This window comes from Cyrtonyx montezumae, unplaced genomic scaffold (genome assembly GCF_038088225.1).
Source record: "Cyrtonyx montezumae isolate F1298 unplaced genomic scaffold, pur_monq_1.0 scaffold_3, whole genome shotgun sequence".
NCBI lineage: Eukaryota > Metazoa > Chordata > Aves > Galliformes > Odontophoridae > Cyrtonyx > Cyrtonyx montezumae.
In genome coordinates this window covers 131,296,453-131,360,240 of record NW_027072034.1, presented here as the reverse complement: position 1 = coordinate 131,360,240, position 63,788 = coordinate 131,296,453, and the positions used below count along the sequence as shown (strand labels likewise).

Sequence of the window (63,788 nt, the reverse complement as noted above, 5' to 3'; positions counted from 1 at the left end):
ATGTGGTCAGATGCAATGACAGCCACATCACTTCTTTCTTTGATGCCGGTTTTGAACGTAATGGCCTACTAAGACCCCTAAGTGCAAGCAGGCCTCTGGGTTAGTAGAAGAAAATACAGTTCAGAGTCCAGAGAAATGTTAATTTCCAACTAAAAGACTCCAAAAGTTTACACCTTGGTGATCACAAACTGTTACAGGTGTATTTGATTTTTTTTTTTTAATTCTAATCCCACCATTCCACCAGGACTCATTTGCTTCACTTGGGCAGAATGAGCAGTAAAAGATACACCTGAGTTCCAGCTGCTGTACAGATCTGTGAAGCCATTTCTCAGTGGAAGGACTGCATTCATTCACCACCAAGGTGGGTTTTAAAACTTTAAGCCTTGATCAGGCCAGCTCTGTCAGAGCTCTGTTTTTTCCAAACATGGACTGTTGAGAGACCCCTGGAAAAGAGCCCAATCTGGAACAGTCACATAGAAGTCAAAAAAGAGAACCTTGAGGGGTATTGAGCAGAATAGGTGCAGAACAGAATGCCAAGAACAAGAATACTTCAAAATAGAATAAGATTTGGAGGCTAACCACTTCTCAGGACTTTTAACTGAATAGCTGACACTCTAAAAAAACACAGATCTGGTTGCTCTCCTGGAAGGCAGTGGGTGCTACTGAAATCAATATGGAGACATATCCTGCTGGTCTTATTTATTTTGGCAGTCTGAGGACAGTTAATGGTTTATGTGAATATATGAGAAGGATTTAGCTTGAGGTGACAGGAGGTAAGCCCTAAAGCAACAGGAGAGTAGAAGTGAGACTGCCTAAGATTAGAAATCTAATGTTCTACCTAGATTAATCTTAATAGGGAAGAGTGAAGCTGTATGGTGTTCAGCCTACTGTACAGCAGTCCATCATTAAAAATAGACGAGATGGAGAAGAAAAATAAGATGTAGAAAAAGTAAGATTTCTCTGCTGATAGGTTTCTAAAAGGTATGTAACTCTAAAAAAGGGCTGTAAGGATTGAATTTGCATATTTAATCATTACTTTTTAGAGACCTTTCCATTTCTTTCTGTTTTCAAAGCATAAGGAATGTATTAGTAACATGGTATTATGTATTTAATTTGAATATGTTACAGTTTAGATGATAACCTTTGTACAAAAAGAAGGATTTTTTGGGTGTACTCATTCAAAACTAATAGATGTACATTCTGTGCATCCAAATGTTTGACTTGCTGCAAGGATTGTTACCCTCTTTTTTTTTTTTTCTTGTAAAACATCTTCCAAACTATGCAGTCACAGCACGATCGCTTTTCATACAGAAGTATTCCTGTTTCATGTGAATTTTTAAAGGAAATTTGGTCTTGCACTATAAATATTTTGGGGGAGAGATGGAATCTTACAAAGACTTCAACTCACTGACACACACCAGTGCTTTTAAAGTATATGTGAAAATCTGTAAGGAGATCCATAATCAGTTCACTGGATTACAAGCATAATGTTTAGGGATGTCATGCCACAGAGGGCAAGGGAACTAGTTTTAGATACCTTATGGTACCTTTCCATGGAACAACTGAGCCACCTTGTAGCCTGTCAGTTTTATTTCATGTGTGCATAGTGTAAATTATACTTTTCCCTTTTGCTCTCTATTCCCTATAGTCATGGCAGGAACAGCTTGCACTAAAACTGTCAGTTTTATAGCAAAAATCTGTCAACATGCAACGCATATTCTGTGCAAAAATGTCAGGGTGCATTTTCCTGATGTGCATGTCATGCATCGTTTTCATCAATCTTTTATTTTTAGGAGAGCAGGAAAAAAGCTTTTTCCTCCTTTGTGGAAGAGAAAAAAAGAAAGCAAAAAACAATTTAGTTAACATTCTGCAAGACTTCTATTTTCTTCAGAAAGGCAGAGCTTAGTTTTGTCTTCTGCTACGTATCCTACAAGCTGCACTCTTTTTATTTTTTTTTCAATATTGAGAAAACCCTATCACAATATCTCCCCAATGTCCAGAGTTTTCCATCTCAGATCTTCTGCCTGACAGCTAAGTGTCTATACAATCATCCACAGTTTGTGTCTCTTTTCTACCTGCATGGGTTTCTGAGTCATACAAATGCTGTATGTGAGAAAATAGAGTATGTGTCTTGAAAAAAATGATACCATACTGATTAAGCTTCAGTGGGTAATTTTCATATTTCTCTGTAAGCTTATGCTGTGTAAATTTACAATGTTTTGTATCAGATTATAAGCACTGCTTGCAATGAGATGACAGACAGCAGAGGGTCACAATGGCACAACTTGAAACATGTAGACTGGTACTTCGTTTGTATGAGTGTATGAGGTGAACATGTTGCATATAAAGACAGGTGGGTGGCAGACATTATTCTTTCCCAGAAGGAAGGAATATTTCCTCAATGCAGTCGATGAGTAGCGATCTGTATCTTGATATCAGCTCTCATACAGCTTGAATTCCTACTGATCAGAATAAGATAGATGTGGATATATTGGATGGAGAGAAGGGAAAGTTCAGAGGGGCTGTAACCACCCTACTTCACCATCAGCATGACATAATTCTGTACATATGTCTCTCATCCCAGCGCATAAGATCTTGTGACTGCTCTGGATTGTACTGTAGCTATATCTTTCTATAGAAGAGAGTATCTAATTTTTAAGTTTTCATTTGTCACAGAAGAGCTGAATAGATTTTTGTCAATATGGATTGCCACGAAGAATTTAGTAAGGTATTATTCAAGACAACAGTTTCACACTTCTTGAATAAAGTATTCCAAGAATATCTGAGATTTGAACATTCTAGTTAGTTAAGATATTATTGTTTTGACAATCAATTATCTCAAACAGAGGGTACATTTTTTGTACTATTATTGTTCATTACAACTACTGAAATTAGAAAATAAGGAGTTGAATTCTTCTTAAACAGCTCATCAGTCTTCTACTAGAGCCCAGAGGAAAGAATAACTGATAGGTAGGATCCATTTCACTTCTCCTGAGACACCTGCAATACCATTGCTTGCATCTGAAAGAAACTTTTAGGGACTGATTCATCTGACCCATTTTATATGTCAGTTTCAGGGTGATATTAATAATATCACACAGCATGATATTAATATCATTTCTCTCTCAAAAGGAGGTCTAGGTGATGATGGCCAGCTCAGATGTAGACAGATACCAAATCTTCACCAGGCAGAGCAAGTATTTCACAGTATTATCAGTGTTAAAATCAGCTTTGCCATATGAAATGGTATCTATAGTTTCTTCTGCAATCCAGCTACCTTTCTGAAAACATTCTCTTTCTTACCAGAAAGAAACCATACCAAGGTTTTCAATGGAATCTAAAGGATTAAAGTTCCTTTGAAGCCCTAGAGAAGATATAGTGACAAAGAATATATCCATGCTATGTCAGAGATGAGACAGTAGGATATTTATATGAACCCAAGACAACAGTAATGTGGCTAGTCAGAGCATCAGTAGGTGGAAAGTCCAGCAGAGAAAGCTGAATCCCAAGTCTAACTCCAATATATTCATATCACACTTTAAAAGGTCACCTGTAAACCTCACCTTCATCTAACCCAACCTGCTGCAGCCTCAGTCAGAGCCTGCAGCTTCTCTTAGCCGAAGGTGGTGACCAATGCATTGGGGAAGTTGCCTACTACACTGCTGATAGGTGGGGTTGTCTAAAAGCTTCTTTTAATCTGACTTCAAAACCACCTCCCACAAACTGTTTGCTCTTCTGGAGCTGTATAGCATATGTTCACCTTGGAATGAGAATGCTGCAGTAGAGACAGAAGTTTCTCCACCAGCCCCTCAGGCTCACACCCACAAGGCCCTGCTTTTTGCTACTCTCTGTGCTCACTTCCCCCACACACAGATTATTTTTATTCCCCCCAAAATATCAGCTGTGAACTAAAAGCATTTTCAGATGATCTCCTTTTCCATAGGAATGGTAGAAGATACCATACCCAAATAGTTGCAATTCATTCTGTGAAGGACCCTCAGCTGCAATGCTGAAATGCCCCAAATGATAACTCACGCTGTCAATTGAATTCATGTCATAGTTTCTAATAGGATCTTTGAATTCTCTTTCTTCTGGTGTATTTAAATAGACTGATTTGTATTCTTGCAGCTGCCTTTGCTTTATGTATGTGCATTCATTTCAGTTGTTTTAGGGTTTTTTTTGTGGATTTCCTAATTTATCCCAAACAGAGAAGGGGGAAGAGAGCAGCTGAAGAAAATAAACAGTGAAGTGGTATAGAAATGGTAAGTGAAATGGCCATGTGTGTTTTCTTAGACTTTTGGTTTTTGTCCAAAGTCATCCTGATGGTTAACCCTGAGCCTAGTTTTGTTCCTGCTGTACTGATGCAAGAGGAAGATCTGCAGAGTTTGGGCAGGGAGTCTCTTATGAGGTATTTTTTTTTATCTGCTTTGCTTGCTTAGTTGTGTCTTTTTTGGGATTTGTTTAGTTTTCTTGTTAAAAAGCAACAAGAAAACAAATGCGAGCAAAATCAAAGCAGAAGCCAATATGTTTTTCTCATTTAACTTTATGCTAGCGTACACCTTTTCACAACTCCTTCTCTAAAAAAAAACCCCAAAACTGTGTGCACAAATTGCTGGATTCCCAAACATGGTATAATCAACAAGGACTTCATGACTGTGTTTTCTGAGCATTTATTAGCAGGAGAACCCACAGCCTGTTTTGCAGCAATGTAATTACTCTGCTTCAGGGAGTAAAGATGCAATTCTTCAGAATTTAATTGCCTAAACTGAATTAATGATCTTCCTAGACCTAATCAGAAACAATACAAAGAAATACTAAAGGAAGAATTACCCATTTTCTGCAAAATCTACCCAAATGATGCAAACACAGTTATTAATTACTGGAGCCATTCTATGACTGGACATACAATAAAACACTCTTGTGACTTCAGAAACATTTACTCACTGTATCTGCATGTATCATAGTATCCCTGATAAAAATTTCCTCTGCTAGTATGGGAAGCACTCACAGATGTAAGGAACAATGACAAACTGACTCAGGTCACCGAGAGTGAATTTTCAGCCTCCAGTCATAATAATTTTGTTTAATGCAGGTTTAGGGCTACATGAGCCATTATTCTGATTCTGAAAATACAGATTGACAAGTATCAAAATGGAACAAGAGTTTTTCAGTCACTTGTTAATAGAGAGAGCCCACAACGCTTGTTGGGTGCATAGTAGTTTAGAGCTTGGTCTGGCTGGCAACAAGAAGACAAAAGCTCACTGACTACCAAGACTAATCAAATCACATGCATAAAGCTGGTCTGGGCTCTGGTGAACTTATTATTGCTTGGTGAATATTTATTAGAAGCATAAGGAAAGAAAAGTCATTAGCAAAAACAAATGCACATAATTTAAATCAAATGCTCTTCTCTGTGAATGCTTTCATGCACAGTAAGCAGATAGATTCAAAGCTCAGTAAATTTTCCAAGTATGACCATTCTAACTGCTCAGATTCAGTCCTCTGCAGATAATATACACATCTGCTTATTGCCAAGAAAATCAGGAGTTATCTTTCGGATGCTTGGAAGCTCATTCAGGTGTTTGAAGGGAACTTAGAGTTGACAGGGTGAGGTTGTGCTTAGCACACTAGGTCAGCTCACACACATCACACTGTGCATCCCACAATTTTTGTAGAAGGAAGTGCCAGAAAGCAGGATGAAGTCTCAGAAAACATCGATAGAGCTGTCTTGGAGTGGTTTGTAGCTATTGGAATTTTAGGAATACAGAAGTCAGAAGACATGTAGAGAGTAAGGAAGCTGCAAGAGAGATGCAAAGATAAGTGGAGGAAATGACATGAGTAACTTCAGATCTTTGGGTCAGTCTCCCAAGAGCCTGGATGTAAGTTCGCTCTTTTCTGTCAGGCATAAGGACACAAGGGCTCAACAAAGAGCAATGTTTCCAGTTCCTTTAGGGGCAGAACTGTGTTTTGTGCAGTGATCTGGGGCCATGGTGGACTTCTTGACAGCCCAGACAAAATATAAGGTAGGTTCTCATGCCAAGCAAGAGTGCTATGAGAAGATCTTGTACTCTGAAAGCCAGTTCCTAAACATCTCTGATACAGTGAAGACTTCTGCCTTTAAGCCCTTATACTTCCAGGCTTTGTCTGTGCTTTGAGTATTACCCCCTATAACTCACAATAATTAAAGCAAAGATGGTATGATGCTGTAACGGAAAATGCTGTAATGATAGCAAAGTAACAAAGTTCAAGGCTACAGCAAACAAGGATATGCTCAAATGCAGTAGGTGTAGACAAAAACAAAAGAAAGAACCTGCTTAGCCTTGGAAGGTCTCAGGTAGGGGGAGATCTTCAGTGAGATACCCTTGCCTCCACTACTAACCCTTAAATGAGGTCTGGGTGTGGGATGGATCCTGGCTCCACCCTTCTCGGGTGGTCACTTGGGTGCACTGCACATATCTGAGCTCCCTTGGGGTGCCCCTACCTTCCCACCAGGTGCTCAACCACTGGCTCAAGCTGTGGCTGGGCATTTCCATTACAGATGGAAATTAAAACTTTTGTCCAAGAAAGGTTTCGATTGTGCAGGAAATCAGGCTTTAGACCTCATCTATGCGTAAGGATTTCTTCTCCCTTGCCTAAGAATTCCTTCTCTAACCTGAGAAACCTCTTTTATGGAGTCTGATATTTCTGTTGTTTGTTTTTTAAAGAGGGAAAACAATACTATGCAACACAAGATTGTACACTAGAAAACTATAAATGAGTTTCATGTGGCACTTTCTCATAGTCCAAAGGTGTTTGCAGAGATGCTTATTGTTAGAGTTCCCTTTCTGACATAGAGATACAAGAGACGTGGTATTGTATTGGGGCACGTGAACTTGATTGACCATTTCCTCCAAACTCACTTCTGAGTGCTTATTTTCCTGCCTTTATCATAATTCTATTTCTTCTCCAGCTTATCAGTACCAAGTGAAATGTTTCTTGGTCAGTCTTTCCTCTCTTTGCGGCACAATCATTTTGTTTGTCATTTTACATTCGGGGGTTGTTTTTGTTTTGTTTTTTGTATTTCTAGATCTCAAGTCTCAGTTCTGATTCTCAGTCCAGAAGAGTTTATTCCTCCCCTCTGTTCCTCTCCAATCTGTCTCTTCCTGTCGACTAGTATCCAGTCTCACTCCTTACATCACAGCCATCTAAAATGTTAACTATGTCCTTGACTTCCATGTTCCTATTCAGTTTCTGTTCGCCTTCTCTAAACACTTGGGCAAAATGATCTCTCTCCCTGTGAATAACTGGACTGTTTCAGCCAAAATTGATAAAGTTTTACAGAGATAGCAGTCTCTTGGTATGGAGAATTTCAAAACAAACAGACCTTGGCTTACTCATAAAAGTTGGTTCAAATAGTCTTTTTTCAACTGAGCAGGCTTAGTAGGGCATAGTGCTACAGGCCCTGCCTCTGATACCAGTTATACTAAAAAAACAGTTCTCTAAGATTACTGAAGCAGTGTAATTATAGAATTGGTGTACTATACTGGGTGCACTGTAACTTATTCCAGCTTATGCAACAGAAGCTTTCATGGTCAAGCATTAATTTTCTTTTACTACAACATACAGTTTTATTTCATGCTTTATTAACAAGTGTGGGCGTTTTTTTTACACTAACTCAGCTCCTTCCAACTAGGTCTCATGCATTCGTGGTCTTCCTCATACAGTGGGAAAAAGGGAGAGAGAACAACTACTAAGTAAAAAAAAAAAAAAAAAGGTGGTAGAGGGAGAGTCATTCATCACTTACAAATCTGATCATTTTTAGCTTTTATTTGCAAATAAAACCTTTGAAACTTGGCAATTCCCTTAAGGCAAAACTGGAGAACCAACAATCAGCCAACCATCCCAGCTTGTCCTACACCCATATCCCTCAGCATTCAGACCTTTGTTAGATGCTGAACTGCTTTATCAATTACAGAATATGCACAGGACTTAGTCATATAAAGACCCTTTGGGTTGGGAGGTACTGCAAATATCATTTTGTTCCAATTCCCTTGCTGCAGGCAGGGTTGCCAGGTACCAGATGCTGACAGGTTCCCATCCAACCTGGCCTTGAACACCTCTTGGATTGGAGCATTCACAACTTCAATTTGATGTTCATGTCATAGTAGCTCTTATTAGCCTCACTTACAGCTGTTCTAACTGTTGATAGTAATCCAGTTAACTAAAAAATCTGTTCATAGCACTTTATATTGCCCAAGAAGTGTATTCTAAGGAGAAAAAAATCCACATATTAGCAAGCAGCTAAACAAGGACAGAATATAACGCTGAACTTGCACCATAAATCCATGGGAAAATATATTATCTAACACCAGATTTCCAACTTGCACACAAGTTAGTTCTTATAATGGCAATGCACTTTACTGCAATATTGACAGTATCACAAGAGTAACTGGAAGACATTTTCATTCAGTAAATTTTGTAGATGTATAGAAGCAGTTCCTAATTTAAAGCACTTAGACTCAAAAGAAGTGGGATATCCAGATGAGAATGTAGGGTTGAATTGTAACTCTGCTTTCAGGGGTGATGACTAATGCTGAGAGAAAAACTGCATCTCCTTGACTCCAAGGTCACATGGAAGCATGGCAGCAAGCACAACTGCACTGTACTTCTGAGTGTCAAGCCCAGGTTTTAACCACATCATACCTAAAGCAGCTTTTGCAAGTCAATGCATAAAAGAGACACTTTGTCATACCTTATTATACTTAATTATACAAATCGGTCTCCCTAATTGCCTTTATTATGTGCTGATTATATACTGATGGCATGTATTGTAATTGAAATCCTTAACATAGCAGGGCTTTTTTGTTAACTTCTACAAACTACCTCTGAGTGCTTCTGAAGATACAATAAAAGAAGGGAAAACTAATTTGTGGAGCTTCACAACTCGTTCAGATTATCGCTATATGAAGAAGGAAGCACCTGAGGGAGTAAACTGTGGACCTAGGTTCACCTTATTGTCTTACCTTTCCAGCTCTGATCCATTCTCTGAGCTGGGATTCTTCATTTCTTCACAGAATTGATCCCAGCTGGTGACTAAACGGAAAATTCTGGGACACTGAAAAAAAAAGAGAAACATAACCCAGCAAAGCTTTTGCAGTTAATTTTACCCTGCAGCAGGGAGTTTGGGAAAACTAAGCAAGTGCCAGACATCAAGCTAGAAAGTGGTTCTTGTTTCCACAAAGCACTTAGTCACACTCTGCAATCCCACCTTCCTCCAGGCAGCTGGAGATTACATTTAGGTACACTCAAAATAAAGGCACTATAATAAGACTTCTATGTATCGCAGCATTGTGGAATGCACATATATATAATGTGTCACACCACAATCCCTCCTTTACTGTGCAAATCTATTAAGTGGAACTGGTTTTCTGAGCCCAATAATTAAAAAGTAATTGTACATTTTCAGACATACATGGAGTTATTTTGAACATGGCTGAGAATAACAGCAGTTAAAACAGCTCTCATACTCTTTTTGATTCCAGCAGCTGCTGGAAACAGCCTCTTCAAAGCCTCCTTCATTGTGGAAGTTCTGCCAACATCCCTTGCTATATATAAAGGGTTGCAGTGCCATCGTGTGGCAGAAAGTCCCTTTAAAATTGCCTATGGGTCCTCGTGACAGTTAGGGAAACAAAATCAAATATCTTAAAAATTTAAGCAGATTAGCTGATTTAAGGAATAAATATCCTACACCAAAAGTTTTCTAAAAATTGGCAGAATAAATTTATTGTTCTTCACCACATTTCCATGAAAATTTTCCCAAAAGATTAGAGGTGAAAGAGCTCCTAAGAATGACTAGAAATATCAAATACACCACTAAAACATTTTCTGTGCTTTAAATAATGAAAATATACAAGCATCTTCACATTATCTATAGCTTGTTATATGGTCTCCTGAACAGAGAGCCCACATCTTCAGGGCACAGTTGTCATCCATGGTGAAAAAACCATGACTGCATTCATAGCCACAGAAACAGATCATATGCGATGCAATTCTCTTTTTTTAAACTTATCACATTATTTTTGAATGCATGGACTATTTCCTGATAATTTGTTCAGAGGCATATCATTAGGCCACCCCTTGAGTACTGTGTTCAGCTTTGGGCCCCTCACTACAAGAAAAATATTGAGGACGTGGATTGTGTTCAGAGATGGGCAACAAAACTGGTGAGAGATCTGGAGCACAAATCTTATGAAGAGTGGCTGAGGGAACCGGGATTGTTCTATCTGGAGAGGAGAAAGCTCAGGGAAGACTTTATCACTCTCTGTAACTACCTGAAGGGAGGTTGTAGTGAGCTGCGGGCCAGCCTCTTCTCCCATGTAACTAGCAATAGGATTAGAGGGAATGGCCTCTAGTTGTGCCAGAGCAGATTCACACTGAACATCAGAAAATACTTCTCCAAAAGTACTGGAAAGTGTTGCCTAGGGAGCTGGTGGAGTCACCAAACCTGGAGGCACTCGAGGAACATTTAGATGTTGTACTGAGGGACATGGTTCAGTGGGAAATATTGGTGATAGATGGACCATTGTTCTGGATGATCTTTGCCAACCTCGGTGATTCTATGATAGCCTCATTCAAAATTGTTCTTTTCACATGTCATGCGATCAATAAACATAGCCCCTATTTTGCTGTCACATGCATTGGGATCTGATGATGTTCATCTTCCTATTTTTACTCCTAAAAATCTGGATGTCCTGTGCAGTCCCTTGACCTTCATTTGGTTTCAGGCAAAACTTCCAGAAGGACTTTGACTACTATCTTTCTAACCTCATGATATTGATCGTAACCTGTGGGACAATCTGGAAAACAGCACACCAGAAATCAGAGCAGCAGTTGTCCTGGGAGAAAACTTGTGATCATTTTCCCTTCCAACTCTTGTACCCATGCCTCAAGGCTGAATTTTCCATTCCACTTCCTCATGTACTCTCCATGGTCACAGAAGACCCACTATATTCTTTCTATTGTGCAAAGGAACGCTTTCTATTAATAGGTGGAATACTGTTCCAATAGGTGGGGAGGAAGGTATAAAGTCTTTGAATTGCTGGACCTCTTGGGAAAGTTTCTCTACAGACAAGACACGGATCCAGAGAGAATAAGAGAGACTTCCTCCATACTGCCTGAGGCATCCCAGCTGCCTGGCTTCTCTCTAATTTCAAACTGCTGGCCCTGATGTTGCAGCATCAGAGCAGCCAGGTGACAACGTGCAGACCTGGATGAAGGCTGAAGACCACCCACATACCTTGTAGCTCACTCATAGATAGGGAGCAAGTGGCTACTGTCTCCTTTATGAATTCTGCCTCATCCTCCTCCTGTTCTTGTGATAGCTCTGGTTTGTAGCCTTCCTTGTCCACTTCTTCCTCCTTCCCATTCTTAGTAGGAGTTTCTTTCCTTACTAAATAAACTGACTTTCAAATCCATTGTTTATTCTTGTGTTGAGGCAACAGATACTGGCACAATTCAGTTCACTGTTTCAGCCACATGACCCATCACAGGAGTTAGATGAGATCCAAAGGCATTTTCATCCTCTTAAGGGCGCTGAACAGTGTTTGACAGACACAGGCCAGACCCGAGCACAGCGTAGTGAGCCATAAATCTCCTGCACTGCCAGAACACACTATTTGAAAACATTCCGTCAGCTTTCTAGGAATCTGCACTTGTTCAGGGGTAAGTTCCTGACCCATTGCGGGTGACAGTTATGACAGATACCTGTCCGTATCCTTCCACACACCTTGATAACCATAACCAGCCTGCCCCAAGGCAGATCCCTGTGTGGCAGTCGTTTAAACCTTAGAGAAAACTAGAAACATGCAGGAAGCATAGTAATAGAACTTGAATAGCCTGAACACCCCAAGAATATTCAAAATTAAAATAAATAAATAAATAAGTAACTTACCTGTAGTAAAGATTGTACTCGAACAGCTTCCACAATAAGGATCCTGATATATAAGAAAAATGGCAATACTGAGCGCAAATACTACATTAAGTTCATGGTTGGTGTAACAAGCTAATGCAAGCTGTCAAAACCATAAACAAACTTATGCCAGCCCCCAGCAATGATAAACAGTATGAAAAAATTAAGAAAAAAAACTTGAAAACATGCAAATAAAACAACATTGTCCATGAATAAATAAACATTATAACCAGTGGCAATTAAAGTAATACATTAAACTAATATATTACTTTATATATATGCTGCAAGGGTTGTAAAAGCAAAGAGACAAGCACAAACAAGGAGGTGTTACAAAAGAAGGAAAACGAATGTTCACCCATCTCTGATGATCTAGGCTTACAGGGAAGGAACTCCAAAAAGGAGGGATATCCAACAAGAGATCCTTCCTCAGTGGCAGTCGCCCTTAGATAAGGTAACCAAGTGAATCACCTTCACCTGTGCTCCCAGGGCTGACCAGACCTTTCCTTCAGATGCTCATTCAGTGGTTCAGGCTGTGACTCAGCAGTTTCCATGCAAATGCTCATAAGAAATTTTGCCTTATGCTCTGGTCAGACCTGTCTTGAACTCAACCCTTCAGACTCCAAGTTGGGCACTACAATGTCTGCTGTGATTTAACCTGACAGGCAGCTCAGTGCTGCACAGCCATTTGCTTGCTCTCCCCTCCAGTGGAATGTGGGAAAGAATCAGACAAAAAGTATAAAACGCATGGGTTGAAATAAAAATTGTTTAATAGGACAGAAAAGAAAGGGAAAATAATAACAAGTATATTCACAAAACAAGTAACGTACAATGCAATTTCCCATCTGCCAACTGACATCCCGCCAGTCTCTGAGCAGTCCCCTCTCCCCAGACAGCTCCCCATAGTTTTATCATTCTACATGACACTGTATGGTATGGGTTTTCAATTTGAATCAGAAGTCCTGGTTCTGCCCCTGTCCAGATGTTTGTGCACCTCCAGTCTCCTCACTGACAGAGCAGCACAAGAAGCAAAAATGTCCTTGAATTCATGTAAGAATTGCTCAACAACAACCAAAACATGATTGCATATCAAAGTTGTTTATCTCCTAAATTTAAACTACAGCATCATACCAACCACTCTGAAGAAAATTACCCCAGCTGAAATCAGAACAGCTCTAAAATTTCAGATTAAAAAAAAAAAAAAACCTGTATTCTTTATTTTATTTTATTATTTTATTTTATTTTATTTTATTTTATTTTTTAGATCATGAAAAAATGGCAGGAGGAATGGAATGCAATGCTTTCCAATGTTCACCTTAGCAAAAAACAAAATCCTCAACATTAAAGAAAGAAGGGTTTGCTTGGGATGTTCACAATTCTTTACTCTGGGATACACTGCAGTTTCACTAATCCTCTGGTAACTATCCACATATGTCTTTACAGGCAGAACGCATAAATTTGCAGTGGAGCAGCGTATGAAGACATGACCTTCTCCCAGCAGTCATTTTGTTTGAACTGCTATAGCAGGCTTGAATCTCAATTTCTCCTTTACCTTTCTGTCTTTGAAAATGTATTATCACTAACACCCTAGACATGTAGGTCACATCTCCAAAGAGACCTCACCAGGACCCCTGTATTCATATCTGAATAAAAAGCAGAATGCTGACATTTAGATCCTTGATTGCAAACAGAAACGTTGCCACAATGCCAAGTTAGATATCAAAATTCTGTTTCTTTTGCCATTTGGCTCAAGTGAAATATAAGCACTGATTGTTTTACAAATTTTCTCTTGTGGGATTTTTTGCGACAATTTATAGCTTCTAACAATACTGTCTGTAAACATTTTGAGTCATTTCAGTGTTACACAAACTGCTATGAAAGATAGCCCCCAAAGCCTACCATTGGACAACAGATGATATATTTTAGGATTGTTAATGGTAAGTAAGTGTAGTTCTGTGAAGTTCTGAAGAGGTTGCAAAATATTTTCTTCAGCAATCATTGAATGTAAAGATAATTTAAATATTTTTTCTAACTGAGTAAATGCTAATCTCTTCTGACAACAAAAGTGCTTATTTTGAAGCAATTCTTCACCTACGTACCTATTGTATTTCTCTGGAAATAAATATATACACACTTAAACTACAATGTCTCCTCCAGATATAAGGAAAGCTTGGCATGTTTGCATTCAGTTGAAGGCCCAAAGTCTGAATGGCTTTTCAATTTGGTCAGATGAATCCTTAGAGTCCACATTTAGAAACCATGTTGAAATATTTTTTGCTTTATTCCAGAAAACTGACACATTTATTTAGTTTTGATTTAATCCTCCCAGAAGGACAGACAAAATCATTTTGCTTTCAGCTGTTGAATGCCATGTAACTTCAGTTAACTTTACTCTTGTATTATGTACTACTTTTATCAACATGGATGGCTGACTGGCTACAGCAAGACAAAATAAACATGTGTTTAACTCCTGTAGTTCTGCCACCCTCAGTGACCCAGTAAGAAACATCTGCACTTTTGTTCATTTTCTCTTGTTTAATAGCACTCTTTTCTCCAGCTCAGTCCTCAGATATTCTCATAAATTGACTGAATTGTCCCATCTTCCTCCTTTTGGCTTCCACTGACTTATGTGTCCTCTGTTACCCTTCCCATAGAGCAGGTGTGCCCAACCCATGGCCCACAGGCAGTATGCAGCCCTGAACAGCTAGAAATGCAGCCCTAAAAAATCACAAACTTTTAAAATTGTTATCTGACTTCTAGCAATGTTTTTCATGAGTCAATTGCACATAGCTCAAGCACGGGCAGCATAGGTGACAATGGAACACTGAGGACAGGAGGGTACAGTGCAGTGCTAAATCTGCCTCTTGCACCCACCACACACACGTGTTATATATTTTTCAATATATACTTATATTGAATATATTGAAAGTATAATAAAAAATAAAATAGAAAAAATATATATTGAATATATATCACTCTTTCAATTGAGTGTGAAATGTTGTGCCACTGATGTTTGTCCCCCAATTACTGTACTTGCTGGGGTATGGATAAAAGAAGGCTGCTTCTTAGCTGCTATCTAGTATTTAGCAATTGCTCTATGAATTTACTGCACCGTTCTCTGCTCTGACTTTCCTCCTCCTTAATTTTCTCTTTTCCCTTTTCAGAATTATTGTTGAGTATTTATAGGCAGAAGAGAGAAAAGAACCTAATTTGCGAGATGGAAGTGTCCAGCTTTCTTTCTGTCTGCAAGTGCTGCCTGGTCTGACTGCATAACAACCTATACCAGCTTTGAAGGGAAAAATGCATCCTTTGAGACTTGTGTTGACTGCCATTCCGAAAGCAAACTAACTATGTTCTACCAAGAGAAGGAAATGTTGAATGCTGAATATTTACAGGAGGACTGTTTTGCATTTGGAACAAGAATAATCCCCAGAATGACATTTGAAAATACTGAATACAGGCCCTCTCCATGTTTCTGTTAAGTTCATTTTTACTGTGGAATCAGTATGTTACATGGAATGCTATAGCATTTCAAAATAATAATGACAACTAACAGTAAAGGCAGCATATATTCTGGGCAACATGAAGCATGTTTGATTTAGGGCAAAAAATCTAATTGCAACAAGATAAACCACTAATACTATAGCATCTTTGAATTTATTGCTTAAAATTGACAGGAGTTTGATGGCATTGTTTGCCTTTAATTTAAATCAGTCTTGCTTTGTCATGCAACTGACAAATCTGACAAAGTACAACCAAAACAATAAGACCAGCATCCAACGTCAAAGGATGACTAAAAATTAATTAAGTATAAAACTGAATTTCCTATTGTCTAACTAGAGGCTACTGCTGAAAATCAAAAATAAAGTGAATTTACAGAGCACTGGAGAATACCCAATGCAGTAATCTCCCTTTCCTCAAGACAGGATAGACCCTAGAAGAGGTCATCTTTATTTAACCCTACATTATGAAATGACTCATTCAATGCCTCCTAATCATGAAAAATCATAAGAACACCAGTCGAAAATTAGTTCCACGTGTGCTTTTGCTTGAAGCATGCTTTTAATGATTCAAATTATATGAGTCAAATATTTGCTAACAGGCAAAGACAAAATATTAACTTCTTAAACAATACACTGAACTTCTTAGTCACTACTTACACATTACCTAAAACACAAGATCATTTTCAAAGACACTGATTGTCATTCTCTTTTCTATCTCTTTGTTGTTATGGTTTTCTGTCCCTTTGAAAAGTCATCCAATTAATGTCAGACTACTTCTGTCTAACAACGTGATTCCAAAACACAGGTCTCTTAAAGGATAATGCACTGTACAGTACATAGAATATACAACATAGCAAATCAACATATTCACTAGCACTGTAGATCTCAGTAATGCTCATTCAATTTTATAATATTATTTGTCACATTTCTAGTATCGTAGTCATTACTTCAAATGAAGAACTCCCCTTAAAATCTTGTCTGGAGTTGGCCCTACATATCACCATGCTGGGCCTGGATTCTCCCTGTTTGCAGATGGACTTTTCTGGATCTACTCCCTAAGATTTCAGGCTTCAGTTCAAAAAGGTATTCAAATGTAACCGAGTAATCCTACAGCTGTCAGACTGATCAGTCCAACTAGCATACAGTCATAGTCACACATATGTTTCCATGTTCTACAGTGTTGATATCTTTATATTCGTTTTCACTGACAGTTTTTCCCTCTTAATGACATAGTTTGCCACTGATAAGAACAGGCAACCATGATATGTCAGTTATATTATTTCAAGCCTGTAGCAATAGTTAGTACAGCTCAGTATCACTCTTTAATCCTACACTCAGTGACTTGTACACTTATTACACACACTTTTATGAGAAGCTTGATGGTGGGAGATAGAGGAAAGTATAATATCACATCAGGATATTAAAATGATTAAATTGTAATAGTTCAATATCCATACACATTTTAAATAACAGAAATGTTCTTCCTAAGCTTTGGATTTGTAGTATGATGATTAATGACTCCTCTTAAATGAGAGAGTTGGTGTGACAACATACTTCCCTGTAGAAGTCTCTCAGTGTTTGGTTCAGTAATTCTAAATCAAGTACATTCTTGGCAATTAAGTTTCACTGTCAACATATTCTGTCTGTAGCTTAAATAAATGAGCAGTTACTAACAAGTCTGCCTGTAATGTTTCCTTCAGGATTCACATATTCCACTACAAAGTTTAGAACAATATTTCACAGATGGAAATTGCCAGTTCTTAAAGATTCTTGACAGCTGGTGACACACAATTATAACCTATTTCGTAATGGCATGTAGAATTTTCCATGTGATCACGCATGCGATGGATTGCTCATTTTGGTACAAACATGAACTAAAATACCTGCATACTTAAGCACAACTAAACAACTTTGACACCATATCCATTGGATAAGAGTATAGTCTTGAGTATTTGCCTCCTTTTTCTTTCTACAAAATATTTTCCAGCTGACACTGTTCACAGTCCGCTTGTCAAGACAACATACATCAGAAGGGATGCAAATGCAAAGCTTTCTCTGACTTACCTCAGAGCTCAGGAAAACTCTGCTCACTCTTCTTACCTACTGAATGACAGATCAACCTGTGCAATGAGCTTGAAATTATGAAAGCTTTTCCTCCTCAGGGATCCTCCTCCTTTCACCAAGGTAGCTAGCTCTTCAACTTTTTCCTTCTTATGTGTTCCATTCCTTTCAGGCTTCAGATTTTCCTTTGACAATGTAAGGAAAAGCAATTAGAGATATTTTTTGCAGGAAAGACCACCGGTTTCTTCCAGCTGGCCTTTGTTCTTTTTGTAACACTGTTTGCATTTACCTTCCCGGAGTTTGTCTTAGCCTATATATATTTATTATAGATCTTTTTTTTTTTTTCACTTTTCTCCCCTCTTTCAACACCATATCACTTACACCCAAACAAGAAAGAGTTGGGTGTTTCTTGGACAAATCCTAATGCTACGGCAGTCAGTCACCTACACATCAGACAGCCTTATGAATATCTCAGAAAGGGATGAAGTTGAATAGGGTAGTCGGATCCTGACACAAAAAGACTGAAGGCTAATTAGGCTTCGAGTCTTAAAACAACATGGAATTAATCAGAAGCACAAATCATTATGCTCCACAATAGGCATTTCTTTCAAAGCTTGTGTTCTTATTTCTGTTTTACACTCAGAGACATTGGCCTAAACAGAAACAGAAGCCAGGAGGGAAAAGGTCTCCACTGTGACAGTGTTGCATTTGGGTTTGGGCTGCTGGAATAAGCAATCTCCATTCCTTCCAGCAGTCTCTATTGTGTCTATTTGCAGGTGGGATCACAGAATCATAGAATCACAAAACAGGCTGGACTGAAAGGGACCTCAGAGATCATCTAGTTCCAACCCCCTGCCATGGGCATTGCTGCCACCCACCAGATCAGGTCGCCTATGGCCCCATCCAACCTGGCCTTGAACACCTTCAGAAATGGAGCACCCACAGCTTCTCTAGGCAGCCTGTGCCAGTGCCTCACCATTCTCTCAGTGAAAAAATTCCTCCTGATATCTAACATCTCCTAATTTAGATTAAAACCATTCCCCCTTCTCCTACCACTATCAGACTATGTAAAATATTGATCTCTCTCCCATTAAGTAGTGGAAGGCTGCAATGAGGTCTCCCCTTAGCCTTCTCTTTTTCAGGCTAAATAAGCCCAGGTTCCTCAGCCTGTCTTCATAGCAGAGTTACTCCAACCCTCTGACCATCCTCTTCATCAGCTCGACATCTTCCTCATATTGGGGCTCCAGGCCTTGAAGCAGTACTGCAAGTGGGGCCTCACAAGGGCAAAGCAGAGAGGGACTAACACCTCACTTGACTTGCTGGCCACCCCTCTTTTGAGGCTTTGCAGGCTGTGAGCACACACTGCTGGCTCATGTCCACCATAACCCTGAAGCCCTTCTCCACAGGGCTGTTCTCAAGGAGTTCTCTCAGACTATATGCGTAGGTGAGATTGCCCTGATCAAGGTGCATCACTTTGTACTTTGCTTTGTTGAACATCATTAGTTCACGTGGGCTCATAGTTTAGGCTTGTTCAGGCCCCTTTGAATGGCAGCCCTTCACAACTCATGTCTAGCAGCAGAAATATACTAACAGGTGAAAGAAAGTGTATTATATTTATCATGGACATCAGTAGGCATTTTTTAGCTCAGAGCCCTTCCCTGTGATATACATGAGTCATTCAAATCAGCCCTGGCTCCTACAAGGTCGGGTACACTGATATACACAGAGCCAGAACATCAATGAAGTACGAGGAGAATCAGATGAGTGCTAGTACAGAAGTGCTTGACTTCCTAGTCCCATTGGATTCTGGGCTCAGCTGGAACAAGAAGTTGACCTCAAGGATTGCTCTCAAGGACTGTGGATTTTTTTGGCAAGTGACACACAGGTCCCCACAGTACAGTCCAGGACAACTTTGCAGAATTAGTTTAGCCTCTGCACTGCCTCCACCACCCATCTGTTCTTCTCTCATCCATCCTTTCCTACAGCGGTTGCTACGTGTCCTAATGAAAAGGAAGAAAAGGGGACAGGTGTTCAGTCATTTTTACTTCTTCACATTTATTTACACAAAGGTCATGGTAGCAAGCAAATTTAAGGTAAAATTTGTGTATTGCTTCTCCATTTTGGAAGGATGTTCTGATCACCCATTCTAAAAAACTCCTCTTCTGGGAACCCAAAGAACTATTAGGAAACACTGAAACGAAGCCTTTAACTTACATTACAGTAATTTGTTAATCATAGAGTTACAGAATTGCTCAGGTTGGAAAAGACCTTCAAGATCAAGTCCAACTGCAACCAAACCATACTACCCTAACTCTAACAACCCAGTGCTATATCATGTCCCTGAGCACCACATCCAAACGGACTTTAAGCACATTCAGTTGTGGTGACTCCACCACCTCCCTGGAGAGCCTATTCCAGTGCTTAACAACCCTTTGTGGAAAGAAGTTTATCTTTATAACCAACCTAAACCTCCCCTGGCACAACTTGAGCCCATTTCCCCTTGTCCTGTTCCCTATCACCAGTGAGATGAGACCAACCTTGCTCTCACTGCAATCACCTTTCAGGTATTTGAAGAGAGCAGTAAGGTCTCCCTTCAGCCTCCTCTTCCCCTCCTCTTCCTAGAGTTTGATGTAAGCAAATGAACGTGATAACATGATATACGTACACAATTACTCATTCTAACTTATTTCATTATAAGTATGTCATTCTATGTCATTTTCCATACTTGTCAACAATAACACATAACAGGACCAGTGAGTTCTTAGCATTTGGTGGTATGTTGATATTTTCCAAGAAGCTTTCAGAGAGACACGTGAAAGAAAGACACACATTCCATGTGACAGTAAATAAATATAGAGAGCAGCCTCTATAAATAATTTGTGTTCATCATCTTACATAAAGAAGTGGAAAGTTAGCCACTTTTTGCAATCTATTACATGGTTTGTAGCAGTTTGGTAAGAAAACCTACAGGCTTTCTCACTATTATTACGCTGTCACGTGGCTGCAGTCAGGAACTGACTAAAGAATAATGCCTGTAAGCACAAAAATATAAATGGAAATACAAGTCAGTGATTTGGAAAGAAAAAATATATATATAAAACAAGAGGAACTTTTTTTTTTTTTAATAATTTGTCATTTTATATAGTATAGTATACAACCTTAGTAATGAGCACATGGGAGGATTTCTGAGGTTAGAGCACATGGACCAAAATATGGGGATTTTATTCCTTGACAGGAAAACTCTTCGCACCAGCTTGGATAAGTCATTTTTCTATTCAGCATTTCTTCCATCAGTAAATAATCATAAAAATGTCTCCTAATCCTTATGTGGGATGCTGCATACTGTTTATGTTATGTAAGAAAGAGGTCTGATTCTCTGCCTCCCCTCCTCCTGCTGATGTGGTGAGCAGGGCAAGGAAAGCCTTTGAGGCAAGGCAACACAACTTCTTCAACAGAGACAGTGAATAGGACAGCTGTAAACTGTAAACATTTGACCTTTAAGCTTCAGAACAGGGAATACTAGGTGTTATCAGTCCAGGAGACTTGTACTGGGGAAAACGGAAGAAAGACTGTCTCTCTCGCTCATGCAGGTATAAACTCCTGGCTTGTCTACCCATGTTTAGGAGAGGTTGAAAATAAAAATAAATTGGAAAAAAACAACTGTTCAATTTTCATAGAATCACAGAGAGATTGCAGGGGTCATTAATGATCCCTTAGTTCTAATGCCACTGCCATGGTCATAGTTACTACTCACTAGATCAAGCTGCCTGGGGCCCCATCCAGTCTGGCCTTGAACACTTCAAAGGATAAGGCATCCACAGCTTCTCCGGGCAATTTGTCTTCTACTGACTTATAAATATAATGGGCTAGCACCTTGTTAGCTCACTTGTATTCCTCTTTGGAATAAACGAATTCAAAAACTGGAGAATACTTACCACTCTGCCCACACTCACTGGCCCACATGCTAGCATTATAGTGGGGCTAAGAAAATGTCTCATAAAAGGACCTTAGAAAATCCTCAGCCACCTTCCCTTAAACAAATGGAAAATAGGGATGCTGTTGCACCTGAAGTGCTTCTTGAATACACAACTTTCAAAGACAAATTGCATATTCAAAGTTACTTTTCATCTTTTTTTTCTGTTAATCTTTATTGTAATCTAGGCAATGCTTATTACAAGGAGGCTACACGCATCCCTGGTTCTCAGTTCCTTATAATTTACAAATCCTTGTTTGTTTTCTATAACCAAAGGATATAGTGGAAGGAGCTATTGAAGTTGTACTGATTCTCTGAAAGACTTAAGTCTGAATCATTGTGGATGTTTCCAAATAAAGGCGAGAAAAAGTAATTTTGTTTATGTTCTAGACAAATCTGACATTTGCTTTACAAAATGCCAGTATTCTCCTTTTATCTTACTCTTTTAAAGAAGAGATTTGAGGAATAACATCAGAAGACATCTTCACACCTAGGGCAGACATTTTATCCCTCCTCAGATGGCCAAACTGTAACCCTTTGGAAAGGGTTTTTCCATGCTTTTTCATGCCATGTATCTTATTGGTGATAACTGCAAACTTTCCAACAGATCCCACTGTGTACTCAGCATCTTCAGTCACAAAGATGGTACAACTCTAAGCTGGTATGGAATTCAAGATCTTGGCCATGACACTTGAACTCAGAATATGCAGCTTCTCTTCTCCATTGCCTCTGCTTTCATGCTGTGCTCTGGTATTCCTGGAATGTTCAGACACAGGTATCATATGGAGCAGCTCTGTGTAGAGCAGTTCAGGAAGCACAGACCATGAGATTGAAAAATTTGCCTATACAGGAGGCCTGAATTTGTCCTACCAAGCTTCAGGTATGTCTTACGTGGCTTGAGGCCTGAGTTAAATAAGATAATGTAGACGTTCTTATGTAGCAGGCTGTCCTGGGTTCAGCCAGTACAGATTTAATAGCACATCAGTGTTTTGGTTGTTGAGTAATGGGTGCACAACCAGGTGAGGCCATTTGGCAGGGAAGAGCTTCTGCCTTTATGGCATGGCAGCAGGGGGTGAGGCAAAGACAGGATATGTGGCCTGAATTAGGCCAAGGGTTATTCCATCCTATGTGGTGTCATATGGAAGGGCATAAGGCTGTGGGTAGTTGGCTACGGTGGGCAGCCTCTGTTTGGAGGTGTCAGTCATTGTGTGGTGAGACATTGCATTGCTGGCAGGGCATCAGACAGCAGGCAGTTCTGTTAGCTGGGTGTCGAGTCATGAGTAATTGCATTGTGGATATATATGTGTACATATATTGTTATCATCTCATATCTGTTTCCATTTTCCTTTTCTATCTTAGTAAGTAGTTTTTATCTCACCCTACAAGTTCCATTTTGTTTTCATTTCTCTCCTTCATTCCACTTGGGATAGGGAGCATGGTGAGTTAACAACTATGTGGTGATGTGCTGGGCTGCTTTTGGGTTACATCACAACACAGGCAATGGAGAAATGGCTTAATCTGAGTAGGTGGGGAGGAATGTCACTTCTCATTGACTGGGACTAGCTAGGGGAAAAGTCTAGGACTGGGAAGAACTGGAGCTATGAAATCTTTCATAATCCAATGTGAGGCTAATCCTCAAGAACTAATGTCCCTTCCATCTCAAAATGACAATTCAAACGAGTAAATAACTGCACTATGCCCCTTCACTTATCTGTAAGATGGGTATAACAGAATGCCCTCACTTCAGGAATATGCTGTGATAATAAATTAGTGAATGCTTGTGAGCAGGTATTCAGTGAAAAATTGAGAGTATTTGGGGGAAAATGGTTATATATTCAGAATAGCTTTGAAAAGTGTGTAGTAAATTAGGCATGGGGGCACGCAGTGAATAATAATAAAAAAAAAGAATAGCTGCTTATTCAGCTGAATATATTTTTTCCTTTGGAAAAAAAATCATTCAGTCATAACACTAAAGGCTCTTATGCTTGTATGCACTAGGGATATGAAGAAAGATTCCATAGCATGCTTAATATTTTCAAATACAGTGAGTAGTATTTTATTATATCTAATTTCTTTATAATCTTTGAGGCCATGGAAATGAAGCAGAAGAAATTCCTAAGTATTTGATAAAATGGACTCATGAATACTGCAAAAAGAAAATGAAGATTTAGAACTTGCCAACTACTTCATGCTGTAAAATATTACTATGCCAGTGGAGAAGACACAGCCTGGCAACATCTGGCACTAGCCAGATGTTAAATGAACTGCAGTTAACTTATGTCCATACTACAGTCATAAAAATCTTGGAGCTTTGGCGCATCTGACACGGTTCTCTTCCACAATAAAATAATTTCAATATGGTGGCAGATGGGAAGCCATAATTTAAATGAAGTATCACTTCAAATCAGAGGACAGTCTTGTAAAAAATTTAGAAGTGCAGAGGATGATACTAGTGCCTTCTTTCCTACTTCAGCAAACTCTCTAAATTGATTTCATAAACAGGTGATATCATGGCATATGCTTTTTCCGGATGGGTATTATAGAACTAATTCTGAGGGTTGAAGTTCATTTCGAAAAGTGCATACTTATTAATAACACAGACTTGGGACCTGATCTCCAACTCTGTGACACCACTATGAACAAAAAGTAAAGTCATGAAAGTTAACAGAGATATACCATTATGATGGCCTAAGTGCTTACGGAATTCAGCCAAACACAACTACAAATTTCACAGGGCACTAGGAGATATCCTTGAGATTGTCTCCAGTGTAGTATGTAGATATCTTTATTTCCTTAATATTCTCGGCCCTGACTTAATATCTTGCCTGAAGTTTTCCTCCAATTTTTTTTTTCTGAAATGCATTTTTCTTGAGGCACATGCAAACATTGTGTATAATTTTATCTTTATATTTCAAAAAAGTTTGTTCCAAATCTCCCTGAAAATGGAATGTGTCTCTTTTAACATGCTACTACTGATCCTGCTGATTGGTGTCACACATCAGTGACACCTCCAGTATCAGGAGGAACATAGCCAAGTTGCAAGTATTTGTTACTGTTAGAGCACATGAGAAGTACTTTATTGACAGACTATATACACAGACAGTTTGTACTATATAGATAGCACGAACAGTGTAGGAAGTGAAAGGATGGTCATGCACTTTTACAGTTAAGAGTGCGGCTTCTTTTGAGAAAACTGGATTCTTTTGTAGTTATTTAGATTAAAAAGGAGTTTCACTGAAAAATGTCATAACATCTGAAGCTTGTAAGATAAAACATCTCGTCCCTCTCTTTTTTATGTGCTAAGATAATTTGTAGATATTCTAAGGGTAGAAACCAATCACACCTTTCTATTTTTAAATCTATTTTTATATTCATTAAATAATTTACATAAATAAGTGCCTTCTTTATGGAACTGTATATCCAAAAGTGCCAAGATTATTTTCTCCCAGTGCTTCATTGCCTAATTAATATTTCATTTTCTAATCATAGATTCTGCCTCTTGTGCTCGAGTTCAATAGTTTACTCATACCATGTTCAAGAGTGAACTAAAATATCCAAAATATAATATCAAACATATAACCTGAAACTGAAATAATTCCGTTTCACAAGCAAAAAATCATGAGAACATGATCAAAAATTCAAATATAAAGTCATAAGCCTCATGACGTGTATTATTCTTCCAAGTTTCTGTGAAGATAAGAAATCATAGAACCTACTGTTCCCTGTAGTAGGGTCAGTCCCTCCACATCATTAATACAAATGTACTGAGTATATCCTCCATCACCTGGTTTACATTTGCAAATGAAGAATGAGGTTGCTAAGTCCTGACTTACACTACGCTCATCATCCTATGTTCCCCTGACAACCCAGAGAGAAAAACAGACATCACCAGAGATTTGTGCTGGGCACCTACCTCCAGATGAGCATCAAAAGGGCCCGCACAATACTTGAAATCAGATGAAAGAAATCGTGTCCTGAATGTATGGGAGATAATCCTTTTGCATGCTCTGAACACACCTTTATCTTCAGTTTGCAAATGATAACAAGAAAAACAGTTTTCTTAAGTTCTTTTACATTTGAGCTGAGCACAAAAAGAACATATGGAAGACGCAAGCTTGTCTCTTGAGATAAGTGCTTGGACATAAGGCGACCAATACAGAGCTGAAAGTCAGGCCTTCAGGTGGCAGTGAGCAGCAGTAGTTGAATTTTTGCTTTTGCTGATGAGATTGTAAAACGTGAGACAGAATCCTGTAGAGCTTTCACATAAAACCAGTGAAGTGATGAGGATCCTCTGCATAAAAGTTAGAGAAGCAGCAGGAGAACCAGCAAAGGATAAGCTGGAAAAGTCAAGAGAGGAGGAGGAGGCAGGAGGGTGACAGCTTGAGGAAGATTCCAATGGAGAGCTGATACTGAGTTTTGACTTTAAAAATTCATTATAGATATAAGCCAAAGCAGTGACTATCAAAACAGAAAAACAAGACTTAAAAGAGCATAAAAGAGAAAGAAATCTAGTTGACGAAAGTAAACAGTTTTAGAGTGAGTGAAGTGTTATTGAAAGAGATGTTAGAAGAGAAAAAAGCCAAATGCTACTACGTGAAGTAGAAAACGCAGATACTGAATAACTAATTGATTCTGTGCTCCAAAAAGAAACTTCAACATTGCAGTAATCACTCTCCTTTGTGGCCATACCATTTGGTTTTGGGACACTAATAAGAAAAATGATGGCAATTATTCCGGGATTCTTTTTTGCCATTTCAGAGACACATAGTAGAATATATGAAAATATCTATGGACTTTCTCTAAGGCCTTTAAGGAAAGCAATGGGTCCCATCCAACTTGCAAACAGTATGCAGAAGTACATATGTGTGTATGCTCAATCATGGCTCGCAGATAAGACTTCAGCAGAGCACCCATTCCAACAGCAAAGAACAAAGTACTCCCCAGGAACCTGTATGAGGGATAGCAAGGAAATGGAGCTGCAGTACCTTCAACAGACAGGATTCTCTTGTAGGCCCAAAACAAGTCTTCAGCATAGTTCTATAAATTACTCAAGCAAATAGCAGATTTTCTAGAAATGTTAGGCTTCTGGAAACTCAAATCAAAAGGAATGTTTAAAAAATTATTCCCACAGCTCTAGCTTTACTTGCAGAAGTGTGCCTTCTTATTTACGAAACTGGGAAAACCAGAGATCTGTGATCCAGCTTTTGAAAAATCAATGATTGCTTCTAGTGGGTAGTGAACTCTTTTTGCATTTCACTTCAAAGATACAAGTTACATCATTTCCAGATTGTTTTGTTCAAGAACAAGAACTCATATTAGTAACTTTCAGAGCAGAGTGTGACTTGCCCCTTCATGAGCTATAAAACAAGACCATACAGGAAAAAGCTCAAAGCAACAGCAGATAGTATTTGGTTGAAACAAACCTTTTTGTTTCATGTTTTACTCTTCATTATTTAAATTTGGGAGTGAATATGAGAGTTCCAGTTGGCCTTGCCCTATAAAAGCTACAGTAGTCTGGAAGGGGAGAGGTCAGATGTTGCTCACTCCCCTTTCTCAAAGGACTCTGCTGTGGACTTTCTGAAAACCGTTCGAAGGTTTATAGGGAAGGTTGGGTAATGCTGGAGATTACACCATGTCCCTGAGCAGTCTGTTCCACTCCTAAACTTTCCTAACCATTAAGAAGTTCTTTCCAACTTCCAATTTAAATTCTCCTTATTGCAGTTTAATCCTGTGGTATCTTGTAGGCATAATGGATGTGATGAATAATTGCCTTCTTGCTGCTGCTTTCTGCATATCTGAAAACTATCTGAACGGTCCTTAGAAAGCAAAAATGTTCTCCAAAAGGTTTTGTATGGAAGATAAAATATCTGAAGCGCGGGAGGCAAAGAGATGAGGCTGGACTCTTCTCAGCAGTGTGTGGTGATAGGACAAGAGGAAATGGCCACAAACTGAAGCATAGGAAATTCCGCACAAATGTGTGTGGGAACTCCTTCCCAGTGCAGTGCCGGAGCAGTGGCACAGCTGCACAGAGAGGTGGTGGAGTCTCCTTCTCTGGAGACGCTCCAGACCCGCCTGGACGCCTACCTGTGCAACCTGGGCTAGGGAGCTGCTCTGGCAGGGGGTTGGACTCCGTGATCTCTGGAGGTCCCTTCCAACCCCTACAGTTCTGCACTGCTGTGATTCTGTGAAGGAAGAAAAGGAAGGAAAGAAGGAAAGAAAGAAAGGAAGGAAAAGAAGGAAAGGAAGGAAAGACCTTACTGCTCTCATATTGAGCCACAAAGCCTTTCAAATGAACAAAAATTGATCCTTATATTCCCGGAGTGATTTCTTTAAAGTGGGTGAAGCAGGCAAATCGTTTCAAGTCGAGCAATCGTAACAATCCTATTTCAGGCTCCTTGCCTCGCACAGAATGCCACCCTGCCTTTGATACAGATGTATGCTGATGTGCACTTACTGGCACCAGTTTAAAGAGGAATAAGTCCCAGAATAAGACAACCGCGGCACGTGCTTCTCTGCGAGAGGCTGCAGTGGCAGTTCTTCCAATTATAGCTCTCCAGCTCAGTCCGCTCGGGCAATAATGCCGCACGACGGCCGCGGGCTGTGCACGTCAGGGAGGGCCCCGCCAGGAGCGGCCCCCCCGCCGCGAACACCCCACCGCCTATATAGGGGCGGCGGGGCCGCTCCGATCCGCGCTGGGCAGAGGGTTCCGTGGTACCATGGCCCTGGGCCGGCCGGCGGGGCGGGCAGGTGGGGACGGGACTGAGAGGACGGGACGGGACGGAGCGGACGGAACTGAGTGTCCGTGGCCCCGACACACCGCTCCCCGCAGGTCCCGGCGCGGCGCTGGCGCTGCTGTGGCTGCTGGGGCGGGCGGCGGCCCCCCCGGCCATGTGCACCCCGAGGGATGCGGGCTGCCGTCTGCTCAGCGTGGCCGAGCTCTTCGACCGCGTGATCCGGCACTCGGGCAGGATCCACAGCTTGTCCACCGAGCTGGTGAGTGCCCGGCCGGCCCCGCGCCGGGAGGAGGGCCGGGGTGGGGTCCGTGGGCTTGTTGAGGTTTTCTTCCCCCGCAGGAAAAATACTTCACGCCCCGTGACAACGAGCTGAGCAGCCCCGCGAGAAAGTGTCACACGGCCACCATGCTGACCCCCAACGACAAAGAGTTCGCCCAGAAAATCCCGGTAAGGCACGTCAGGATGCGGGACGGGCAGCCCGTCCTTATACCTAGCTGTTGGAAAAGATGCATACATTGTCACAGATGTCAATGCTTACGTGCACTGTTTCTATTTACTAGTTCCAATGGAGGCACTGTGGTGGTGCTCCATCTAAGTGACAGGCGTCCCTTTGCTTGCTGTGCATGTTGGACCGATCAGTGCCACTGTGAAGTGTAAAAAGCAGTGGGGAGAAACGTCTAACAGTTGTTATCTCTGAATCGATAGGTGAGAGGAGAAACTGCCAATTGTTCTAGACACATAATGGCAAAGAGAACAAATCGTTCTTTGAAGAAAGTCAAGAGGAGTTTCTTTAGACAGAAGTTGAGGAGGCCAAGGGTACAGCAGCAGGAGAGGCTTTCTCCTGCAGGAGGAGACAGAGTGAGGCGTAGGTCAGCATCCTGTTCCTCTGTGACATGGAAGCTCCCTCACGGAGTTCAGCTGGAAAAGGAAATGGAAATGCAGCCCTGACTCATGCTGGGAGCCTGCTGCCTCATTTCTGAGCTGAGGTCACCAGGGAGCTCAGAAGGCCGCTGGGTTTCTGTTACAGAAGCAGCTACCCCGAGCACCAGGCACTTTCCTCGGAAACATATCTACAGCACACCTTTAATGGTATAGCTATAACCTATGAGAGGTGCAAAGCGATGCAGCTCCTTGCTGAAGTGCAGGTATTGCAGAATGGGTGTCTGGATGGGACCTCTTGGGGTTGTCAGATACCCTGCAGGAGTTCCTGAAACTTTTTGGTCCCTTTTAACTTGGAAAGGAGTGCCACCATTTTACTAATGCTACACTGCAGAACACAGGAGTGTGAGAAAGCTGAAAAGAAGGCAAATACAAATTTTTGTTTCTTGTATCTCCACAAACAACTGGAGACAGAGTAGCCTCTGTATATTTGCAAGCTACTGAATTGCACACATAACTCTTAACCCTGCAGAGATTTCATTGTGAGACCGAATTCCTATGAGCTGCTGCAAACTGAGAAATTCCTTGTTTTCATTTGTAAGAGAGAAGAACTAACCTACTTGATCTTGAAACTTCTGCAAGCTTGGAAAGAACCACTTTCCCACTTCAACCAGCACATTGAGAACCTTCAGGAGCTACCTGGTGAGAGCCTTGGCAAAGCAAAGGAAATCAGCAACATGGTACACGAGCTGGAGACTGGGGTTGAGAAAGTGACTGAAAAGGTGAGGTTTTTAGTGTAACTTATTTACACCACACGTGTAATGCAGATAACTTCTGGGGCTGATGCATACTTTCACTTGAGCTGAGTCCTTACTTCGAGCAGAGGCTCTGATTCAGGACCAGCCTTAAGCCTGGTGGCTCATGTTCAAATTCCTTAATGCTTCCAAACTGTGTGAGAAGATCTTTGTTAAAATAAGAGCCTTCTTCATTGCCTTGTGTCCCTGAGTGATCGCAAAATGTCATACTAACAAAACATAGTGGTCTTTGTTATATAGATTCGGCATTTTTTCAGCCAAAGGATGCAACTGAATTCACGCAGTGACAGACGTGTAGATGACAGTTTTATGTTCATAATGTGTAGATCAACATTTTAATCATGTGAAATGGGAAAGAAAGAGGCAAGCACAAAGAGTAGAACTTCTTACATTTTCATGTATGAGCCAGCAGTGCCTTTACTTTTCTTGCATATGGAGGAGACATGGGCTGATCACCACAAATACTTGAATTTTTTGTTTTCAGTCTTCTTCTGATTCATATTTTAACTAATTCAGCTATCACTACTGGCTGCTGCAGTGAGCTCCTTCCTAAGGGAGCAGTTTCTGAGGCTGGATCTTCAAGGCAGCAGTGGCATGGGTTAAGTCAGGTGCCATTCACAAAGCCATTCCAAAATTCCTTTCTGAACTCTGATATTAATTATTGTGTGTATTTTTTATTTTCTTCTTTATCTTCTCATTACTAGCTGGAATCTGTGATCTTTGCATTATTTGTGCATTCATATCCAAACTCATTTGGAATTTTGGTAGACAAATTTTGTAGTGTATGTCCATTCTGACCTCTTGTGTATCATGGACATATTATGCAGTAGACACATAATTAAAAAAAAATAATGAAGCAAACAATCCAATATTTTGCAGGGTGTTTTTGAGCTGTTTTTGGTTGGTTGGTTAGTTCTGGGGGGAGGTTATTTGTGGATTGTTTTCCTTTTTGATAAGATACTAATTCTAACCTCAGTTCATACTGTGAAGCTACTACCTCTGGGAGGCAATAACCATCTCCAGATTTCATCAGCTTAAACAGCACCTGGCAGATGTTCACATCACAAGATTCTGTGGGCAAAACTCACTGAAGTAAATGGCTGCAAGTCCGAAGACTGATTTACTGTATTACTTTGAGGAAACAACCATCAGCAAACAGTGGTTTCTGTAATCTTTGTAATTCCTGCTTTACTGATCAATCACACCATTTCAGGCTAGTCGTAGGTATGGGCACTGTTAGGAAAAAAAGGCAGTGTTGTTTCTTTGTAAGGAATTTTCTATGTGTACATGAAAGTGCTGGGGCAGAACAGCCCAACACAGTGATACATTGGTTGACTTGTGCACTAGTTTTTTAAAGATTTGTTTATACATAACTACTCCTTGTACTTCATTTCCTGTTTCCAATACAGATGCTGTCCATGGGCATCATCAGCAATTCGTTACATGGAATGGCATCATCTGAAGCTGCTGGCTTATCAATTAGTAATGAAGCAAACGTGATGAGTGACTCTGACTTTATTCACTGTTTTAGGAGAGACTCCAATAAAGTTCAAAGCTACTTGAAAATTCTGAAATGTAGGATTATGCCAGAAAACAGTTGTTGAGTAGTAATCTCTTAGCAAGCAGTTTTTAGCATGCTGTTTATTAAGATAGAAAAATATAATTTATTCTTGAGACTGTTATCCTATGCTAATGGAGTATTAAATAAAGCATCGTGTGTGTGCGTGGGTAAGCACATACAGACAAAAAGGAGTAGTCTGGCAGTAGATGAGGCAATATCTTTGGCACAGTTTAGACATACACACAGCTGAAAATGAAAGTTAGTTTGTTAAACCTTGGTACAAATATATCTAAATATGTTTCCATATGGAAGGCAGTGCTCAATTCTGGTCTGAGTGCCACTTTAATGTGAGAGTTGGGTATGGCTGATACAGCAGTGAGCCTTTCCCATAGTGTTTCCTGACCCAGTGCTTGGATTTTACAGTAGTGATGACAAACTTCACAATGAATAAAAATCTGAAAGCTGTCAGAGAATTTACAGTATTCACATTTCCCTAACAGTGGAGTGGTGCTAACTGCTGTTTATAGAACAAAACCTCTCTGCATTCACATCCTAAATGAGCCCTTTAAATAGACACTTATAATCAACATGGATTTATCTTTAGCCTTCTTGACTATTTCATCCCTGAATGCTCTTTTCTGGCCTCCTGTGATTTTGATGGTTGTTGACAGTTGCTGGAGCTCAGGCTGCCAAGAACGTAGAGTAAAATGCTGATGACTGTTTCATATTGATGCTGGATTTGATCTTCAGAAACTCAGAAAATGGGAAAATGCTTCAAAGGAACATATACGCAGAGCAGAGAAACATTTTCAGACGCATCTCAATAACTGTTGATACCCAGATACTGATGTATTTCCTCAGCTAGAAGCTGTGAGTGTTCACAGTTCGTATCTGGTCCCTCTTGTACCAGGTATGCTATAAATGCAATGGCTACACAGTTCCTGCCCCTAAGAAGTTACTACCTGCAATTCCTTAGGTAGGAAGGTGCCACAGATGCATAGTGAAAGAGCAGCACTGTGAAATTCTGGAAACAAAACATACCTCCAAATAGACAGGATAAAGGAAGGGCTCCTTTGGACAAGCAGACAGAATCAGAGATGCACTGCAACTGTGCCTGCCTATCCACAGTCCCGGAAAGCAGAGGAGCAATTAGTAATTTTGTCACTCATTTCTGTCAGCTGCATCATCTGCTCTTGATACAGTTCATGAGTTCTGTGTCTTTCTTTCAGTGATTTCACTCTCAAGCTCTCATCGTCCATTTGAGAAGTGCCCATGAAAAATACTGTAGCTGGGGGCAAGCGTAGAACATGTATAGCACCACCTAGCACAGCCATGGCAGGGATTATTCCTGTGCCTGAAATGCTGAAACTGCGAAAGTGTGCATAAATAAAAGGGAAAAACAGTGTTGGGATGCAACCTCACCCCTTCACAGCAAGGACATTGCCTACAAGAGATCAGCAACAGCTGTCCTACAAATGGTGGCAGACACAGGAGGGCTTACTGAGTCAAAGCAAAGCTGATGGAAGAGACACGTGAGGAGCAGGTCCTGCAGATGAAGGGCTTGGCACAAGCATGACGGTTCCTGTTACTTTGATATGAGTATGCACATTCTTTTCTGTCACTAGGCCTGTGTAAGGAAGCAACACCATCAAGAGCAGAAGGGATGGGCCAGAGAGATGATGACACTATCCCTCCGGCCTCTCCAGGCCAGGGCCTCCATTTCCTGCCTCTGAACTGCTGCCCAGACTGAAGGCCCAGTACCCCACATCCCGTGCTGCTCTCAGGCTGCCCCCAGCACCACTTGCCCTGTTGTCACATAGATGAGTGCCTGGTAGGGCCCTGGGCCCAGGCCCTGGGCAGCTTGGTGAGGGCAGGAGCATGGGAAGGGCAGGGCGAGGCCTGGCAGGCACTGTGGTGCTCAGCATCCGGCCTGTTTCTCCAGGAGAGAATGCCCATGCCCTGTTGTCTAGATGGAGTATTATCTGTGGATTTTGGAGGGTTTTGCAGTGGTGTCATGCCCAAGCCCCAGGGCCATTTTTACCACAGCCTCTACACAGAGGAGGCTTCTTGGTTTCCCTTTGTGCAAGATGACTTGGCAAGGACTGGGAAAATGAACTCCAATTGCAACCAGACCCCTCCATAGTCAGGAAGATACGCTGTTAGTTGGATTTGATGCCACGCGAAAGACATTTTGCAAGTGGAGCAGATCCTAAAAATAATTCCTATATACTGCAGAGAGCAAAGCTTTAGAAATTCTTGCTGCAGAGACATATAGAAACAGAAAATGATAAAGGAATCACCACAGAAGAAACAGCAATGCACCCAAGTCATTCATGCTGACTTGCTGCCACGAAGTGGTGTTGTATTTCAAGATTTGCCTTTGGCTGATGTAAGGCATGCTGGTAAGGTGAACAGCTTCCTGTATCACCAACAACATATTGCTTCCTCTTCTCACCAAGAAAACAATTGAACAGCTGGCTGAAAGGGGCATGCTTTGCCTTCTGACCACGGATGCCTCAAGTAGAAATATCAGTGATGGTTGCATTTGCTTTTTTCATTGGGGAATACTTCATCTTATGCGTGATTTCTCTTCAAGGCAGCAGTGAAATTAGTTAGAAATATGTGAAAATTTAAAAATGTACACTAAAATTGAACACTTTTACACTGAAGAATGCATGATCTCAGCTGAAAATACTAATTAGTATTAAGTATTGCGAATAAATAGAAAATCAGAAAATAAGAATTTGTTTCCAGTTTAGTGCTCAGACCATATGCTTCAATATGTAACAAGGTGTGTTACAGATAAGTCGCAGTGCAATTTCTGTTAGTGGAACAGTATATTTTGTTGAACTTTCCTCATCAGCTAAATGAAGTTAATAATTTAAGATATTTCCACTCTTCTTCAGACTTTATTAAAAAATATATTGGAGCACAGCCCCAGAACAATGTGGGTTTTTTTTTGTTTGTTTGTTTGTTTTTGCATAGTGCATTGAAGTTTTTCAGTTATTAGAAGTTGCGTTTGTACATTAGATTTCCTGGTGATAATTTTTCCATTTTTTCAGCATGATGAAGGAGTATATGATAGACACTTTTGGAGACTGATTTTTTTTTTTCATAATGTGCTAAAAGGCTTTGATAATATATCTTAAATTTAGATTGAATCAGATGATGTGCTGACGTTTGGCATGACAGAATGAGTGAAAGAATTTAGAGACTTTTGTTCTAGTTTAATTTTTATCTAAAACTGTATGATAGCAAAGCAGGAAAAAAATGGAAGCAGACTTCATTGAAGGATCTACATTAACTTTCAGCTTTTTCATATAACATTCAAAGGTAGACATACAAAGACAAAATGACTTGGAAAATCTCAAGAATTCCTCAAGGGCTGTGTGTTTATAAAAAATTAAATGTCTGTGTGCTTGGGTAAGTGCTGGAGACTCACTATCAAGTTGTCGCTGTGTGATGTTCCCATCCACCATAACCAGTTTTATTGCTTCCAATTGCCATCAGTAGCTATGGGTAACCAAGGAGTGCTGTCTTCTGGCCAGCAAATAATTGAAATACAAGCCTGCATTGGGAGCATCTCAGATCCAAGCTGACACGCCTTGGCTTATTTCACACAGCAGCAGTCAATAAGCACTCAGAAGCACAGTTGTTGAAGAATTCTGTAGTCAATGGCAACTTAGTCCACTCAAGACTGTGAAACTTTCTCAGCAGGGGCCTTTTGGTCACCTCATAGTTCAAAATGAAGTCTAAAGTTAATTGGGCCCTAATTTCTCTCCGAGCTTTTCTTTGGGCACTGAATTTACAGCTAACTTGCTTTAAATTGTTTTGTCTTCTTTTCTTTTCTGTGAAGATCAGTAATGGTATTGTTGGTAGAGGGTGCTGAAGCAAGTGAATGAACTTAATTTATGTCACGCTTTTGACTGGGGAACGTATATTCATCAGAGAAACTGTGCAGCTACAGTGATGGCAACTGGCATTTAAAACCCAGCACTAGTAAATCACAGCGGATAAAACAAATGTGATGTATTAGTGCAGCTAAGGAGTGACATTTGACCACTGTATTGTTGCTCTGACATTGAAGTTAGTAATGCAGTTTTGTGCCTTAAAGCAGCCTGTTCCCTTAAGCAGATCATCACAATTCCTTTTGGCAGAGAATTAGTGAGACCAAGATAAATTTTTGTAAATGATTTAATTCTGTAAAAGTATTAACACCAAAGTGTGAGTGCTGGCATGGCTGCAGTCAGCAAATTGTAGTCTGCTACTCTTCCATGATCTCCTTTAGAAAGCAAGACCAAGAGCCAGCAGTGGAAATCAGTACCTCTTGGTTAAGTAACAGAGAAATTGAGTGCCTGATCCCAAGAACACCTTTTCAGGACCTCTATTCAGAATCCTCATATGGACAATCTCCAAAAGGTGAGACGACAAAAGCCTCTCCTAGTCCCAAGGTTGCTCCACTGTGCAGCAAGGTCCCTGCTCCAGCACCACAGCCTGAGAGCACCACAGTCTGAGCTGCGCTAAGGCAGTGCTGAGGCTCAGCCTTTCCAATCTTCCCTTCTTGCATTCTACATTACGTTAGCATTGAGAGGTTGCCAAGGCAGAGATGCCCAGCAAGCACCTGTATCTGTTGTTTAGAACCTCTAGAGTTTGGTTTCTATTGCAGTGCAGAACTTGAGGTACCTAAACCCAGCAAATGCCCTTCACAATATTTTACAGGTGTGAACCATATATACTCACCAATGCCATGCAAAGGAAGTACCTCAGATATAGGATCCTATAAGCATGGTGCAAGTTCACCCACAGGGCCGTATCTTTTAAGTCAAAGTAATAGGTTCCTGGTTTTAACTGTGAGAAGCAATCAGTCTCTGGTGGGTCTCTCCAAAATACCAAGCTAGATGCATTCTGTGCCCTACACCTCTGCATGTACTTCAAACACCTGCAGGGAATTTTGCATAGAACTGGTGTTTGCTTTTCTCTTTCACAACTTGTGTTCATACACTGAAGAAAATACATACAACTTGATCCTTCATGTGAAAAGACTGCCACTGTAAATCTCTCTTATTTTCTGTGTTCATATTCTCCTTTACCAGCATTCCCTAGGATTGGCCAAGGGAAAGTTCTCCTTTAAATGACTGAGAGTAATCAAGGTTGTATATGTTATGGGCTAAGTCCACTTTAACTAACTGTATCAGATAGTTTCATACATAATTCAAAATTCACAGGTGTATTTCTAGGCTTTTGAAGAAAGCTTGGTAAGCATTTTCAAGTAAAGAATGTATCTCATGTGCTGAAACTTCTTCCTAACTTCGGAAAAGGTACACCAGTAGGAAGTGTTAGAGATGTGGATAGCCTGCAAGTGGTGTAAGTTTTAGCATGCTATGGTGAAAACAGAACTTGCTCAATTTAAAAGACTTACCACACTGTAACTATGAAACCAGTTCAGCACAAGCCTTGCTTGATCCTTGCCTCAGTGAAGTCACAACCTGCCCAGCACATCAGCTGGGAGGTTTGACAGCAGTTCCCATTCAATGTTTATAACATCAGCAGCTGAATTAATTTCACTGTGAGGACTCTGAAGCCCATCTCCTCTGCCCATAAATCCATGTTGCTTCTAGCACTGACTCCTGATTGACTTGTGGGGAAAAAAAATATGAGCAGCTGTGAAGACTGCTTTCCATGAAAAGGGAGATGGGAAAAAACTAAACATTTCCCATGCCACACACCCATTTCCTCTGCAATGGGAAGCACATATACCTCCACTTGATTCTTCGATGACATTTTGGAAATACTTGCATGCCTTTCAGTGTAGGCAGACAGCAGCAAATAGCATTTCCTAAGACTCTGGCCCACTAGCCTTTCAGGCAGGAACTAGTCAAGCAAGGCAGGAAAATTGGAAAGTAAATTCATCTTCACGTGTAGGTGATTTGTCCATCCATCCCTAAAGGTTTCAGGCAGAGTATGAGTGAGTTCCAGGACTTCTATTGCATGATGGGAATACACTCTTCAAAGTACTGAAGAGTACTTAACACACTGCACACTACACATGCTCAAGAGTCCTCTCAGGGTAGAGATCTAGGAGCTTACGGTAACAGAGGTTTGCAACCAGAGGATAAGATGACTTCTGAATTGTTCTGTAATGTCTTTTTTCTTTTAAAGACAGCCCAAGAAATCACAGCCAAAGAAAGACGTATCATGAGAGACTGGGACAGCACAGCTGAGCACTCAGAAGGCACGCCATCCACACTGCGTTACAAAACTCATCACGCAGTTGGTTTATGATGCAAGCTTTGTCATTGCAATCTCAAGCTCCTTAGAGGCAACAGTATCTAACCTTTACCTTCCAAATAATACAAAGGGAGGACTCTCAAGAGGTTAAACATGAAATAACATCTGAATGTTTTTCTGGAAGATGCACAATAAGGTTCAAAAACTTTCAGAGCTCAAAGGCAGGAATAATTAGAGACGTCCGTGGCAATGCATGATGAGGAAAGCCAGAAGAGATTATTGTAACAATCTCTTTTGGCTATCTGAGACAGATGAAGTTGTCCTTAGAAAGCCAAAATGTTCTCCAAAAGTTTTTGTCCGTAGGATAAAATACTCCCAACTTTTAATCTCAACAAATGCATTCATAAATGTATGATTAATATAAGCAAACAAACAACAACAATGAAAACCACCCCTTCTGCTCCGATTTTGAGCTCCAAAGCCTTTCACATGAAGAAGAGGCAATCATCCTCCAAAAGAGTGGCCAGGCACTGGAATGGGCTGCCCAGGGACATGGTGGAGTCACTGACCCTGGAGGCGTTCAAGGAGTGTTTAGATGTTGTGCTGAGGTTTTAGAGAGAACTACTGGTGATAGGCAAACGGTTGGACTGGATGGCCTTGGAGGTCTTCTCCAACCTCAGTGATTCTGTGATTACCTTCCAAAGTGATTTCCTTCAGCTGGATAAAGCAAGCATATTATTTCAAATTGAGTAATTTTAATACTAGTATTTCAGGCTCCTTGCCTTACACAGAATGCTGTCCTGTCTTTGATACAGATGTATGCTGACATGTACTAATGGGTACCAGTTTAATGAGAAATAAGTCAGGAATCAGGCAATTACAGCACGTCATCTCTTTCAGCCATTCTCTAAGCAAGGCTGCAGTGGTAGTTTCTCCAATTTTAGCTCTCTGGCTTTGTCCATTTGAGCAATAATTTTGAAATTCAGAACAGACTATAAGAGATTGCACTAATAGTCTGACAAAATCCACCTAAATTGAGTTGAGAATGGTTTAAGTTTCATCCACAGGAAAAAAAAATGAAGGAGTTAGTGAATTGTATCTCCCAGTATGCATTCAAATCAAAGTGGTTTAAACACAGTCCATTTTATTGGCTGTTTGTCTTTTCATTGCATACTTTACCATGGTTATTGGCTGATGTGTGGCTGTGCTATTTACAATTAGCTGGATACTGATATAGGTGAGGACAGATGGTGGAAACATACTAGAAATGCTTAAGTTTCTCTGCTACACACCTACTGTGTCATTTAATCAATCTAAAAAAGAACCCAAAACAACTTATTATCTTCATGGAAATAGGATTATTCTCATCTCAGGCATAAAATAAATAGCTTGGTCTAAATGCAATGGGAGATAGAAGTGGTTCTATATCAGTGTGTTTCAATGGAAATCTATACACAGGGCAGGTTGTTTAACTTAGAGCAAAGCTTCGGCTTCATGCTCTTCACTTTGTTGTACTTACCACTGCTTTCTATTTCATGTTTAAGGTCATAACGAGACTGGAAAAGAGACATGAAAAGACTGAATATTGCAAAGCATTTCTTAAATCATTAGTTGTCATTTTAATCGTGTTAGACTTTAGCAAATTTATGAGGCATAAACTAGTTAGCTTTACAGTGTCCAAATATTGTTAGTCTTAGAAGACCTCTCACTTGAAGCCTGCACTCTCCACTCAATTTACAAACTGGCCCTACTTTCTTAGGCTGATGATGTAACTGCCTTATTTGCAGTGGCATGGTCAGGATACAAATACAGTGGGCTCTGTGATGAATTTGCTCTTGGAGGTGGTTGTGTACTAGTCAGTCTTTCAGAATTTCCTGGAGACTTCTCCCTCCACCTTGGACTTGTCTGCTCTTGAGACACTTCCCACACCGAGGGACACGGGGAGGCAAAATTCATGGTGGATTGTGAGAGGTAGTTTTCCTGAAGACCTTCTTGGAGGCACCTGTTTGAAAGCACTTCTTTTTCTTTGGAGTTTCGCCACTTCATCCTTCGATTCTGAAACCAAATTTTCACCTGTTTGCAAGTTAATGAGAATTTATTAGCTTTTTTTTTTAAAAATTAATAACATTGCCTTTACGTGTCATTTTTTTTTTGTTTTGTTTCTATTTTCCATCCCTTAGTTTCATATTCCTTCTTTATTTTATGTTAAAGCAGATCCAGTTTAGCCGAACAATTTCCAAATCATATTTATTACAGCTGTGCTAAATAGTCACTTTGTCTTTCCCTACCTCAAGCAAGTGATTGTTTGGCATGAACTGGAAAGATGAAAGACCAATGCTAGTGACTTTGCAGTCTCCTTCAGCATAATCTTTCTAGACAGATAAGGATTCTCAGTGCAAACTAGCATTGTCATTAACAAGATTAGGTGATTATATTGGCAATGGGAAATACTCATTTTCAAAGAGGCTGTAAGAGCTAAGTCTGACCCATCTGCAAGCTGAGCATGGTCATCATAAAGTTTCAAAATTACACAGAGGTTACAGTTTAAAGATATTTTATCTGTCTACATACAGTTTTCCAGGAGTTACCTAGAACCATGTGCTTCTGAAATAAATCCCATTTTTCAAAACCTTTTATTTACAAAGCTTGGATGCTCTAAGGCATTAATAAAATGCTGGGAAAAGCTTAGTGAAATACACATTTAGAAACTGCTAGATTAAGAGAGGGAGGGAGTGTTTGTGGAAGGGAATCATCATACTATTCACATTGTATTTTTTCTCTTAAATACCTGCATGGAATTCTAGCATTCAGACACATGATACAAAGGCAAAGGGGGAACACTTGCAAAGGATTGAGAATCACTGCCTTAGCTGGCAGGAACCATTACTCCAGTACAATCAGTAAGATGACTGAAGAATTAACCTTCATGGTACATGGTTACATGGTACTCTTCCTTTTATGAGAAAAAAATAATTTGACATGGGTATCATCTAGTCTATCAATATCAAAAAATTATTTTCCCATTGTGGTAGCTGTTACCTGTGTCTCACTCCATTATTTTCTTATTTCCCAGGGCTCTCTTGAAAAACAAGAGCATAGAAGAAGATCTCAGTAAAAACAGCTGTGTTATTAGGAATTTGACTATATGCTAGGATTTTTTAGGCAGCTTACTGGTGAGTGCAATTGCACATTTTCATTGGAAAGAAATAGTTTATGCTGCAGAGATGACAGCTTTGTTTATTTTATTGTTTATAGCTGGCTTGAGATGGAGTCAGAGTCATTCAGGTTGCAAGCTATCACAACATCTCATCTCCCATGCAAAATGAAGCCAACTGCAAAGTTAGATTTCATTGATTAGGGCCTTGTCAAGTTATGAAAATTTCCAAGAAAAAAAAAGATGAGAGCTCCCATCACCATTCCCAGGTTTTTCAGCTCACCAGACAGCTCCTGCCATACATATCTTAAGCATTAAGCATTTACTTCTGCCAAATGCAAAGCAAATCAATCATACTGTCAACTCTCAGCTACACTCTAGAAATTGGTGTCTACTCTAGCACTTTCAAAACCCCATATTAAATAGGATGGGCCCAATTCTGACCCCTGAGGAACACCACTCGTGACTGGTCACCAGCTGGATTTAACTCCATTCACCACCACTCTCTAGGTCTGGCCATCCAGTCCGTTTTTTACCCTGAAAAGAGTGTACATATCCAGGCCATGGACTGCCAGCTTCTCCAGAATACTGTGGGAGACAGCATCAAAGGCTTTGCTGAAGTCTAAGTAGACTACATCAACAGCCTTTCCCTCATCCACCAAGTGGGATGCTATCACAGAAGGAGATGAGGCTGGTCAGGCAGGAGCTGCCTTCCACAATCCCACGCTGCCTGGGCCTGATCCCTCAGTTGTCCCACACCTGCCATGTGAATGCACTCACGATGATCTGTTCCACAATGTTCCCTGGTACTGAGGTCAGGCTGAAGGAGCCCAGGGCTGGCCCTATGCTGTTCAGTTTTCCTCCTTCAAGGCCATTTTAAAGATTTTTCTTCACTCATTCCTTACCTGAGACTCCTTCAGGCCCAGGTTAATGGCCAGTTTCTTCCTGTCTGTTTTACTGATATACTTCTGCTTCTGAAACATTTTCTCCAAAGCCTTCCTCTGGTCTTCGGAAAAGACAGCTCTTCTCAATATACCTCTCCGGGCTTTGGAGTTAGACTCCTGGGTCAGAAGAGGCAAAACACTTTCCTCTCCTAGTGGAAATAAGTGAGAGTTTCACATAATAACAAACATATATTAGAGAAATATTAAGTGCTGTTCATTAAAATGCTAGCAGACCACTGTCCCGCTTTTGATTTGTTGGTGTTATAAGTGTGTCGTAATGCTTCAGTCATGTTCATTAAGGGCTAAATCCACACTTGGATCTAGAGGTGTTGTCAGTGGTAAGGAGTCTCCCCTTGACATGGTAAAGAGTAAATCAGATGAGTTCATAGAGGAACATTAACATTGGACCCATACTACTGTAAAATTCAAATACAGTCAGGGAGAAACTACTTTGCTTTCTTTTGCACATTATCATTGAGTAAAACACAGTAAGATTTCCTAGGAGTTTATTTTTTTGTGTGAGATGCAGAATCAGATAAGAAGTGGTCTGTAACACCAATTCAATGAATCTAAATAGGCTTTCTTTAGTTGTTTACTAATGAAAGGCTTTCACAGCAAGCTATTTCTCAGAAAATCCCTGTCCATTCGCTTACGTATTCGGGAAAGCACAGCGATTTCTTTACTACTGGATTTGGGGAGTACTTGAACTTATTTCTTTCAGTCTGGTTTCTAATCCTTTGATATCCCATAGCAAGTCCTTAGGAAGGCAGATTTCAATGAATCCAGTCATACTCACTTGATGCAGACCTGGAGGGGAGCCTACCCTAGATAATAGCCTTAAATGTGGGGGACAGAACTGCAGTAGAAAAGTGGAAGTACTCGCACTGTCTCTTCATTGGCCTCACAAAGGGCACGTAAAAAATAAATCCAGATAAATCTCTTGCCTTCCTCATGCCCAGTAAAGCTCAAAGACCTGCTTTCCCATGCTCCTTTTCTCACAGGGATGGTGCAATGGGAGCAGTCCTAGTGAAGCTTGGTATGCCTCCAGCAGTCCCAAGCTTTCCCAGATGTTCACCCACGGAGCAGTACCTGAGATTAGCTGAATAGGGCTTGTCATCAAGCATTAGAGGTGAGATTGCATGGGACACTTACAAAGAGCAGTCCTTTGATTCATGGCATGCCATACAGTCAGACACCTATGACCTTTCCATGAGAGGGCAGCCACAAAGGTGGCTTTGGTTTGTGTCACTTGCAATTTGGACTTTAAAAGTGTAAGCTGTTCTATTGATGACAACTTCCCACATGTGCATGACAAGACAGATGTCCCAGTTTAGAGTTACAGCTGTAAAGGTGTGCTGCTGTTCCATTTCTGGATTTAAAGGACTTAACCATTTCCATATCAAAGTCAATGGCAAAACTCTTATCTAAAGCAGATTTTTGAAAACATTGTACTTTTCTTTCATGAAAAGGTCTATTTTAGTCAACTGTGTAAGTAGTGGGGAGGAATTAAATACATTCACTAAATAAATACACTGCTTTTGAAAACACTAATCAAATCCAGATGCAGCTTTCACTAACTGCTCCTTGCGGCTATAGCACAGTTTGAATTCTGTATATTATACAAAAATACACATGAGTATATGTACCTTTAAACACCAACAGAGATAAAAAACACACATTCACAGAGGGTGCTGCAGAACTGTGTATGTATGACAACGAAAAACTGAAGTGTGTAAATGTATGTCTTGCAAAGTTGACTTGTGGTACTTCTGTGGAACACATTCTACTTGTTTGATATCATATACATTACCCATGTGTCCTGCCTTCAAGGGGGACCAGTAGAGGATGAATATTAATGGTTGAGCAAGTATACAATGATCGTTCCCTGAAGATCACTGTCAAACAGTACCGTTTAGGAACTACTGCTTTTAGCAGTTTCCACTAGACATGCCTTTTTAAATCTTTTCCACACCTTAAGAAACTCTATAATTGTCCCTTATAACAGCTTCTAGCAAAAAAAAAAAAAAAAAAAGTATTTTGATTTAAAATAGTGCAGTATAAAAAAGTCTAAATTTATACTGACGTCTTTCAGTTGTCAAAATGATATTTGGAATCGGATACAAAAAATCATAACCTACTGGCTACTGCCCTGATATTTATCACACAGCGACTCTCCATCCAAACCAAAATAAACTATCTGCAGAACAAAAGTCAAAGTGTCACAACGGAGGTTTCTGTAAAGGGCAAGCTGGGTTCATATTTCTCTGAGGAGCACATAGTTCCCTCAAGCCCCCTCACCATGATCTGATCCTGCTCACAAAGCTGGCAGCAAACACCAGCCCTTCTTCCTTACTTGTGCTTTATGAACATCTCACTGGAGTTTGGGGATTTTAAGTTACTTTTTTTCAGAGAGTCTCCAAGACATTTCTGATGAATCGCCAGCAGTTCTCAAGCGTGCTGGAAGGTACAGTATGACAGCAGAAGAGCTGGTACTTACTCACAGGACAAGAGATACCAGTGAGGGGAAGAAGCTTAACAGGGCTAGCCCTTGACTCCCAGGATGAATTCCACAATGGAGTTGTCAGCCAAGGACACAGAATGCCAGATTATGTGACCCTTTAAAATTTGTCTTGCCTGGCTGGTTGTTCACAGTCAATCAGCAAAGAAACAACCTCCTGCCTGCCTCCTGAGGTGCCAATTAATCCCTACAGGCAGTAAGTAGGGTACAGCTTAACACCCTCCATTAGAGAATGTAGTGAATAAACTAAACACTCAAAGGCACAATACGAGACTAAAACCTATCTGATCAAAACTGAATCATAAGCAGAACAATCACAAGCAGCAGTAAGCAACTGTTGGGTCTTACGGGTCTTCCATCACTGAGTCAAAACATTTGAAACTCATGTTTGAGATAATAAATACTCATCCCCAGTTGAGTAGCCTAGATTTTTATTTTTTTAAGAACGCCCCGTATTTCAACATGTATTCTGACTGCACTCAAAAATTACATTTCAGTTGGTGGGTTAAAGGCTTTTTCAGTAAGTCAAGAAACACATTCATTCACTACAACAACTCTATTGAAAAGAAGTAAGTTAGTTTGCAACCTTGTTGTTGTAAACATGCATCAGAAGTTCATGTTCTACTGACATAAATGTGAATCTGTTACCAATCTTTCCCTAGGTTACCAGTTTAATTTTTGCAGGTTTTTTTGTTTGTCTTTTGTTGTTGTTATTTTTAAGACTTTTGTTCGTATCCTAGTATATAGTGATAAATGTACCCCCTAATCTGTGGAACAATCTTCATTTGCCTTCATGGCAGAGACCACCTTGAAGGAGCAAGTAAAAGCTTTAGTCATGGTTTCCATTTTTTCATTTGAACTCAATACATTCTAGTTAAATGGACAATTAATAGGTCACTTCCAAAATAGTAGTGTATCAGTCCTGGTTAATAAACAATCCCCACAGTTGATAATAGGCCTATGTATTCAGCAAGTCCCTGTATACACTCAGCTCATCCACTAAATCCCTTTTCAGGTAGACAGGGTTATATGGGAAGATGAGCTAGAATGAGTCTATAAAAGTCAGTTTCATTCACTGCTTTATTTTTCAGTCAAGTGCTTTAAATGGTGTCCAGAAAATCTCTTGGAATGTGAGACAGGAGAAAAGACTGGCACATAGAGTATTGCTTTATGGCCATACAAAAGGGCAACTGACCCCTGCCCAGGCCTTTTCAGTGTGAAATGGTTCCTAAAGTTCATCTGCACAGTGAAAAATTGTGGTGAGGTCGCGTGTGGATGAGTAAAGTGAAAGTGGTGATTGGTCATGGTGCTGTCAGCCATTGTGGGAGAGCTGGGGCCATGTAAAATGCTCTGTGGGAAAGTGTCAGCCCCCTAAAGAGGTGCTCAGAAACTTGCAGCTCATTAAACTGCCAGCATTTGCTGCCTCACTTGTCAAGAATCATTCAGGTTAGTAACTGCTCTTCTGAAACATTCATAAAACACATGCACATAGTCAGGAAGGGTCTGAATGCAACTGTGATAAAAAAGTATATGCTAGAGCACGCATGAACTCCAATATTCATTTGGATTTGACAGGGAATTTTTGCTCTTTCTCCTTTTTGAAAGACCAGGAGATGCATCTTCTGTACGTTTCTGAGCCATAAACATGTTAAATGAAGAATATATGTTCTTACAACATGGCATGCAAACTTCACAATCAAGGTTAACTTTAGATTTGAATTAAATGGAAACGTATTCCAACTCTTAATCCTAGGTGCAAAGTGTATACTGGCAAAAATAATCTTCAATATATGTCTTCACATTTTTACATTATAATTAAAAGAAAAAGAAAAAAGAAAATCAAATTAAACACACGCATGCATTTGACTGCTCCAAAAAGAATGACTAATTTATTCAAATAATGCTAGAGCTTCCTAAATCGTAATTTATCCCTAACAGACATTAAAATGCAGCATCCATTTTATGATCTTTCAGCTCTTCTCTTATTTGCAAATGTTTATTGACAGATTTTTAAAAGAGTTACTGATTTTTAAAAGAATCTTTTCTAGTAAACTGAAAACAAGGAGATTTCCTAGGTTAGCTCTGTCTGGGTGTCTCAATGCCATTAGAAATCTCTCACAATTGCCCAGTGTACTTAAGTTTGATAAATCTTTGGAAACCTTCTGAATAGGATTGCTGTGATTTTACTAAGGAATTAGCCGCTGCCATTGCATCACCAATTAGCTTTCCAGAACACATTAAATCCTGCTGCTTTGGTTTACAGAATAACTCAAGCATTACTGATGAAGCATAAAAACTTACTTGGAAAAGCAGTGGGGGATGCAGGGTGCTGACAGGACCCACCGCAGCATGCTGAGTAGAATGGCGGGGCTCGGAGAAAAAAGTGTTTGGAAAGAGCTGCAAAGAAAGCAAAGATCTAATTGATTACCCATTGAACGTGGGTGATATTCATAACAACAGTCGTCCCAAAAGTCAGTGTGTAAAGTCCTGCCCCACAAGTTCTTTTTCCTTTTTTTCAAGATGGTGATATTTTTTAAGGCAAACAATGATATACCAAGTAATCACTCTTTAATTTTAACAAGGTTAGTTTACATCTGTTGCTTAAATATAATGTGTGAAACTCTCATGAAACTCTTATAAATTAACTCTATGGATGTGAAAGTTACTTTTCTAATTGCTGTAATTATGTTTTCTTTCCTAAATATTACGATTGAACATGTTGTTTTAATTATGCAGTCAAAATAATTAGTATAATGCATCTCATAAAGTTACATTAAATAACTCCAGTAGGAACAATATCTCAGGAAAAAAAAATTCTTAAAATGAATCTCAACTCTCCTGCTTATATTGCAGCAATGTTATTGGTATTCAAATCAATAAAAACTTTGATAATTAAGGAAACCTTAAAGTGTGTAAAATGCAATGAGACAACCCAGGCCGAAATTACATGGTCTGATTCTACCTTCCTAGTATTGAACTCAATCTTTCTGGAAAGTGTTCAAAATTTAAATAAACTGCTTGCCAAAGACGGCTCTTAATGCAGTAAAAACTGGAAAATCACCCCCACTGAATTAGGTAATATTTGGTAATGTTTCTAGAGATTTTTTTGAAACAACGAATCACATGACCCTTATGTTCAAAAAGCAACTCCATACCCAGATAAAAAATTAAGAAATCAATAACCAGGAAGAAAGAAAAATAACTGTATATAAGCAGTGCTCTTCATCTTTGAAGGTTTTTCATCTGAATTTAAAATGAAAGATCACAGAAAATTTGCTTCTTGAGTACAAATCTGCCATCTTCCAAAGCAATTAAAGATTGCTGTAGGAGCCTAAGGTAACCTAACCTATAGCCAATGCACAAGTCTAATTTATAAACTTTGTTAATGTTCTTCAGCTACACTGATCCCGGAGTAAATTGTAGGTTAGGTATATCTAACCAGGTTTCAGAGTCACGTCTTCTGAAGCAGCTGCATTGGGAACGAAATGGAGGAGGAGTTACAAAGTTACATCAGTAAAGAATGTGGCACAATAAGACGACACTCAACGTTACTTGGGGTGCTCTCCGAAGGGAAGAATGTTCATGCCTCACCTTAACACACGTGGATTTCATTTTGTGGTCGCATGTATCAAGGCCACTCTACAAATATTTGTGGGTCAAGCAACTCAAGCAAACACTATTTGGCTGAAAACTGCTGACGGTTCAGAATATCAGTTCTGTATTTATTGGCCAGAATGAAGCATACGGTAACACAACAGCAGCTTTTGCTTCAAGCCATGTCAACTAAACATTAACCACTGGCTAAATCCTAATAATTCATATGCAAGATGCATAATTCTTTTTCTGCTTAGCATTCCCATTTCATTAAAACAGACACTGTGTAGGTCCAAGCATTTCACAAAAGTGAGACTTTACAGCTTTACCTCCACAGATGCAAAAAACTTAAATATCAGAGTCTGGTTCACATGCCTGTTGGCACTCAAAATTGTACTACCTGTTTTTAAAGAAAATTTATTGGGTAATAAATATAAAAGGATGAAATACCTCAAATGAAATCATCATCTTTTATTATTATTATTTTAACCCAAGAGAAATTATTTTGACATAGTTTCTGTATGTTAGTAATAATGCTCATTTACATTCAGCTTTGTGAATTCAGAGCGTTTTTATCAGCAGACAATAAAATGACAGAAAACATGCAGATGGAACTTGGGATTATCTGTGCTAAAACTCAGAGATTCACTCAGACACTGCCACTTCAAAATACACTTCCACTCAGAATATATTCTAAATTCAAAAACCTTCCTGGGCCATTCTGAGAGTAAGGTTGCTAAGTCCAATCCAAATGATATAGATAGGTAATTTTGAAATGACTTATTATTAAAGACTGATTGCTTTTCCTAATTCAAGCACTACAAAATGACTTCAGAAATGGTACAGGTCACCAGCAAGCAGGTAAAGGGGAAGGGGGAAAAGACAAATTGCTATGAGGAAAAGCAAACCTAAGGTACATTTCTGGTATTATCTGCACAGGCCTCCCTCACTACACATTTTTTCCTCACATTTAGCTGCTAAAAATATGGCATGATCTTGTGACAAGAGCAGGACCACATCAGAGATGATTCAGAGAGTGACACAGAGCCAGCAAAAGCAACAGTGAGCACAAGAATAGGGTCAGAGCTCGAGCTGTGCGAACACAGCCCTGATACTCTCAAAATATTGCTAAGTCATCGTGAACTGCTTTCCCTGGTGGTGTCCTGGCAGGAAAATTTAATATATAAGCACTAAAATGATTCCATTTCATATGAAAAACCTGGACAGTTTCTGCCTTTGAAGTACGTAAAAGTAAACTACAATTTCCTACATTCAATCATTCCTGGCAATGACTAAAGCGGGCTCTACAAAGCTACAAGAAAGCTGCATGTCCTGAGGAGCTCCTCTCAGCCAGTCCAGCAGTGACCAGGCAGGTCAGAGGTCCAACTGAGCCACATGGCACCATCTGCTCTGTAACACAAGCTATGGGCCTCAGAAATGGGCCATGGCTTAGATCCTGCAGTCACTGCATTCAGTTGGGTGCTTCAGCAGAGGTTGTTGAGCCCCAGGCCTCTGGAGGCACCTGGCCATGAGAAGGAAGTGGCAGCTGCTGCTGCCACCTCCTGCTAAAGGAGGTCAGCACCACACAGACGTGTCAAGATGCACTGCAAGAACTTGTGATGCAACATGCCTCAGGGCTGCCCATCCCTGCTTATTTGCTTTGCATTCTCTCCTGTAAAACCAGATAGTGAGAATGCTCAGAGGAAGTCCAGACAAAAGGGCAGACCTGAGTGACATACACAGATCAGTTTTTAAACCCCAGCAAACATTCACGTAAATGTTTTTGCAGCTCCAAAAACGTATTTGGGAATTCTGCATGAAAAGTCAATGTGAGAAGCAGGCTTGCATTTTTATAATGGGTCTCAGTGGGGCTTTCAAAAATCAGCAGAGCAGTCACTCCAGAAAAGCTATGTCACCAAATAGGGCTTGAAATGTGCTAACAGCACGATTATCAGTTCTTCACACCTACACCAATGTAGTAAATGACAGAATCTCACTGAGGAGTAGCTCAGATCACAGGAATGCCTGCCAGTTTTCAGAGGCATCACCTGCATGCCTTATTATTAGGACATGCTTTGCCGTACGTGATTGGTTTGTTTTCTCTGCCTAAGGAAGAAGCATGCAGACCTCACTGCTAGGACAAGGCAAAGCAACAGCCACACCCCACACCACTGCCAAAGCCAACACAGACCTCCCAGTGTCAGCAATCAAGGCTCCTTCCACCCTGTCCATGCCTTTTACTGTTGAGATCTGAATCTGGAAGGCTTCACCTCCTGCTTTGTTCTCCTCCTACCAGACGCCCACAGGGCCCTGGCACTTTCTGCTTACCAGTTCTTGGGAAAAAAAAAATCTCTTTCTCAGTTAAACATTTTTAAGGGCATTATTGTCACTTCTCTGTCTAAAAGTTTGGTGTGCTAAGCTCCTTGCCAATGAGAAGAGATAAGCAGCTCTATACGAAGACTTGGCACCCTAAAATAGATGCCTAAGAGGATAAGTTGTGTCATTATCTGGAGGTATCTCTCTGTATCAACTATGGATTAGACAAGGTATATGAACAACTAAATTAGACAAGACCCCTTTATTTTTAAGCAGCTGAAGTAAGATGGCATTCTTCTTATCTCGTCAAAAGAATACATCCTCTCTATAGACATAAACAGGCTGGAAAAATGATAAATTTCAGCCATAAAGGCAATTATATTATTTTATTTGATTATCAACATATTAATTTCCTCAAGCAAGGTGAAATTAGGCTCACCTGCTGCAATAGGGCAGTTCACTTGTTTTCATTGTTGCAGCCCCAACTCAAATCTTACCACTGGCTAAAATGCATCATTTAACTCCAGTAGTGCACTCTGAGGAGCTACAATTCCTACCTAGGCCTTGCCCTGCTTTACATACTCAAACTTGTTTTCATACTGAAAAGATTTCATTCCCAGCTCTGTTATAGGTTATCACTGACTAAAAAATAGAAAAATTAAGAGTACAAATTGATTGGTTTGAAAAGCTGAATTAAGCAAGAATGATGTTCTGTGAAACAGTTTCTCAGTGATAAACAGAGGCAGAGGAGGTGCCTTTCCGAACCATGGGGAACTCAGGAATGTAAAAAGTGACAGCACAATGAAGCTTGATGAAATTCTCTTCTTGTGTAGAGAACTTGCCTGATGAGTTTCATTCTTAGCACTTTGTTCCCTAAAAACACGATGAATATGGTATGATATTTAAGAAGACCTTCATCTGAAGTATAAAGGGCATTTTACAGAAATAAATTTGCTATCCACAAGCATGATTAATTCCAGTTTCCTTTTGGCAAATAACTGCCTATCTGCAGACCCTTACCACTGCTCTTCTCAGTGCAGCCCAGAGATCCCCTGGCAGTGCTCAGATCCCACTAAGGGCCAGACTGAAGCCTTGTCCTTCCTGGTGCTACCAGAGGCTGAGGCACTGCCCCACCACAGCTGACACACTGTGCCCAGATTGCCCAGCTGTGCTGGGCGGGTTGGCACCAGTCTAGCTCTGCCAACCTTACACAGAGAGAAGAGGTAGCTTTAAGAGCCACTGTGCAGCCATTCTTCTAAGGCACGCTGGGCACCTCAAACCAATTCTATCAAATGGCTCACAAAGTTAGCTGGAAGCATGAAAAGATGCTATATCTTAAATTATCTACTGGTTGTCACAAAGAAACACAAGAGATTTAAAATATCAAAATAAAAGCAGAAAATAAAGCCCTATTATCATAGGACAGATATACTGTCATCACATCGAGGGGAAAATACTGACTCTGGTCCAAAGAGCCAGCATGCAAAGGATCATTTGGTTTTACTTCCCTGCAGTGTTACCAGCTTCCTGTATTACCTTAGGCAAGTTATGTTCTTCACCCTAGCTGCTCCCCTAAGCAGTAGAGGTCTCTCCCATCTTGCTGGCACATTGCCATGATAAATGCATTCAGATGTAAAGTATACAAATGCTGGAGAAACAGAAGCCACATCCACATCATAGAACAGATGTTTATTAGTGTATTTTATGCTTATGATTTACTTATTCCAATATCTTTCTTTTACATTATATGTAATGTACTGTATTCTTTTCTACTCTATTCTGATGCCTTAGGAAAAAGTCCCATAAGCTTAATTTTTCAGAAAGTTTTGCAATGAAAGTATCTCACTATTGTGTTTATTTTATTTGTTTCATTGTGCTTTGCAGTTTCTTTTCTCTGTGAATCTATCGAAACATCAAGATTAAAATAGAAAGCCAAATTCTTGCCACGTATACGAGGGAGCATATTCAGGCTGCAAAGCACTTATGGCATTTTCCTTCCTCCCAGGGCACATTACTTGAGTAAATAAGAGATTTTTTTGGAAAATAATTTCAGTTAGCAGTGGAACAGCACACTTCTCACTGAGGTCACTCTGACCTGGTGCCAACCAGTACTTAAGGAAATCAAGTCACAAGGAAAGAAGTGGAGAGCACCTCTTTAAAGCCTGTGGTGCAGCCAGCTGCATCTCATCACACTCCAGATAATTTTCCTATGTCAGGAAATGCTGAGAGAAACTCTCAAGTCTTCTGTTTTATCCAGAAGGTGATGATAGCAGTGGACTACAAGAAAAAGGGCAAAATCTCAGATGAGCAAGCAAAAAAATTGTGGACTTTCTTCCAACTTAGGGTCCATTAGGTTGCTCAAAATTTCTACTTTAGGCTTCCCTCACCCATTCACAACCATAGCATAAGCTGCATAGCTGTAATATTAACATTGCACTGGGCAACGCCAGTTCACAACAGCACAATTTTTAAATGTTTCTATCTAGGAAATTCCCTGGTGCCCACTGCTTAAAAATCAGAACTGGGTTCTGCACTGTGTGCACAGCCATGGTTACAATGCATGCAAAGTTCCCACAAAGCTCAAAGCAGGATTTAATTTCTATTTTATCAAAGCAAAAGGTCCTAAACGAGAAGAACCGGGCCTATAGCACTGCCACTGGGAGAAATTTGGTCCAGTTAGACAGAAATGGTGCTCCAGGTGTGCTGAAGCTGGTGGGCAGTTCAATGTTCCATCACTGACACCGGGGCTTGAAAGAAAGGCACAAGGCAGCCTGCAGGAATCCCCAGCAGCTACAAGCCAAACATCGCAGAAAACAAGTTGATCCTCTGCCATTACCATTCCTTCTGCTTTTCCTTCCTAAACTCAGTGAAACGTGCTTGTTCATGTGGTACTCTGAAGTCAAAATAATCTAAATTTTAAAAACCTATGTTTTGATTTCATTTATAAAAATCAATGCAATGCTGGAAAGTGATTTTAATATTTAGATAATGATATTTCTTTTCAAACTTTCACTCATTACACAATGCATCTTACAGTGTAACACTTCATGAGTACTTGTTCAGTTTTTCCTTTAGGATCATTTTTAGGGGAACTCAAAATACATAAGCAGATATACACCTGAGTGATAAAACTAGATTGGTTTGAATTTGTAATTAATATGATTTTGCTAATAAAACTGCTGCTGAAGAGTTACAAAGGGAAGGACCACCATGGCACAGATCAACACTCCCTCTCCAGCCAGTCTCCGTAGCACACAGGGATGAAAGCTCTTCAGTTTACACAAAGAATGCAGGATTCTTATTCCTTAACACTTTTACAGAATGTTAAATAATACCCCAAAACAGAGTGCTTTGCTCATGTCACTCCCCAATAGCTGCTGCAGGTAAATGGTGGTTTTTGGATTGTAAAAAGTTTCATCTGGTTGAGTTGGGTCTCCACTGTGATTTGCTATGCCCTGCTTTCTGAAAACTATTGGTGGCTGCACCAGAATTTGGGACTACACAAGCAACACAGATTTTGATACTTTTCAGTCCCCTTTTCTACAGCTTCTTTCTTTTATTTTTATTTATTTATTTTACTTTTACTCCTAAATACCTTGAATTGTGCAAATCTAGTTTTAAAGTACTTTCAGTCCCTACATTTAATAGTAGTAGTAGTACGTAGTCTTTAATAAGAACTCAGACTAAAATGTCATGTAGATATGGAGGTTCAAGCTGCAATGTGTTTACTCCTCCAAACAAATATTCAGTACATACAAAAATCTCTAAATAAAAAAAACACATTGCCTGCTGTGGGAAACATGCTTTAGCAGGGAGTCAGACTTGATGATCTCTAAAGTTCCCTTCCAACTCCTACAATTCTGTGATATATCTAGTAAAAACTCCTTAGTTAATATACCTTCGATAAACCCTGAAAATCAGTACTCTGACAAAAGAGCCTTTTCCCCTACCAGAGTACAAGCAAGAAACTACAGCCTGATCATGAGAGCCTTACTCAGAATTACCAGTGACCAATGTATGACCAGTTCCTGTAGTGTGCCCATGCTTGAGCAAAAAGACTCCTTAGAAACTACAAAATCTGGCTCTACAGAACTGTTCTAGTTTAAGTTGTATTTACATGAACTCAGAATCCTTAGGCTGCTCATCACCCCAAAAGATGTCAGTCAGACCAGCATCTACACACCCCTGCTAGCGCCTACACATCCCTGCTGCACATCTACGTTATCAGGAGACTTGCTTCATGAGTGCATAATGCATGAGGAAATCTAGTATTTCTCTGCTCAAACATAAGGGCTCCTATGAAACCTCAGCAGCTGTGGGCTAGCAAGAAATGCAGGGTCATTACTAGGAAGGCTTGAGCTTGCAGTGCTTTGCTAAGCTCACAGGTACCAACATAGGCTGATGGAAGAAAACTAACTCTGGAAGCGAGCTCCTAAAAAATTCAACTTAGTAACACGTGTGAGAGTTAGAAACTACTGATAAGTGATGACTGCTGGGGGATGTGAACAGAGAAGCAGCATTGGGTTTACAACTTAAAATAAAAAGAAGAAATAAAGAATGTGCAGCTAATTACAGAAAGATGGTGCTTGCCCTCAATCCTGCCTTGGGAAACATAAACAGACGTTTAAATAACTGAAGTGCTTAAGACGTGCTCACATCACCGAGTCTGGAATATTCAGAAACGCTAAAGGACCAAAAAACGTTTTGGATTTTGCAGATCGTTTCGTAGGGTTCAATGAAAATAAAATTATACTTGGAAAGAAAATGACTTAACAATTCCGGCTCCACAGGGAGCCAGCCACTCGTCTCACACCTGAAAGCCTCAGCTCAACAGTCAGGCTTCCGTCTGTCTTATTTTAAGCACATTTAAGACTGAACGATCGTATACCAAAATTCTGAGAACACAGAAGGCTGAAATAAGACGATATATTAGAACATAAAGGGAAAACACAATATCCATGCCTGGATTTTAGGAACTCAGTAACCCAGCCTCACGCAGCTCAACGCCCGACAGAAACGCTCGCTTCTGAATATGCCTTGTAGTGCTTCTGCTCAGGCAAAACACACGTGGCGCATTAGGAAATAAACTCCGCTCCCTAAAAGCGCTTCAGCCCGCCCTTCCCCACGCTGAGGGCAGCGGTACCACTCGGCTTTCCGAGCTCTCAGCCCCGGACCGCCCCAGGCTGCGCGGATCTGCCGCCCCGTGAGCAGTAACACCGCTCCGCCGCTCTCGCTCCACGCACAGGTGCGCGGCTCCGCGAAGCTCAAAGCCGCGGCCGGCGGGAGTCACACCGCGGCCCGCCCCGCTCCCCGGTGCTCACCTGTGGCCGCCGGCGGGAAAACACCGCCGCCTCTGTCCGCCGCCGGAGTCCGTGCGGAGGGGTTAAGCACTTGGAAAGCCCATCTGGTCGGATAGGGACCCCCCGAGGGGCTGATTTGTTCCGCCGCCGGGCACAGCTTGAGGGGGACGGGGCTGGCGGGGAGGGGACGGAGCTGGGAAGGGCTCTGCGGCGCGCCGGCCCGCAGCAAGTTCTCGATGAGGAAACTTTTGCCCAGGCTGCCGAAGCCCGGCGCCGCCGGCAGGTTGAGGAGCGCCGAGGAACCCACCAGGTCCCAGTACAGCGCGCTGGGCAGCATAGCGAGAGCCGCCCGCCCCGGCCCGGCCCGGCCCCCTCACTGGGCTGGGACGGGGCCGGGAGGGCTGCGGGGAGCGGAGCGCTCGGGGGAGGCACGCCGCGCCTCTCCGCCGGCCTGGAAGGTGTGTCCAGGCGCATTCATTATGTCAGCCGGGCCGGGGAGTGATGGACGCGGCCAACAATGCCGCCCGGCCCGGCAGCCCCTCGGGAAGGGGGGGTAGGGCGGGGAGCGGGGCGGCCGCGTCCTCGCGCGGGGCTGGCTGCCCCCCGCTGCCTGTCGCCATGTCACCCCCTGAAGGCGACCCCGACATGGCGGCGGGCCCGCGGTGCCGGCCAGCCCGTGCCGAGGGGACGGCAGGGAGCGGAGCCCCGGCCAAGGGCGGGGGAAGGCGGCCGCGGTGCTGACCGCGGCGCTGCGGCCGGATCGGCCGACCTCCTGATCTCATGAGGTAATAGGAAGACGGTCATTAGCTCACTCCCTCTGGGCATTTCGATTTGCTTTTTTTTAATATATTTTTAATGCCCCCCCCTTCCTCCTCCCACCCCTGCTGGATTTTTAACATTTGTCTCAATAAATCTGATCAGTACGACGCTGTTAATCATGTTTTTCCTGAAGATGTGGGACGGTGGTTTCTGTAGGCATAAGCACCCTTTGGCAGGAGTGGCTCTGTTTCTACTTGTATATCTGCCTTTTACTTATTTACCTAAAAAAGCAGGTAACGTGGCAGAGATGTATCATTTTTCAGTGAAAACACACGTGTGGGAAGTTAAAATCAGATGCCGTTCCCAAAGGCTTGGAAGTGTGTTCCTGTTTTGCAGAGAAATCTTTTTATTTCAAGCAGGTGCTAACCAGTTTCATCTCAGTGATATTCCCCACAGAGCTTTCTGGAGCAGATCTGTCCCTTACTATTGTATAGCAGTAGCCTTGGACATTGTAATGGGGTGGTTATCATGGCTACAACCAGCTGGAGAAGTGGAACCCTGTTTCTAGACAGAAGTTGTTTCCATGGTTCTATTCTGGTGAGACCTCTCCTAGAGTACTGTGTCCACATGTGACATTGTCAGTGTGGGAGAGATGTGGACCTGTTGCATCATGTCCAGAGAAGGGCCACAAAAATGATCTGAGGGACAGAACACTTCCCCTACAAGGACAGGCTGAGAGAAGGCTCCAGGGAGACCTGATAGCAGCCTTTCAGTATCTGAAGGGGGGGCTATATGAAAGAAGGAAACAGACTCTTCTGCAGGGTCTGTTGTGATAGGACAGGGATTTCAAACTACAAGAGAGGAGATTAGATGGGACATACGGAAGAAGTTTTTTGCAATAACGATGGTAAGGCACTGGAACAAGTTGCCCAGAGAGGAGGTAGATGCCTCATCCCTGGAGATGTTTAAGGTCAGGCTGGATGTGGCTTTGAGCAACCTGTAAGAGTCCCAACTCAAACAGTTCTATTATTCAACAGTTCTGTGATTGAACTGCCATGACGCCAGGTGGTAACTTGGCAGTTGTGGGTTCATCACTCAGCCCAAGCTTTCCCCCATGTCCTTGGCTAGCTTGGTGCTGACAGAATTTGGGCATTCCTCCATCAGCACCGCAGTGGTTGTGTCTGTGGTGAACATGATGGAGTTGCTTCGTGCCAGAGGTGCATGGAGTTCAATCTTCTGTCTTCAACAGTGGCAGTAAGTACAAGGAAGAATAAGAACAAAATGAACATATCTAATCACTTCCCTCTAATATACTCCCTTTCTGTGAATGTTCTCAGCTCAAGCTTAAGCACTTGTATTTGCAGATCTGAAGGTCATCATCTTTGTGAGGTCCGGATATTAATGCAAGTGTTTTACCTGTGTGTACTTTGAGACTGGAGTTGTCTCTTGCTATGGAAAAGGACAGAATCTAGCCAACTGCTGCCAACAGCATATTCAAAGCAAGTATGTATAATTGTAATATTAAGATGCAGGGATATATATTTACCATGTTTCTAAGGGAAAGAATTAAGCCCTCACAGGACAGCACCTGTTTTTGAACTTTGCAAGTAGCTGCCTTTCTAATTACATCTCATAAATTTATTCACAGTTAAGGATTTCTTCTGTCTTTTCTTTCACTGACCAGATTCTTGCAGAGTTCCCAAGGGCCAGAGACACTGAGAACTATAATTCAGCACTTAAGAAAGTGCAGTTAGTCCGTCCAGCTGTGCTGCATGAATAAAAGGTATTCACCAAGCAGAAGATGGTTGTTAATGACAGTAGCCTTCAGTGACAGGCTTGGGTTTGGTTTCGTCTGAAGTCATTTCTCATGCCAAAGTGACTACTGCTGTGTTAATCTCAGCTGTGTAGTTGATTAACAAGTTGCATAGTTCTGTGAAATAGAAGGACAACACATGTAGTTTTTGACAACTGCTCTGCTCATTGGAAGAGAGTGATCAGTTGCCACACAATCAGTTAACAATTCATGTCAGATTTTGTCTGGTTCCAAGATTAAACTGTGTCACTGCGATGAGTTTAAGCAGATCCCTTCTTTCCCATCTCATATTCTGGCTCCTCAGCTGTACCAGCAGAACACTGTGAAGTGGCCCTTCCAAGCTTTAAATAAGACAGTGAAATAAAAAATATTTTTTCAAGAGATTCCTGGGGGAGAGCTAAAACCAGCTGAGATAGCTTAACTAAGGGTGGTAGCAAAGAATTGTCTGAACGAACTCTTTAAACTAGGGTAGCCTCCAAGCATTTTGTCCTGGGGCGTAGCTCTGTAGCCCTGCTGAGCAGCAGTTAGTGAATTCTCTGTGTCCTCAGGGAATTAGAGAACCAGGTACAGTCAGGCCCAAGAGCTGTTATCTCTATAAAGAGAGAATGGTGTGAAAATGTACAGATTACTTGTTCAAACCCGATGAACTAATTTTAGTATAAAAACAAATGGTATCCCTAAACCAAGGTCCTTTTCTGTGGGAATACAGCCTGGATATGTATGACATAGAGATCCTTTGCCAGGGAGCTGTAAAGTGATTGCATGCTTTTCACCTGGATACATTCAGCGAGGAGAGATGGTATTCCCATTTCTTTTCATTTGGTTCAGCAAATTTGGAAGGTATTTAGGCTATTTGAATTTTGACAATCTATTAAATTACTTTGGCTTCAACCAGATTTATTTAGAAGATAGTTTTCCTTAACTAGATAGCCTGGTTTGTTTTGAGGGGGCAGGAAAACTTTAAGATACCCTTCTCAGGTTGCAGAGCTTAATTGAATGAGGTATATCAACATTCAGGAAGTGCCCAGCACTCTGTTACGCTTTTCCCATTGTAAGTCCAGGGTACAGCCAAGGCAGGCTATTTAATGTACCAAGCACAAACTCCGTGCAACCAAATCAAAGCTTCCCCCATGATACTTTTTCTGCCCTTTCTCAGGTGGCATTTCCAGCTTTGAGCCTGGGGGTTCCTCGCTTGCGTCTCCTTCTCAGCCCCAATTCATGTAAAGCTGAGCTCTGCCTGTAGTTCATACTGTTCTTACAAATCTTCCCATCGCTTAACTGGACGCATGTGTATTAGCAGTCAGATGCTCTTTTTAACTTTCTTTCCAGTAATTTCTTACTGGCTTGCTGCCATGTTTGACTTGCTTCTAAAACTGCCAAATGTATGACTAGTCAATAAGCTGCAGCAATCAACCACAAAATCTGAAGAAACAATTCTTCATTCATTTCCTAATTTTACACTCTACCAGATTCAATCAACGTTTACTTTTTTGTTTGTTTGTTTTTGTCATATTTACATACATTTAATTTTCTTGCAAGCCCTATTAAACAAGGAGAATGTTCTTGGCTAAGACGCTTGCTGAAGGCTTAAGCTGCTGAGGTTTAGGTTTCAGTGCCAGCAAGTTGCACCAAGGTACTCAAGGATAATGAGATGCTTTTTTATTTTAATATTTAAACTGTACTGTAAACATGCAATGTGATTATCTCAGAAGAAGATGCACTTTCCAGGACCTCGTGGCAGTAGCAGCTGAGAAGCCTTGGAATTCAAAGGAATTATGCAAATAGGGAAAGTCCTGCCTACTCTGAGGCAAACTCACACTGTGCTCTTTTCTGACAGTGAGTTTTCTGAAAGGCACGTACAGGCAGAGTGGATAAAATGTCTGAGGTTGATTTAAGAAGAGAAATAAGTCATTCAAGTGTTCTTTGCATTCTGTTAAATTCAGGTACGCAGAAGCTTTAGCACACCTGCTACTTGTAGGTTTGAAGACTTAACGTGGTGCGAGCCGTCTGCCTTTATGCTTCCAGTGTTCCCCTCTGGCAGCCTGAAATAGTCCAATTGTATTAGTGCCTTTTCGTTCCATATAGCCAAGAACCAGGATCTTGATACAGAAACAGACACACTCTTGCAGAAGACAGAGATGAGGTAATTCTAATGCTCTGTTTGCTTGGGCACGCCAAAGACAGCTCTACACAGTCATAATTTTATTGGTTTCTTTATATGCCACTTTAGAGACATCTATTTTAAACCAGTTATTAATGATTTCCAACAGCTTTTCCAGTAAAAAATACTGCCACATGTTCTCTACTTTTCTGCTTGTAAGCTTTGGAGTGACATATTTCAGCCAGAGGAAAATTGTGTGAATCCTAGTAGAGAATACACAGGCTTCTTGGGATTGATCCTGAAATTCTCTCTTACTAAATGCCTTAGGCTTAAGGATCAGAATTCACTTCTAATAACATAATTATCTGCCATTTTCTAAGTGAGATGCATTTTCCACACTCTTAGAAATAGATGTCCCTTATTTTTTTGTCTAACCTAAGCGTGGTACATATCAGCATGGAAAAGTACATTCTGCAAAATATTACGAGGTTTGCCAAGCACGGGCTGGGCTGTGAGATCAGTGCACTGCTGCTATCAGCTTTTAGCCATTACTGCTCTAAATTTCCCCTCCCTGCTCAAAAATTACTCCACTGACATTTTAGTGATAGTGGTATTTGGGCAGGCTGAATGTCCCAGACTGGGACAGCCCCTGAGTGTCGTGTTATGCTGACCTGGGTGCACATCAATCTGGGGAGTTCCAGCCTGGAAACACCACAGAAGGGACAGAAATAGAGCAGATACTCAGTAAACTAGGGGCACCGGTGCTGCTCTGCAGGAGGAGTTTAAATTCTGACATTATTTCTACATAAACTAAACTGTTGTGGTTGACACCTGCTGCTTTTTGCAGGCTGAAACACATTTCAAATACAAAGTGTGGCAGCTGCATGATTTGAAGCATCAACCTGGCATAAGCTGACCTCGTCAGCACATCTCACACATCTGAGAAATGCTGCAGTGACTTGAGCTGTGCAGGCTTTGCTGGAGTAGTGTCACCTGCACTGCATGCTGACATGCTCTCCCATGCACTGCCTTCTGAATCTCTTCCCAGAAAAATCAGGGTGTAGAAGGAGAGGAAAATTCTGTTAACATGCTCTGGTCCTGCCACAGGCCACTATTTTCTCTCCTTGTCATAGAATATTTTCAGCGTGTTTGAAGGCACAGGCAGTGCTCAGAAAACAGGGTAGGAAATTCTGCTGCCGTCTTGCTGTGTGTGCAGCAGTGAGGGGCAGCCTAGAAGAGAGCCTGGGTGGGCTGGTGTTCTGCACGGCTTCCGCTCTAGCTGCCCACACACGCCACTTGCAAGGCTCCCAGAGCTTGCCAGCCAGGGCTGCCTTTCAAGGGAGGAGCAGAACTGGCATCCAGCCCACAACATTACAAGATTTGGGGCACCCTGTTGCCGCCGTTTTAATTTCTGAGGAGGCAGTTCTCCTTGACACTTGTTTCTCTTCCTACCTCCTGCTGCGTTTCTTTTTACAGCCCTGGTATCCTGAAAGCAATATAAACTTTGCCAGGTTAGTCAGGCCTTTGAGAAGTCTAGATTTTGCTAAAGCATTTCACAGTAATCCCAGCTGAACTTTACTGTTCACCAGGAAACTCTGCTGTGCACAGGAATCACCATCATTCTTAACAAACACAGATGGAATTAGCATTCTTTCAATCCAGTTCCATAAAAAGCTTCAAGAGCTCAGTTTCAAATGACTGAAGTCATTTCCGTCATATCTGCCTTGACATTAGATCTCAGCAAGCTGCAAAAATACACACAGAAGTGAAATGCTGAAGTGTAAAAAGGAACTGATTCCCTGTCAAGCTATGTTGCAGATGTGCACTAATTCTTATTGCAGCATGCACCCTGACTTCCATGCATGACTTTAGCACGTGCTGAGAACTAGCTATAAGGATGCAATCAAAACTTTATAGCTGTGCTTCTCCTTGCAGGATCCACGTGTGGAAAACTGCAGTCCTAAAAGATTCTAATTGGAAATTTTGTTTTCACAGTTTGGATATTTTTTTTCCAGCTTTGTGACATACCAGGAGTAAGGTGGAGTATGTGAAAGATTGCTTGTAATTCACATTAAATTAGACACAGCAGGATCTACTGCTCCCAGTCTAATGCCAAGATCCAGAAGGAAGTATACAAAGCATACATTGAGTTCTTGAAAGAGAAGTTATATTTCTAAGAATAAATTGTATTCACAACTCTGCTGATATGAAATACAGAGCTTATCCAATAGTCTGTCCAGCATCATCTTCTACACCTGGGTGTGATTTACTCTCCACACCACGGTGGTGACACTTCACACATCTGGTGATACAATAAAGCAGAACAAGGTGTTTCTGAATGTCTTAGGTATTTCATACAACTTCTGTTGCAAGCCCTTGTCCTCTTAGGGAAGTAGTGCAGTTAGAGACTTGTGTAATCATTTCAGGGAACTGTTTCCAATATTGGATTAACCAGCTGAAATCCATGTCGTGCTCAAAAATACTATTCATTTCTGTGGTCAGATCACTGTGGTCCTCTCACAGATCACAGTTGCAGCTGTATTTTCAGTGAAAGACTGAAGTATTAAAAGTCTTTCAAAAAATGTGTATGTTTCAGTAGTTTAAAGGTAATAGAGTCACTGTTTTATTTAGTCCTTGTCAAGAGGCTTCCTCTGCCTGTTGTCTCCAATGGTCCTTCTTCACCTTGTTCCTTATTTTGCTGCTGCTGCTCAGTTTCCAAAGCTTGAACATCTTCAGCTCAGAGAAGGGTGCAGCATGCTGCTTCATAGCTCTAGCACAGGTGTCTCAATGTAACAGGGACAGATGACCACTCTTCTATTCCCTGCATATGCTTTAATCAATGTGCTTGTTTCTTTACTGTACCAAAAAGGGCTCTACAATAAGGAGACAAATGCTACTGAAAAAGAAATCAGATACCATAATATTAATATGTGTCTTAATGGAAGATAATGTAGAGTGTGCACCCTTCATGCTTGCTTTGGAAGAACAAATTCAGAATTTTCTTTAAACATTGTTCCTTAAACATTACAAGTAATTGTTAACACAGAAATGGCAGAGAATTAGTGCATGTGTGTACATTTACCTCTTGGTTTCATTGACATAATCAATTTCTTTTAAAGTTTATAACATAATGCAGGGGAGTGTATGAACATGGACTACTGCATTTAGAAGTGTTTTACCCTCAGAGGTGAGGGTTCATGGTTTGGAGAGGTCTTATGTGGCTGACTGGAATGATTCTGGCACTTTCTAACAGAAGTGTTAGGTCACATAATGAAATTTCAAGGTGAAGAAAAGCACGTGTAGTTTCTGCAGTTGAGAAAGAAGGAAAATGTTGACAGCAAGGTCTCAACCAAACATTTACAAAGCGATTTGTTGTCAGTCATGCAAGTTTCATTCAGGTACCACTGCATAAGAACTCCTGGGCTGTTTCTCTTTACCATTCTCTCTTATTTGTTTGTTTGTTTGTTTGCTGAGAGAAGCAAACTTATTACCAGAATAATATAGAAAAGATACCTAACTTCAGAGCAAGAGAAGAATATTAATCATGGAATCATGAGTTTGAAAGGACCCATAAGGATCATTGAGTCCAAC

The 63,788-nt window shown here is 40.8% G+C and overlaps 2 protein-coding genes across 2 annotated transcripts; one reads left to right on the top strand and one right to left on the bottom strand.

The window, feature by feature from the left end:
- Nucleotides 1-28,197: 28,197 nt before the first annotated feature.
- On the top strand, nt 28,198-31,513 carry LOC136051844 (prolactin-like). Its single transcript, XM_065741482.1, has 5 exons — nt 28,198-28,228; nt 28,311-28,474; nt 28,555-28,662; nt 29,697-29,876; nt 31,319-31,513. Exons 1-5 carry the CDS (start codon nt 28,198-28,200, stop codon nt 31,511-31,513), a joined length of 678 nt encoding a protein of 225 aa, XP_065597554.1.
- Nucleotides 31,514-38,560: 7,047 nt separating this feature from the next.
- Nucleotides 38,561-56,081, bottom strand: DBX2 (developing brain homeobox 2). Its single transcript, XM_065743447.1, has 4 exons — nt 55,546-56,081; nt 46,616-46,711; nt 41,758-41,945; nt 38,561-39,771 (listed from the first exon to the last, which is right to left on the bottom strand). The coding sequence occupies exons 1-4, from the start codon at nt 55,859-55,861 to the stop codon at nt 39,454-39,456; spliced, it is 918 nt and encodes a 305-aa protein (XP_065599519.1). The 5' UTR covers nt 55,862-56,081; the 3' UTR covers nt 38,561-39,453.
- Between the last annotated feature and the right edge of the window lie 7,707 nt (nt 56,082-63,788).

Excerpts from the sequence above, each read along its gene's own strand:
- LOC136051844 (XM_065741482.1), top strand. The coding sequence starts at position 28,198 with ATGGCCCTGGGCCGGCCGGCGGGGCGGGCAG. Across the intron at positions 28,475-28,554 it reads ACAGCTTGTCCACCGAGCTG|GAAAAATACTTCACGCCCCG; the intron begins GTGAGTGCCCGG and ends CTTCCCCCGCAG. Across the intron at positions 28,663-29,696 it reads AGTTCGCCCAGAAAATCCCG|AGAGAAGAACTAACCTACTT; the intron begins GTAAGGCACGTC and ends TTCATTTGTAAG.
- DBX2 (XM_065743447.1), bottom strand. The coding sequence starts at position 55,861 with ATGCTGCCCAGCGCGCTGTACTGGGACCTGGTGGGTTCCTCGGCGCTC. Across the intron at positions 41,946-46,615 it reads ATCCCCCACTGCTTTTCCAA|GAGAGGAAAGTGTTTTGCCT; the intron begins GTAAGTTTTTAT and ends TATTTCCACTAG. Across the intron at positions 39,772-41,757 it reads TGGGCCTGAAGGAGTCTCAG|GTGAAAATTTGGTTTCAGAA; the intron begins GTAAGGAATGAG and ends ACTTGCAAACAG.